Source organism: Diplotaxodon limnothrissa, linkage group LG4 (assembly GCF_057381915.1).
Source record: "Diplotaxodon limnothrissa isolate DT_005_m linkage group LG4, D_limnothrissa_male_GT1.1, whole genome shotgun sequence".
NCBI lineage: Eukaryota > Metazoa > Chordata > Actinopteri > Cichliformes > Cichlidae > Diplotaxodon > Diplotaxodon limnothrissa.
This window is the reverse complement of record NC_140599.1, coordinates 5,316,291-5,388,379: the sequence shown is the minus strand read 5'-3', so window position 1 is coordinate 5,388,379 and position 72,089 is coordinate 5,316,291. Positions and strand designations below refer to the sequence as shown.

Here is a 72,089-nt window from a genome sequence, read left to right as displayed (position 1 = left end):
AGAGGTGGACGTGGTGGTTGGGGGCCCGACTGTGGTAGTGGTGGATGGCTCAGAAGAAGAAGCATTAGACAACTTATGTGGAATTCTTGGCTGTTCCTCTGTGAACACCATTAAATGATCAATGTTAATTTTTGGTATTGTCACACCTTTGCTGTCTAAAAGATCCACACTTTTTCCTGCTATTGCAGCAATTGTGTAGGGGCCGAGGTAATTGCGATCTAACTTGCCCCCTTTCCTCTGCTGGCTCCTCGTGTTCATCCTCCACACTTTCATGCCAACTGTAAAACTCGGACTAGGTCTGCCTTTATTTTTGTTTTGATATTTTGACTGTTTTTTTGCTACTGGAAATAGCAGTCTGAAGGACTTCATCCAGCTTAAGAATTTCTTCTGTTGCCTCCTCAACAGACAAAATGTCCTCCACACTGCTGTCCACCTGTAAGATGTAGAAAAGGGGATGTGTTATTATATGAAAATCAAAAAAAAAAAAATTCAAGAAAAGACATTTAAAGTCTTGTTTTTTAAAATAACTTATTCTGTATTCATCTGGGATTTGAGTAGGGTACCTCGCCTCTCTACCAAACATTAAAAAAAGGGTGAGTACTTAGTGGTCATATGGCGCTTGGTTCTCAGGCCAAACATGACAGGATCCAAATGTTTGTCCCATTCCTCTGGCTTTTTATTTACCAACTTGGAAAGTGCTCTACAAAATTAAATAAAAAAGCAGTTATTGGGATATGAAGGAAAACCAAATTAAAAATAAAAACATATGAAATGCGTAAATAATTATGATTTTACAGTTATGAGCTAATGCACGCATTTAAAGATCAAAAGCAGGGCATTTTTCTGTTTACTTGAAATTTAAAAACTTCATTAAGGGGGAGTGACTGTTGTATTGCTGACACGTGTATTATTAGCACAGCAAAATAAAAAACAACACACGAACAGAACACGTGACCTCACGATATAAATTCCTTTTTTTTTTCTAAATTTTCCCTTTTTTTCCAAATTATGTTTTTCATTTTAGAAAAATTACAAGACAACAATAAAATCCCCATTTTGATTTTTCGAACAGAATTAAGTTGTAAACACTACAAACTTCTAACGCTAGCCGGTACTAGTTACAACACCGTCACACCTAGTAATGGCGGTGATGGCGATGATGTTGCTCACTTGGGAATTACAACAAGAGATTCACAATAATTGATTTAAAATTTTAAATACATTAAATAAAGTTAGTTATGCTACAAACATTTTTTGTTGGAAACAGTAAGCATAAAAACAAAAAGAAAGAAATGTCACTTTACCTCACTTTGCATGGTCAACAACAACTCTAAATTGTTGGAAAATAATTCAGCTGACTATTTTTAGACATGATAAGAAGATAATATTAGATCAGTTTTAGTGTTCCTTAGGTTATTACATGTCAGTTTGCACATTAAGTTAAATATTTTATGAATATTTCAGAATGCTTTGTGATTTAGACTAATGCGAAAGTGACAGTGACAGTATTACCTAACTGCACATTAGTGTTCCAGGTTTAAGGAACCCATCCTCAGGGCTATTCAGCTGTATGTTACTGTTCATCAACCTTGTTTTACGACTAAAAGATAGACAGAACTTTTGAATACCTGAGCCCACAACTCGTAAACATTCTGCATCAACAGTTAAAGACTACGTAGTCAGTAAATGCTATTCCAAAAACGCCAATTTTAGAAATTCTTAAAATGAATAAACATACTCTTGATGATCGAGGGGTCTACTGTAGATTTTACAGAGGCAGTGGAGGCATGCATCATGCCCAGAGAGGCACTGGACAATGCATTGGTGTGGACATGGTGGTGGATGGTTCAGAGGCGGACGTGGTGGTTGGGGGCCCGACTGTGGATGTGGTAGTGGTGGATGGCTCAGAAGAAGAAGCATTAGACAACTTATGTGGAATTCTTGGCTGTTCCTCTGTGAACACCATTAAATGATCAATGTTAATTTTTGGTATTGTCACACCTTTGCTGTCCAAAAGATCCACACTTTTTCCTGCTATCGCAGCAATTGTGTAGGGGCCGAGTGTCATGATTCGGCTGTGTGGCAGGCAGGAGAGGACCCAAACGCAAACTCACGGAGACAAAACAAACTCAAAAACACAGCTTTAATGCTGGCAAAAAGTGGAACACGAAAACGGTACTAAACTAAACTGGGAAAGCCAAACATAAAGTAAACCAGGAACCACGGGGAGAATCACACACAGCATGAGGGAGAACGCGACGCCGAACAGAGGGAGACGCAGACAGAAATACACAGAGGGTTAACGAGGAAAGTGGGAACACACGGGGAACACAGCTGACACAGATAACCATAACGAGACAGGGCGGGGTGAACATAACACTGACGTGAGACGGGCAGAGTCAAACAGGAAGTACAGAGGTTCAGACAGGAGGAGAGAGAGCACGGGGAAAACACAGACATAACGGGCTGGGGAAACATGGAACAACCACAAAGGGAGATGAGGGCTCATAAATACACAGAGGGCACACAGGGGGGAGAGAGAGCACGGGGAGAACTTAGACATAACGGGCAGGGGAAACATGGAATAAAACATAAGGAGAGACGAGGGCTCACAGATACACAGAGGGGCACACAGGGGGTAAAAGCCACGAAGGGAAAACACTTAGGGAACAACACAACAGGGCAACTCAGGAAATATGGCCTAAATAGGGAACAAAATACAAACATACAAGAAAACTAAGAATACTGGGCCAACATGGCCCAGGACCATGACAGTACCCCCCCCCCCCCCCTTAAGGGCTGGCACCAGACAGCCCAAACACAGAAAAACCAAAACCAAACAGAAAACGACCCAGGGCGGGCGGCGGGGGCCCAGGACGGAGGGCCCGGAACAGAAAACAAAAGAGCACAGCAAACAACCCAACAGCCCAAGAAAAACAACCCAAAAACACAGTGCAGTTCAGGGGACCGACCATGCGGACGGCAACGGTGGAGACGTGGAAACAGTTCAGGAGGCCGGCCGCGCGGAAGGCAGCGGCGGCGGCGAAGGAGACGACGACGGAGCAGTTCAGGAGGCCGGCCGCGCGGAAGGCAGCGGCGGCGAAGGAGACGGAGCATTTCAGGAGGCCGGCCGCGCGGAAGGCAGCGGCGGCGGCTCTCCAGTGTTAGGCGTGCTGGCCATGGCCCGGTGGGCACAGGACCAGACGAGGCAGGACCAGGCGTCGCTGCTGAGGCTGGACCAGGCGACGGCGAAGCAGGAGCTGAGGCTGAGGCCGGACCGGGCGACGTTGAAGGCGATGACGGGGCCGGACCAGGCGACGCACAGGCTGGAGCTCGACCAGGCGTGGCGGAGGCTGGACCAGACGAGGATGAAGACTCGGATGAAGCTGGACCAGGCGAGGCAGAGGCGGAGGCTGGACCAGACGAGGGCGAAGACTCTGAGGCAGGGCCAGACGAGGCACAGGCTGGAGCTGCAGCAGGCGGAGCAGAAGCAGAAGGTGGCTGGATGGGCTCCTCAGGCCCTCCAGCTGACGAGGAAGGTTGCTGGACGGGCTCCTCGGGCCCTCCAGCTGACGAGGCGTGAGGCTGGACGGGCTCCTCGGGCCCTCCAGCTGACGAGGCGTGAGGCTGGACGGGCTCCTCGGGCCCTCCAGCTGACGAGGCGTGAGGCTGGACGGGCCCCTCGGACCCTCCAGCGGAGACGGGTGGCTGAACGGGCTCCTCGGGCCCCCCGGCTGACGAGGTAGATGGCGGCGTGGGAGCCGCGGAGTCCTGGATGGGCTCATCCGGGCTCCCAGCAGGAGCTGATGCAGAGCCAGTGAGATTTGGGACCCCTGGCTGAATGTTAAGCTGACCAGCGGACCGTACTGCTATCGGGGACTGGGCTACTGGAGACGCGGGGAGCTGAGCTACTGGGGCCTGCGCTACAGGCGGCACTGGAGCTACTGGGGCCTGCGCTACAGGCGGCACTGGGGGCTTTGGAAACTGAGCTGGGAGTAGCTGCGGGGGAGCCAACTGAGCTGGGAGTAGCTGCGGGGGAGCCAACTGAGCTGGGAGTAGCTGCGGGGGAGCCAACTGAGCTGGTGATTGAGTGGATGACTGTGCTAAGGGAGGCTGCGCTGGGGAAAACCGAGCTAAGGTTAACTGAGGAGGTAGCTGAGTGGCAGACTGAACTGAAGGAGACTGAAGTGGTGGTAGGGGTGAAAACGGAGCTTGTGGTGGAGTTAACGACTGTGCTAGCGAGGATACAGGAGACGGAGCTAGCGCTTCTGGCTGGGCAGCTAAGTGAAAAAACACAGCTCCGGAATAAACAGTCCCAGAGTCAGGAAACTCCTGTTTGTCCCTTCCACTCACCACAGCTGGCAACTCAGAAGTCTCGGGGTCTGGCTGTGGCGGTGGGTGTCGGCGGCGTGAACGCCGTTTTCTCTGGGAAGGGGGAGGAGCTGAGCCGGGCCGCGAATCCTCCAGCGGACCGGGCTGAACGTCCTCAGACTCTTCCCACCGGAGAGGCAGTTCCGGGCGGATGCCTACGGTGGACACGAGGAAGTTCCGGATGTGGGGGTGGAGCGCGCCGAATAACCAGGGGAGTCCGGACACCATCCTCTGTAGGCGGATGGCTACGGTCTCCCGGTATCCTCCTCTTGGCAGCGCTCCCCACTCCTGACAGTGGTATTCCACCGTGTAAATCAGGTCCTCACGGAGCTCGGCAGAGGGGTTGTGAGCTGCTGGGTCCATGTCGTGGTCGCGTTATTCTGTCATGATTCGGCTGTGTGGCAGGCAGGAGAGGACCCAAACGCAAACTCACGGAGACAAAACATGAACTCAAAAACACAGCTTTAATGCTGGCAAAAAGTGGAACACGAAAACAGTACTAAACTAAACTGGGAAAGCCAAACATAAAGTAAACCAGGAACCACGGGGAGAATCACACACAGCATGAGGGAGAACGTGACGCCGAACAGAGGGAGACGCAGACAGAAATACACAGAGGGTTAACGAGGAAAGTGGGAACACACGGGGAACACAGCTGACACAGATAACCATAACGAGACAGGGCGGGGTGAACATAACACTGACGGGAGACGGGCAGAGTCAAACAGGAAGTACAGAGGTTCAGACAGGAGGAGAGAGAGCACGGGGAAAACACAGACATAACGGGCTGGGGAAACATGGAATAAAACATAAGGAGAGACGAGGGCTCACAGATACACAGAGGGGCACACAGGGGGTAAAAGCCACGAAGGGAAAACACTTAGGGAACAACACAACAGGGCAACTCAGGAAATATGGCCTAAATAGGGAACAAAATACAAACATACAAGAAAACTAAGAATACTGGGCCAACATGGCCCAGGACCATGACACCGAGGTAATTGCAATCTAACTTGCCCCCTTTCCTCTGCTGGCTCCTCGTGTTCATCCTCCACACTTTCATGCCAACTGTAAAACTCGGACTAGGTCTGCCTTTATTTTTGTTTTGATATTTTGACTGTTTTTTTGCTACTGGAAATAGCAGTCTGAAGGACTTCATCCAGCTTAAGAATTTCTTCTGTTGCCTCTTCAACAGACAAAATGTCTTCCACACTGCTGTCCACCTGTAAGATGTAGAAAAGGGGATGTGTTATTATATGAAAATCAAAAAAAAAAAATTCAAGAAAAGACATTTAAAGTCTTATGTATTTAATCCAACAATGTTTTTTAAAATAACTTATTCTGTATTCATCTGGGATTTGAGTAGGGTACCTCGCCTCTCTACCAAACATTAAAAAAAGGGTGAGTACTTAGTGGTCATATGGCGCTTGGTTCTCAGGCCAAACATGACAGGATCCAAATGTTTGTCCCATTCCTCTGGCTTTTTATTTACCAACTTGGAAAGTGCTCTACAAAATTAAATAACAAAGCAGTTATTGGGATATGAAGGAAAACCACATTAAAAATAAAAACATATGAAATGCGTAAATAACATTATACCTCTGTATGGTCCCATTCATCCTTTCTACCAACCCATTTGTCTGTTGGTGGTATTGGGCACAGAGACTCCTTTGAATGTTTAGGATCTTGCAAACATTTCGGTTGATCCGAATTCAGAAAGAAATAACCACATTACTCTAGTAAAACAGTTAATTTCTAACTGAGGAATGGATTTTAGGTGTTTCTTTCTTACTTCATTCACAAACTCCTTCCCCTGGTCCATTAGAATGCGCTTCGGTGCTTCAAACTGGTAAAAGAACTCCAGAATGTATTTTGCTACCTCTACAGCGCTTTTGGACTTCAACTGATATGCCTGGGGCCATTTTATCAAGTAGTCAATAAGTACACATATGTACTGGTTGTTATTTGAAGTCATTTTTAGTGGACCAATTAAATCCATTCCAATAAGCTCAAATGGCTGATTGACCTATTAAACACAGAAATCATTAGCAATTCCTTATTTTCAATAATAATTTGAATTTTAATCAACGTTTTTTTATCTTATGTATTATGTCACAAACCATTTACAGGAAAAAATAGACCTAAAATGTTTACCTGTATCGGTGTGTACTCCACCTCCTTTTTAATGATGACACTGCTGGCCTGGCATGCCACACACTGCGGCTACGTCCACACCTACCCGGGTATTTTTGAAAACGCAGATTTTTCTATGCGTTTGCACCTTTCGTCCACACCTAAACGGTGTTTTTGGTCACTGAAAACGGAGATTTTTAAAAACTCCGGCCAGGGTGGTTATTTTTGAAAACTCCGTTTTTGCATTTACGTGTGGACGAGAAAAACTGAGAAAACGCAGCGTCAAAGGTGTGCGCCTTTTTTGACGTCACACTGTGCACCACGTTATTGTTTCGGTGAAATGAATTTCTACAATACTGTTACTGTTAATTGTACTCTCTGCAGTGTTTAAATGCTTACATATACACACACAGTTACTGTCCCTCCACACAGACGACTCGGTTCTGCTTCTATGCCCCATCCTTGTTTACTATTTCCCACCGAGGCTTCTAGACTTCTGATTGGCCGACATTTCTACACTGTTAGGAATGTATTGTCACCTGTTGCTTTGGCATGTTCCTAGCAGCGTTTTCCTTCATTTCTGCGTTTACTTGTGGACGGGATTATTTTTTAAAATGGAAAATCTCCGTTTTCAAAAATACCCGTGTACGTGTGAACGTAGCCTGAGTCACCTGAAAGGAGGGCAAAATAAATAAAATAATATTATTATAATATAATCAGTATAATAATTTAAATCATATAAATTTCAGTAAAAAGACTTAATTTTTTTCTGATACAAAACGTATAAGACATCGACAGCTAACTAGTACACTTGTTAACTTGAAATTTAATACAATAAAGGACATTTTGCGAGACAAACAATATGCATGTATAATCAAGTTGTATACAGACCCATAAATTTATGTCCTCTGACATTCCAGGCCAATAAAATCTTTTTGAGATTGCTTCTCTTGTTTTTTTTCTGGCCACAGTGCGAACCACCACTGCTGGCATGAAAGTCAAGGAAAACTTCATTGGCTATGTTGGGCCCACACAGCACTTTTGCCTTAATGCAGTGATTTGTGCCTTTGTACTTTATGTAGTACAACTCGCCATCTGTGAGAAATCAAAGAAATACATGAGTAGTTTTAATCTGCTATAATATAGTCATAAATGTGGAATTATTACAGTACTGTAACATGGTCAAAAACGCATGATGTGTATGTGAATATAATTATTTCCACAATATCAATGTACCACACCATAGAGTTAATGGTTAATTATAAATATTTCCTGAATAACACACCATAGTTCATTATGAATTACAGTTATGAGCCAATGCTGTCAGGGCTCAGAGGCCCGTGGCGTGGAATGGACTCAGGCGCAGAACCAAAGACCGGAAGCTCGAAGTGATTTGCGAAAACAAAAACTTTTATTTACAAGTGTTCCTAACATAAATATTCAAGACAAAAAACAAGATTAAGCTTTGTGCAAAAGCTCATTGTGTGCATTGCTCCTAAATACTGCCAGAATAATTGCCTGCAGCTGAGGAACGGGGGGGCGGAGGGGGCAGGAAGGGCTCCACACAGAGGAGGAGAGCTGATGCTGTGGAAAGTTACTCAGGCTCACCCAGACCATGACAGTACCCCCCCCCCCTCCTCAAGGGTTGCCTCCAGGCAACCGACCCATCCCTGACCTGCGATGAGCCCTGTAAAAGTCAGACAACAAAGAAGGATCCAAGATTAGGGACCGTGACACCCAGGAATGCTTCTCAGGGCTGTACCCCTCCCAATCCACCAGGTACTGCTGGTCCCGCCCCCGCCGGCGCACGTCCAGGATACGCCGGACCGTGAAAGCGGGATGACCGTCGATGAGTCAGGCGGGAGGTGGGGGAACGGACGGAGGGCACAAGTTACTGACGCCCACCGGCTTGACCTGGGAAAAAATGAAAGGTCGGGTGGATCTGTAGTGACGGGGGCAACTTCAACTTGATTGCCGACGGACTGATGACCTGCTCCACCTCGAAGGGCCCGATGAAGCGTGGCGATAGCTTGCGTGTTCTGTCCTGAGCGGAATGTCTTTAGCGGATAGCCACACCTTCTGCCCACGGGTGTATGTGGGGGCGGCTCTCCGACGACGGGCCGCATACCGACGCTGGCATGCCACTGAGCGACACAAGGCCCAGCGGGTCATTCTCCATGCCCGCTGGCAGCGCTGGAGATGGTGCTGAACAGAGGGCACATCGAGGTCCGTCTCCAACTCCGGGAATAGAGGAGGCTGATAGCCAATGGAAGCTTCAAAAGGTGACAAACCTGTAGCAGAAGAGGTGAGAGCATTATGGGCATATTCAGCCCAGATGACCAGGAAGCTGGATTAGAGGCAGTAATGCAGCGGAGGGTGGCTTCCAGTTCCTGGTTGAGCCTCTCAGTTTGTCCATTCGTTTGCGGGTGATAACCTGAGCTCAGGCAAGGTTTTGCTCCGAGAGCTGTACAAAACGTCTTCCACACCCGCGACGTGAACTGGGGGCCCCTGGCAGACACAATCTCAGTAGGTATTCCATGTAGTCTAAAAACATGGTCCGTTAAGACCCTGGCTGTCTCAGTGGCGGTGGGCAGTTTGTCCAATGCGATGAAGTGAGCCGCTTTGGAGAATCTGTCTATCACTGTGAGTATAGTGGTTTTACCTGATGACACGGGGAGACCAGTGACGAAATCCAGGGAGATGTGAGACCAGGGGCGACGAGGAATGGAGAGCGGCTGTAAGTATCCAGCCGGGCGGCGTGGGTTTGATTTATTACGGGCGCAGATGGAGCATGCAGCCACATACTCTTTGACGTCTTTATCTATTGAGTCCCACCAGAAATACCTTCTAATGAGAGAGCTGGTCCTCCCGCCACCTGGATGACACGCAAATTTGCCTTTGTGAACCCAATCAATCACCTTAGGTCGCGCCACTGCTGGAACGAAACGCCGGTTCGGAGGACCCGTGCCAGGGTCCGGTTCCGTCTCCAGTGCGCGGCGGATGTCCTCCTCCACCTCCCAGGAGACGGCGCCGATTCTGACACCTGCCGGTAAGACGGTGGGAGCGTCGGGTGGGTCATTTGCCAGGTCAAACTGGCGGGACAGGGCATCCGGTTTGATGTTGCGGGATCCTGGGCGATAGGAAATAGAGAAGTCAAACTGATTGAAAAACAATGACCAGCGGGCTTGGCGTGAGTCAAGTCTTTTAGCAGTGCGGAGGTAAGTTAGGTTCTTGTGATCAGTCCAAACAATAAAGGGATGCTCAGCGCCCTCGAGAAAATGCCGCCACACCTCTAGCGCCAATTTGACCACGAGCAACTCCCTATCCCCAACATCATAATTTCTCTCCGCTGGTTAGAGGCGGCGCGAAAAAAAGGCACAGGGTTGAAGCTTTTCGGCCGGGCCAGAGCACTGGGACAACATCGTCCCCACCCCAAGATCAGATGCATCCACCTCAACTATAAACTGTTTACTGAGATCAGGATGGATCAACACCGGTGCAGACGTGAATAGTTCTTTCAACTTAGAAAAGGCAGCATCAGCCTCCTGACTCCAGATGAAGGGAAGTTTAGAAGATGTAAGGCGGATAAGGGGAGCGGCTTTTTGACTGTAATTTCTTATGAAGCGGCGATAGAAATTAGCAAAGCCCAGAAAACGTTGTAAGAGTTTTCGCGATGTTGGAACGGGCCACTCAACGACTGCTTTAACCTTAGCTGGGTCAGTCTTCACCTGCCCCCCTGCGAGGATGTAACCCAGGAACGACACCAAAGGAGAGTGGAACTCACATTTCTCAGCTTTGACGAATAATTTGTTCTCCAGCAGCCGCTGGAGCACAGCCCGGACATGTACCCTGTGTTCCTCGAGATTCTTAGAGAATATCAGGATGTCATCGAGGTATACAAAGACAAAACGGTCCAAAAAATCCCGAAGCACATCATTAACCAGGTTTTGGAAAACTGCAGGTGCATTTGTGAGACCGAATAACCAAATACTCAAAATGACCTAAGTGAGTGTTAAATGCAGTTTTCCACTCATCCCCCTCTCTGATTCGGACGAGGTGATAGGCATTCCGGAGTTCCAATTTGGTGAAAATGGTGGCACTGTGAAGAGGCTCGAATGCAGAACTTATGAGTGGTAATGGATATTTATTTTTAATGGTAATGTCATTGAGGGGTCGATAGTCAATGCAAGGGCGGAGTGAGCCGCAAGAGGAAAAGTATTGTCCCATAGCAACGGAGAAAGTCCTCTCTGAGAGATATGATTTAAACCAAGATAGTACTATACCTTTAAGACCAACAACATGTTGTAGCCTCGATAATAAAATGTGGTGATCAACCATATCGAAAGCAGAGGTCAAATCAAGTAGAACTAAAACCACAGAGCAGCCTGAGTCAACGGTTAAAAGTAAATCATTAAAAACTCTAAGGGTGTTTCTGTACTGTGGCGAGGTTTGAAACCAGACTGTAACTTTTCACCAATATTGTTAGCATCTAAGAAGGACTGAAGTTGCTTAAGAACTACTTTTTCCAAAATTTTAGGCATAAAAGGAAGTTTGGAAATTGGCCAGTAAGTGAGAGAGGACTGGGGTCAAGATTTTTCTTCTTAATAACAACAGCATGTTTGAAGGCAATCGGCACACAACCTGATGACAGTGATGCATTAAGTAGTAGTAGAATATAAGGCCCAATGGTGTTCAAAGCTTCCTTGAAGACGCAGGAGGGAAGAATATCATGCGGGGGGTTAGAAATTCTAAAGTGATCAATGATCTTCTTTAAGGTGGAGAAAGACAGCGGCTCAAACTGCTGAAAAAACTTTAGAAGCAGGAACTTGGCCAGCCAATGTTGGCAAATATGGAGCCCTTAGGGCTGAGATTATATCAGTGAAATACTTTAGGAAGTGTTCACACAGTGCTGGAGAAGCCACTCTATGAGTAGTGACATCAGGGTTAATCATAGAGTTAAAGATTTTAAAAAGGACTCGAGGCTTGTGACTGTTATTCATAACTATACCTGACAGGAAGGCAGACTCTGCAGCTTTAACAGTCTTTTGAAAATTTGAGAGACAATTGTGAAGGATGTCAAAGTATACCTGAAGTTTGCCCTTTTTTCATTTTCTCTCAGTGCAATGGCATTCACGTCTGAGAGTGCGGGTAGTTTTGTTCACCCAGGGTTGACGTAAAAGTTTAGCGCGCTTAGTCTTTAGAGGAGCCACAGTATCGAGAATAGAGAAGCATGTTGAGTTAAACAGATTAGTGAGCTCATCAACTAAAAGATCCTTGTTACTGTTAACATCATAAAGAACAGAGCTGGTAAAAGCAGCGGAGAAACAAGCGGTCCTCTGGGAATTAATCATGTGCAGTTGGCGCAGTGGACCCTCACTGTTCAGCTCCACATTACACACTGAAACATTAAACATGGCTGGAAAATGATCTGAAATTCCAGAGTCCTTGATATCCATAATGGAAATATCCAACCCAAAAGACAGTACCAGATCAAGCATATGTCCTTTTACATGGGTTGGTTCATTAACCCATTGAGTGAGATTAAAAGTGTCAATAAGGGTAAGGAAGTCCTTGACTAGTGGTCCAGTCTCACAGCAAATATGGATGTTGAAATCGCCAACAATTAAAATACGGCCACCTCGTAAGAAAAGGCTCCCTAGTAAGTCAGCGAATTCGACACAGCAAAAATAATCGAGGGGACAGAGTTAAACTCCAATAGCGGAGCATTTTCTTTTGGTACCACTTTGAACCTGCCAATTAGTTGTGATCAAAACACATATCATTCTAAGAGGGTATGCTTAGGCAACTTCTAAAAAGAGGCCTTCATAATTTTTTATTTTTAACAGTGCACTGAGATTTTTTGTTTGGCAATTTTCTTTTTTTCGAGCAGGCCTGCAAGATCGGAATCGAAAGCGCTACACAACATGTTGAAGAATCGCAAGTGAGCTTCTCCAAAATTAAAATGGGCTCAGGAGAAAGCCACTTATTTGGGACAATCAGAAAACAAGTCCCTGTCAAAAAGGATTCAGCAAGGTAATCAAGTCTAAATACTTTTTTTCTCTTTTTTTAAATGACGTCATTGCTGGCAGTAGAAACTTATTGCGTCATGAGAGGTTCTTTTTTTTTTTTTTTAAATGACATCAGAAACAGCAGTATGCGACATTACGTGATGGCAGAGCTTCAGTTCATCCTTTGTCTTTTTTTTTTTTTTTTTTTTTTTTTAATAAATAGGACAGGGGGAATGAATGAGAGAAAGAGGGGGAGAGAAAGAAAGAAAACCAAAGGGGAGAAGAGACGGTGAGAAGGGGGGGGAAGAGAGAGAAAAAAAAAAAAGAACTCCTGGGTCACCTGTATGGAGAAAAAAAAAAAAACAAACAAAAAAAACAAACAGAGGAGACAGCAAACAACAAAGAGCAACATAATAATAGAGAAAACAAAGCACCATCACAATAAACTAGCTAGTCATAGATATCAATATTTACTAAATAATAAACGATATTGTGCAGCACGCAAGATAGACAGCGCACAGTGTGCTTTGAGGCAGCAGCCAAGAAAGCTTTAGTCCGCGTCTGTGAATACCCATGTGTGCATACCTGTGTGGATCAGCATGCTTGCATTCCAAAGGTTTCTCCATGTAATGATCTGCTAGGGAGTGTGGGGGGGCCACAGCCCCGTCCTCCAGGGTGTGAAGTGGGTATGGAGGAGATCAAAACTCCAGACATCCAGAGGCCCCCAGAATACAAGACATGAGAGGTTCTACTGTCAGCAAATAAAAAAAATGGGGACTGACTTGACACCCGTATGCAAGATTGCACCTCCACCCTGAGTGACAAAAGGGTGGATGTATGTATGTATGTTTCTTTTTACAGGAGCAGAAAGATCACAGCAACAGGTTGCATGAGCTTTTGGGCCGTGCTGACTTAACCTTTTAATTGCCACTTTCTGTGTCTTTGTGAATTTACCAGCAGTGTGTTATTCATGACCTTGTATTGTTTACAGTGCAGAGGTCACTGTGAGAAAGTGTGCATACAGATGTGCTGCGCTAACATCTACATCACTTTTTCCACAGCAGAGGGTTAATCGTGGGATCTAATCACATGATTTACAGCAGGACACACCACTGGCTAATGTTTTTTTTCTTACGACAGGGCCTGGAGTGAAGCTACTCCAGGGGAGAATCCCTGGAATTTTTAAGAGACAATGCACAACTGACAAACGACAGTGGGCTGCACCACTGGGCTTCCAAAAGATTGTCATGAGGAGATTTTGAACAGCAAAATCTTAAAATGAAGTGAAAAGTTTTTACGTTGATGCTGCGTTGGAACAGAAATGGAGGGATGGACAGAGCTCCAAAGGTGACAGCGGATAGGGAGACCAGCGTTGGAATTATGACTCTGTAAATGGCACAGACACCAGGAGCCATGACCGTGACTGAGAATGTCCACCTAATGCTGTTTCACTCTGCCATGCAAAGTACTTTGACACTCTGGAGAAGGCCTTCTCTCTGTATCATTGTTGTTTCCATTTGCATGTGAGAGCTTAGATTGTGGGGAAGATTAAAGATGAACACAAAGGGTGGTGGGAGGACAGTGAAGTGAGGATACAGTGTGAAACTCCTTTAAGTGTACAATAATGTTGATGTGATATACAGAATGTCAGGAAAGAAATTCTGGTATTAATGTGATTCTTGATTTAAGAATCAAAGGGTGGGATTTTATAGGAATTTCTTTTACTTATGTATTAATCACACTATTTTATTGTATGATGCCTTGGTGCCACTGGATTTTTAAGCATGTTTCACACTCATACTATAAGACAAATGGTGGGGGTCTAGTAAGGAAGTTGGGGGAAGCAGACAACTCCACTGGATGAGTCTTTTGTCTCTTCGAGGACTCTGGGAGGTAGCAAGGGAGTGTGAACCTTAAGGTGTGAAACAGCTGTGTACTGCCTTTTGTTCCTGGAGAAGGTATTTAACTGAGAGCCATGCTAAGCTCAGTGAGACTCTGCTGACCGTCTGACTTGGCTTTTTTGATTCCCCTTTTCAGGTCAGCTCGAGCAGCCCTGTACAGAGCTCTGTCACCTGACCTGAAGGCAGCATCACAGGCTTTGAGGAGTGAGTGGACCTCGCTGGTCATCCAGGGTTTTTGGTTTGGAAAAACCCGAATGCTTTTGTCCACAGTCACATTTACAATACAGAACTTGATATAGTCTAGTACTGATCTTGTGAAAGTTTCTAGGTCCTGGTGTTCAAATATGTCCCAGTCTGTCTGTGTGAAACAGTCCTGTAGTTTGGAGAGAGCATTTTCAGGCCAGGTTGTAACAGTCTTTGTGGTGGGCCTGGCACTGCATGTGAGTTATATACCAGCTAGCCCAACTTCAGTAACCCTACAAACGTCACTGCTGTTTAGTTTTCTGTCTTCATTTATGTTGGAAGTGATAACAGAGCTGTACGTTTTAATTTGTTTCCAAAACCCCGCAGTCAGGACATGCTATATTGTATTTAGATAGCAGGGAGTTAGCTCGCTAGCTTCTAACTTCTAACTCCGTTAAATGTCATAAATTCCGTTTTCATGGATGCCTGGATGTTAAACTCAATTGTTACACCTGGTAGAGCAGAACGCTGATCATTTTATTAAAGATGAAAAACTTTAGACAGTTTTTCAACTCTCAGTAATGCCATAGTGATCGTTTGATATATGGACCTGCAGCGGAGTTTAGACCCAGACACGGCTAGTGACGTCAGACTTAACGACTGGATAGGGCTTTGGAGCGTGATGTCACGGGGGTGGGCGTGGAAAGGATTTTGGTCCGATCTGCCATTTTGGGGGTCTAGCGCAAGTGAAAAGGGAGCGAAGGCACACACAACAGCCATGGTTCGTTCTTGCTGTGTGGTCGGCTTCAATGTTCGATCGCACGACCAGCAAGAGAATAAGCTTGAAAATGGTTTATCTTTTCATTCTTTCCCAACCTGGAAGCAACATGAGGCAGCTCGTGTATCGATGTTACCAAACGAAGGCGTCTAGCCTGGATAGCAGCTGTGAGACGAGCTGACGTGCAGTTCTCTTCCATCTCCAAATATCTGTTGGTGCTCCAGACATTTTCATTCCGGTAAGTTCTAAATATGTTGCTATCACTCTTTATAGCCTATTAGTTTTATTTTCTATGTGCTCTGAGGTCATAGCAAATTAGAACAAACATCCTACTGAGTGATTTTGCAGAACTACCTTCTATTTATAGAGTTGCTAATTATTTGGCATTATTGCAGCAAACCAGCCAATGAAATGGATGAAACATCATGACTGGGTCCCAGCGCTACACAAGGGACCTGCTTCAAACATACCACCATGCCAATCAGATTACTTCTTCCATGTGAGGGTGAAGAGGTGACCCTTCTGGATAAGATGGTGAAGGTTTGCTGCGTTTGGTGAACAGTGTGTTAATAAAACCAGGGAAAAATGAAACCTGCTCCTGTTAAATGTTCTTAAGTCTTGTGCTGTTATTTTTTCAAAAGATACAGTAAATAAAGTAATGTTAGTAGTGGGTGATATCATGTAAACACTCATGATTTTGTGTAAACATTTTGTCATTTGTAAACTATAAATGACATGGATTTTACATTGTAACTGATGTGATGTTCTATGAAGTGGTTTTAATAAAATAAAATAAGAGGCAAAAATTAGTTTGTTTCTTTATTCAACATTTGAACAGCGGGACTCAGTCAGTACATATTCAGTAAATGCATTATTTGCACGGCAGTGCACTACAGGCATAAATCTAGACCCCTAGAAAAAACATTATGGCATTAGAGCAGTGACAACTCCTCCACAGTAGCAGGTGGGAGTTTTCTTTTTTGAGGACGGCTCCTTTTACCTGTCACTACAGATGGTCCGTTTATGTTTTGATCAAGAGCCTTTTTTTGGGCAGCTAAAGAGGAGAAGTCCATCTTATGGCCACCTCTGGCTGTATCTTGGTCACATTACCCAGCAAAACCCAGTATGCAGGTTCATCTGTAACAGTCCTTGTGCCACGGATCAACACTGTTGCTTCTACATTAAACAGAAGAGCAGCGACATGGCTGCAGGTGTCTGCGACTCCGGCCTTACAGGTGCAGTGGGCGACTTCAACCTTCCCTGTGATGCTCTCAGTGACCCATGGCTGCAATGCTGGTTCATTCACTCTTTGAGAGTGCAGGACCTGAAACACACACAGACAAAGTTCATTTAAAGACAAGAACTATGAGCCAAGGCCGACACAAATGTGTTTAATCTACTTTATCATAAAAGTGTTTAGAAAGTTAGCGCATACATGTAATTTTTCATTTCTTTATGTGTCCATCTATAAAACGCTGCATGTTATAGTGTAAATCTGCCTGTTCTCTGTCAGAAACCTGCCTGCAGAAAATGAACCTAAAGTATGTAATGCAAGGATGTCATCACTTTAGAGATGGAGAAAGCATAAAGTGACAATTATGAATCACTTAATATGATAAGGAGATTCTGCAGGTCATTAATCAATGTATAAAACTAAAATTATATGTATTTTTAGTGACGCAAGATACAAACATGGAAGCAAGATGTGTAATTAGGATTATTTATAATAAATATGTATAAATTACTGCAATTTCTTTAACCATAAAGAATAACTAAATTCTTCAGGACAATGTCACATCAATGCACTGAACTCACTATGTTATCCCTCTAACAGCCGCCACATGTTCTCACTGTAATTTCCCCTCATGAATGAATTTATGCTGCACTAATCTGAATGTTTGCAGGGAAATCAAACGCATTTCACACGCAGTACTCGAGCTGACTTACCTTTGTTTGAATGATGACTTGTACACGCTGACTCCACAGACAAGGTACGAAAATATATCAGGCTACGTCAATAGCGCTAGGTTCGGGGTTTCTACTCCAAGGCCGTATGTCATACAGGTCCACATTTCCAATGCAGGCTATTTTCTGCAGGTACCGCTGCTTCGCCTCTGGACGCAATCGGTCTCTATACAGTTCATTCTCTTTTGAGCTGCTTTTAAGCATCTTTCTTGTAGTCGTCGTTCCAACACAGTGTGTTTCTTTTGATTCGTAGACCCCGAAAATGGCGCTGCGCTCCCACAATGCAAATGCGGCGTGACGTCAACTCCAAAGCCCTATATATGCATGCTTGATGTTGGAGTAAACATGGTCTAGAGTGTTCTCTCCTCTGGTGGGACATTTGACATGCTGATAGAACTTTGGGAGTACAGTCTTTATGTTGGTCTTATTAAAGTGCAATTATGTGAACACCATCAGGGTGGGTCTGCTGCTGTTCGTTAATGGTGTTCAGCAGGATAGACAGCGCCGTGTTTACGTTAGCATCGGGTGGAATGTACACAGCCGTGATGATCACTACTGTTAGTTCTCTCGGTAGCAAAAAAGGCCGGCATCTTACTGACATGTACTCAAGGTTCAGGGAGCAGTGTCTGTTTATAATTGTCCCGTTGTTGCACCAGCTTTCATGCACTTAAATACAATAGTGTGTCCCAGGCCCATTGCAGCTCCTTAACCAGGCCCGTCACTTCCGGGAGCTGGTGAAAATTAGAATTTCCCTCTAAAATTGCCTCGTTGGCATGTATTCCTACCACCCTTGCCTTGATATCCGAGGTGGTCGAAATTGGCATCATCAGGCCTTGGATGTGAGACAATTCGTGCTCCCGGAATAAGCCCGCTCGGTCCATGTGGTGGTCGCATCATTCTGTCATGATAGGCTGTGTGCAGCAGGCAGGAAAAGACCCAAACACAGGACTCTCAAAGATGGGACTTAACTCAAAACACAGCTTTTATTGCCGGAAGAACGCCTCAGAAATAAAACAAAACAAAACTCTGAACATAGGAACTGAGGGATAGATAGGGGCAGGGATAGCTCAGTAGGTAGAGTGGTGGCCCCATGACCAGAAGGTTAGACGTTTGAATCCACTGAATGGCTACCCTTAGGTGCCCCTGAGCAAGGTACCGTCCCAACATACTGTTCCCCGGGTACCCAATGGCTGCCCACTGCTTCACTGACTGAATGGGTTAACCCTTTAAAACCGGTCAGAGTGGGCACGCTCCGTTTTGCGCAACTACTTTTAAATCCTTGTAGAACTGCAACCACGTAAGCTAGCGCAATAATTTTTTTTGCATATGAAACCGGAGAAGTTGTACTTACATCTTATGCCATCAGCTTGTCCTAGGTCATGATTTCCTTCCACATATGTGTTGTGGGATTTCTCTTTAGCGTATTGTCCTTTAATGTATTGTCTTGATGAAATGCTTTCATGTTACTTAGTTTAGTATGTCTGGTTCACACCTCATTCACACTGGGAAACAGACGGTGAGAAACTGCTGAATGTCTCCCAGGAGACCGAAGCTCACACAGGAAGACTTGACCCCAGAGTGGGGGAAATTCACACAGGTGATAGAGAGTTTTCTGTTTAGAGCCAAGGTGTGAACGGCAACTGTAAAAGCCTTTTGTTCTGTGACTGTGTATAAAAGGGACCTGAACTGTTCATTGTCAGAGACTACTGTCAGTGCCCCCTGACTGACGTCTCTCCTCATGCATGGGAAATAAAGTGTTGGGTTTTAACCGCTCATCGTGTCTGCAGGCTTTGTTAAGAAATTTCCACAACATATGGCTTTGCAAAAACTGCATAAAAAGGGCTTGCAGCAACAAAAACATAATATTCCAGAAACACGCTTTGCCGATCTGATCAGCTGTTCATAACACTTCCCACATTAGAATAGATGTCAGCGTGAACTATCGCATTTTCTGTGTCGTTTCTGGGATGCTTAGAACTAAAATTGCACTGCTGGAAATAGTTTATTTTGATGCACATGCTGCCTTTTTGCAAATTTGCACTATAATATTTATTTTCGTTTTTCCTGTAGTGTATAAAAATTGGTGTATCTCAAAAATAAAACTATGAAGACACTCAAAATAAATTTCCTGTGGTGGGAAACTATTTTGTGCAACTTTTTTGTATTTACAGTTTTGAGGGATAAGCCTCTTAAATTTCTCTAACTATAAATATATGTTAAAAAAAACAAACGTTTTTAATTTTTTTTGTAGTTTTTTGCACTTTTTTGCAATTTATGCAATTACTATGCACTTAATGCAGACATATTATTAAAATTTGGGCTGGTTGTATTGATGTATATCAACTTGAAATGCTCCCAAAAATGGCACTACAGCATGTAAAAATATAATATAAGATCTGGCGGACTTTGTTCTATGGTAGGTCTTAAAGGGTTAATATGTGAATATGTGAAAATTTAAAAAAAAAAAAAAATTCTGTTTAGATGTGAAATTCTAATTAGTCATGCTGGATATATGAAAATACAACAACCACCATATTGCATTTTTTCAGTGTATGGGATATTACATTCAATGGATAAGACTAAACAGTACAATCATGATTGTTACGTCCCCACTTAAAAGTCTAGGCGATGAGGGTGGGGGACAGTAACAGTTAGATCCAGGTGGAATGAAAAGAACGCCAGGCAGAGGTATTTAACATAAAATAGATCTTTATTGTAGGCAAACACCTCAATAATCATACAAATGGCAACAACAAAAGGAGACAGCACCGCTGCTTTAATGAGAAATCAGGGAGGTCAACCCAAAGTGGTAATGACCACTTCAACAAAGAAAGCAACAATAAGGCTTCAACAGAAAGAGACAGCAACGCTGCTAGCAAACAATATCCAGGCAGGCCACACAAACTAATGAAGGCCGCCGTCACTCATGGGCAATCACTGCTCAGTTAAGCACTACTCACACACCAGAGCCACACACCAGAAGGCTGGTCACACGCAGCAGGCTGTTCCACACCTAAGTCAGTAGCACACTCTGACCAGCACAGAGGAAAACCACCAGAAACCTCTCCCTCCATTTCCACACTGCTCTTCTCCAGCTTATATCACCCCTGAGGGTAATTGGTTGTAACGAGAGCAGATGAGCAGCAGGTGTGACCTAAAGGAGAGGGCAGGGGCAGAGAGAGACAAGGGGAGGGGCCAGAACAAAGGAGGAGGAGAGGGAGAAGACAACACCACGCCCACACACTCCCACAGCCTCCCAGGATGTAACAATGATCATACAGCAATACCAGCAATAAAACACACTTCTAAGGTGTAGCCATTACATTTTACAACAATACATATAACTCTAGACCAAAAAAACAAAAAAACAAAACTAAAATTGACTTTGACATCAGCACTAAACAGAAACCCTAAATACAGAAAGTGAGGCAGAACTTGCTGCTTTTGTTCCTGGAACACAAGTAAGTTGAGTTCAAGCAAAGTAAACTGGAAAAACTAACAATTTTCTTATTCTTGAAGTGGTCATCACCACCACAGGCTGCTGTATGAAGTATTTAATACATTTCAGTAAGTTCAGCACTTTTTCCTGTGCTATTTGTCATTATTACACATAACCAGGGGCGATTCTAGGATCAGAGCTTTGGGGGTGCTGAGCACCCAGAGAGCTGCCCAGTCAGCCAAAATACACTTTACTCATCACAATGAGACTTCTTCCCTGTCTCTGTCAGTCCCTGCATCCTCCCTGTCCTCGTTGTCTGTTGTCTTCGTCTCCGTTATCAGTCATCATAATTTTACCATCTCTGTGCTAGTCAAATTTCTTTATTAAATCATAAGATTCTTAAATTCATCAAATCTCTCTGTGCCTGGGTCCTCGTCACAAAATATGACATCACTGTCTTGTGCATTTTAACACAATTTAATCCCACATTTGTGAAAGAAAAGCAAAACACTTTTTTTTAAAAGTCTGTAACAAAACCATCAAATCTGATAAAGGTTATTTAAGAAGAATGGATTGGAATAAAAAAAAAATGCATATAGTTCCTTAATTACTGGGGGAAAATAATGAATGATGCTCATAGTGAGTGAAAAGTAAACTGAGTGCATTTTTGGACAGAGATTCACTTTTAATGTGTATGTATAATATAATACAGATGCACAAAAAAACACTCCCAAAACAGAATTATTACAAATAAATTATTACAAAATATTAAAAAAATATATAACTTTTTTTTTCAACTTTGCCTGTGGTAGAATGTATACCATACATGAAAAAATCTTTACTGCAGATACTAATTTTACTAATTTAATAATACTAATTTTGTGTTGTAAGATTTATGAGTTTCATGCTTTCATGGTGGTCCTTAGGAGAACTTAACATTTTTTATCAGCTGATGATGATCGGCTGAGGTTTTAGTAGAGTTGTGGCTGAACCACATAAAAATATATCATTAATTTTAATCTCCCCAATCAATGATAATGTTATGTTGGAATGTTGTTAAAGAGGGTCAAAAATGTTTCAACCCAGTTTGTTTTGCAGATTCTGTATAGCAGCTTTAATATAGGGAGGACACAACTTCCAGATTGTATGAGTAAAATCAGTTTTTTTTTTCTTTGTCAGTTTAATAGTTTCTGTTTTGCCTGTCACTGTTCCCTGTCTGTTTTCTTACCTGGTTCTTCCTGACCTTGTACTTTCTCCTCACGTTCCCCTCTTTCCTCTCTCCCTCTTTGGACTGATAATCATATACAAATAGATTGTATTCAATTAGATGAAAAATTACATTAATATGAAAAAATACTATTAAGTGTTAGGTGTGGCTGTGTGCAGGCAGGAATAGGACCCAAGGTGCAGACTCCGGAGACAGATGTGAACTCAAAACAACTTTAATGTTAAACTCAAATATAACATAACTGGAAAAATCAAAATAAACTTACACCGGAGGAATGACAGAACACACAGCTAGGAAAACGGTAGATCGCGACACAGACACAGAGAAACACAGGGCTTAAATACACAGAGGGAGCAATCAGGGAATGGGTAACAGGAGGGAAACACAGCTGGGACAAATCAGAACTGACGAGACCAAAGAAGCGTAAACTGAACACACTGAGATAAGACACAGACCTTCAAAGTAAAACAGGAAACGCATAACACAGACTGAACAAAGACACAGGCTCATAAGCAGGCACTACAAAGGGAACAGAGACGTGGAAACAGGGCAGACACAAAACACTGACTGAACACGGGGATATAGGAACTTAAGATACACATAGATGCGAACTAGACAAGGGGATGCAGGTGATAGGGGAGACAGAGCAACTGAAGAAGACAGAGACCTAAGCCATAAGACAGAACTCAAAGAAACCAAAAACTAGACAGTATAAATAATATCATAAACTCAAAAACCCTGGGTCGACGACCCAGGCATCCTAACATTAAGATCACTAACAAAAAGTCCTCTCTCAGTGTACTTTCAACCAAAAGGCAAATAACCAAACCACATGAACATCTAATAGAAGATAAATATTGAAACACTGATCCAACATTATTCTTGATTGACGGATCATTTGATTTTACACTTTTACCTGAATGTGGCTCCTTTTTAAAAAAAAAAAAACTTCCTTATATCCATTATGATATCCATTATGAACCTGGCTGTCTCTCTGTACACAAGCACACACACACAAACAACAGGAGTTATAAGGTTAATGGGCATCCAGTCAGTTAGCTAGTAAGTATCCATTTAAAACAGGACAGTGGTAACAACAATAGGCTATGGACAATTTTAAGTTTTAGATTTTAAATAGGCTGTATAAATGTCAATGGGAGCAACAGGGCGGTCAAATGTCGCTGATTTTACTACAGAACAGGACGGGTAGCAAACATCGTCGGAAAACACATTTTCAACACTGCAGGTTACCTGGGTGTAATGTTTTCATTGTCTGACTCCTACCTAACCATATAAAGAGTAACTGAAGGTTAAATGCGGGCGGTTTTATCCTTCAAGCTCGGGTCCTCTACCAGAGGCCTGGGAGCTTGAGGGTCCTGCGCAGTATCTTAGCTGTTCCCAGGACTGCGCTCTTCTGGACAGAGATCTCCGATGTTATTCCCGGGATCTGCTGGAGCCACTCGCCTAGCTTGGGAGTAACCGCACCTAGTGCTCCGATTACCACGGGGACCACCGTTACCTTCACCCTCCACATCCTCTCGAGCTCTTCTCTGAGCCCTTGGTATTTCTCCAGCTTCTCGTGTTCCTTCTTCCTGATATTGCTGTCATTCGGAACCGCTACATCGATCACTACGGCCGTCTTCTTCTGTTTGTCTACCACCACTATGTCCGGTTGGTTAGCCACCACCATTTTGTCCGTCTGTATCTGGAAGTCCCACAGGATCTTAGCTCGGTCATTCTCCACCACCCTTGGGGGCATCTCCCATTTTGACCTCGGGACTTCCAGGTTATACTCGGCACAGATGTTCCTGTACACTATGCCGGCCACTTGGTTATGGCGTTCCATGTATGCCTTGCCTGCTAGCATCTTGCACCCTGCTGTTATGTGCTGGATTGTCTCTGGGGCATCTTTACACAGCCTGCACCTGGGGTCTTGCCTGGTGTGATAGACCCCAGCCTCTATGGATCTTGTGCTCAGAGCTTGTTCTTGTGCTGCCATGATTAGTGCCTCTGTGCTGTCTTTCAGTCCAGCTTTGTCCAGCCACTGGTAGGATTTCTGGATATCAGCCACCTCCTCTATCTGCCGGTGGTACATACCGTGCAGGGGCCTGTCCTTCCATGATGGTTCCTCGTCTCCCTCCTCTTTCTTGGGTTTCTGCTGCCTGAGGTATTCACTGAGCACTCGGTCAGTTGGGGCCATCTTCCCAATGTATTCTTGGATGTTCGTTGTCTCATCCTGGACTGTGGTGCTGATACTCACCAGTCCCCGGCCCCCTTCCTTCCGCTTAGCGTACAGCCTCAGGGTGCTGGACTTGGGGTGAAACCCTCCATGCATGGTAAGGAGCTTTCTTGTCTTTATGTCAGTGGCTTCTATCTCCTCCTTTGGCCAGCCTATTACCCCAGCAGGGTACCTGATCACGGGCAGGGCGTACGTGTTGATGGCCCGGATCTTGTTCTTACCATTCAGCTGACTCCTCAGGACTTGCCTGACCCTCTGCAGGTACTTGGTGGTTGCAGCTTTTCTAGCGGCCTCTTCATGGTTCCCATTCGCCTGCGGGATCCCCAGGTACTTGTAACTGTCCTCTATGTCTGCAATGTTGCCTTCTGGTAGTTCAATCCCCTCAGTTCTGACTACCTTCCCTCTCTTTGTTACCATCCGACTACACTTCTCCAGTCCGAACGACATTCCAATGTCATTGCTGTATAGCCTGGTAGTGTGGATCAGTGAATCGATGTCTCGTTCACTCTTGGCATACAGCTTGATGTCATCCATGTACAGGAGGTGGCTGACAACTGCTTCGTTCCGTAGTCGGTATCCGTAGCCAGTCTTGTTAATGATCTCACTGAGGGGGTTCAGGCCTATGCAGAACAGCAGTGGGGACAGAGCATCTCCTTGGTAGATCCCGCACTTGATGGTGACTTGTGCTATGGGCTTGGAGTTGGCCTCTAGTGTTGTACGCCACATCCCCATTGAGTTCCTGATGAAGGCTCTTAGGGTCCCATTGATCTTGTACAATTCTAGGCATTCCAGTATCCAGCTGTGGGGCATTGAGTCATAGGCCTTCTTGTAATCAATCCAGGCAGTGCACAGGTTGGTCAGTCTGGTCTTGCAGTCTCGGCTGATTGTTCTGTCTACCAGTAGCTGGTGTTTTGCGCCTCTGGTATTCTTGCCAATTCCTTTCTGTGTCCCGCTCATGTATTGACCCATGTGCCTGTTCATCTTAGCCGATATGATGCCTGACAGGAGCTTCCATGTAGTACTGAGGCAGGTTATTGGTCGGTAGTTGGAGGGGACCGGTCCCTTCTTGGGGTCCTTGGGGATCAGGACCGTCCGGCCTTCGGTTAGCCATTCCGGGTGTCTCTCGTTAACTAGCAGCTGGTTCATTTGTGCTGCCAGACGCTCGTGGAGTGCAGTCAGCTTCTTCAGCCAGTAGGCGTGAACCATGTCGGGCCCTGGTGATGTCCAACTCTTCATACTGGAGACCCTTTGTTGGATATCTGCCACTGTGATGGTTACTGGACCCTGTTCAGGGAGGTCGCTGTGGTCTGCCCTCAGATCCTCCAGCCACTGAGCATTGCCGTGGGTTGCATCCTTCTCCCATATGCTCTTCCAGTATTGCTCCGTCTCCAGCCTTGGTGGTGCTGTTCTCTTATTGTTCCCTTGCCACTGGGAGTACACCTTTGCTGGTTCTGTGGAGAACAGCTGGTTTATTCTCCTGCCTTCTATCTCTCTGGTGTACCTCCTCAAGCGGCTGGCCAAGGCTGTGAGTCTTTGCTTGGCAGTTTCCAAGGCCTCAGGTATGGACAGCTTGCTGTATTTCTTAGGCACCTTATTTGTCGCACCTTTCTGCAACTCCGTTAGTTGGCTAACCTCCCTCCGTGCTACTTTGATCTTGCCCTCTAGCCTCCTTCTCCATGGAGGGTACTGCCCCTTGTCGCTGTTCAACGTGTAGCCAAGCATCTCACTGATCACTGCTGCCGTATTGTAGATCAGCTTGTTAGTGTCGGTAATCGTGGTTGTAGGTATTGCCCGTAGTGCTGCATTAACATCATCTAGCATATATATATATATATATAATCTTGCTGTCTCTTGTCAGAAAACATAAAAGTGGTGAGAAACTAAGTGTGAAATGCTTAGTTCCTCTTTAGTTCATCTGCAGTACGCCCAACAATGGAAAACTAAGCATATATATGTGTATATATATATGTGTATATATATATATATATATATATATATATATATATGTGTATATATATATATGTGTATATATATATATATATATATATATATATATATATATATATATATATATATATATATATATATATATATATATATATATATATGTATGTATGTATGTATGTATGTATGTATGTATGTATGTATGTATGTATATATATATATATATATATATATATATATATATATATACACACATATATATATAGTTTTAAAACATTTTTAAAACTGTGATAATGTAGCTGGCTTGATGCAAAAAGATGCTGTTTGATATCTGGGTCACAGCTCTCATCAGTTATGACCTTCAACACAAGTTATCAGTTTCACAGAGAAGTAGAAGCTCACACCAAGCTCAGAAGAATTTCCATTGTTGGGCGTACTGCAGATGAACTAAAGAGGAACTAAGCATTTCACACTTAGTTTCTCACCACTTTTATGTTTTCTGACAAGAGACAGCAAGATGAAAACAAAAATATATGAAACTACTTTGATCAAAGGTCGCAGTGTTAGTGTTGCATATATTTTGAAACTACAGCTGTCACAGGACAAAAATATCACGAAGCAAAGTGTGACTAACATTACAGTCTAACTAATGAACAACTTACTAAAAACCAAAAATTCCAGAAAGAACTACATGTGACTGATATATGCATCAACTTTGTCAGGAAAAATAGCCTCACACTGATGATGCCTCAAATATCATTTATCAAATATGACACACTTGGTGTTACAGGGTTATTGATGGTAATACAATGTAGATGAAAGAATGCAGGTCTACATCCTGGTCAAAACTCAACCCAAGGTTTTGTCACATTATTCATGGTATTGCTACTCTGAATCAGCATCTTGTCATGGTCTGGGTGGGCACCTGCAGGTCTCCGACAGCGGCCCCTCCTCCTTTGGGCGGAGTTCGGTTGCTCCTCCCTGGCTGACCACCTGTGAGCAATCATGCCAGCAGTATATCAGACCTGCGCTCTAAACCATTCATCGCCTGAGTATCTGCTATCCCCATGTCAGTCAAGTGGAGCACCATAACTCTGTCAGACGCTGTGTGATGTCTTACTTGTTTTTCTTGTCCTCAGAAGTAGCACCTGGAGTGGAGATCTTGTCTCCCTCACTCCCGCCTTCCTGGACCTGGCCCGCCTGCTGCTAACACGACGTGGCCTGCCGGCCCACCACTCACTTGCCTGCCTCCCCACGCTTCGACCGCTTCCGGGCTTCCGCCCCACCTGTCCCCTCCACCTGAAACCAAGTAAGGCAACTCAATTCAACTGTGGAGGATCGTTGATTGTCTGCTGGATCCCACTGACCGTGATCTCCTCTTATTCCAGTGCCCTGGCCCCTGCCTAGTCCTGTTTCTACCTCCCCGCTGCCTCTGCTGTTCAGCCGTCTCCTAGAGGTGTCTAGGTCGCCCTCATTATCGTAGATAATCCTACGTGCCACGAGTGTGGTGGCGCCGCTTTGCTTTTGCTTTTGTTTGCCTGTGGGCGGAAATAAATCATTTGTTCCCTACCGTCTCGCTTCCGGGTTGGTTTCTGCACCTGTGTCCATCTTTGTTCCCTCGTGCCGCTGGGCCGTGGCACATCTGGTCTGTGAAATGTGTTTGGACACCATATTTCATGTCATTAAAGTAGAAAATCACAGGTGCTCAAGGTCTTTGTCTTTAAGACATGGCCGTAGTTTAATCAAGATGGTGTGTGTGTCTGGTGTAATACATAAATATAACTAGTATGTATATAAATAGAACTAGGTAGCATCTTCATATGCAGTATGGTGCCCACTGCGAGGCCAAGCAAGACAAGCACAGAGACTTTTGAAGAAAAGCTATAATTGGGTAAAACACTTGGATCAAATATAAGCCATATAGGCAATACTGAATAATCTTATAGAGTTGGGGGCCAATAGATATGCTGATGGAATGGACTAACTAATTATTAATGTTACCTCAGAGAGATGAAAGCAGTATAAATTCCTCTTTTTCCATCTTGAATGGTTGAAATTTTATTTGTAAGGAAGTTTGTCAAGTTAAGATTAATAATAGATAAAGGTTCAACAGAGCTGTGACTCTTTGTCAGCCTGGCTACAATACAGTCAGCCTTCTCAGATGCTCTTATATATCTATGTATGTGTTTTATTTACTTAGTTCATCTTTGAAATGTATGAAACAGTTCTTCTTAGTTAGGGGCTAGTTTAAGGAGCTAGGTTAGGTTGGTCATGGGGCTGGCTAGCCATGGCAGCTAGGGTCCATTATCTATGGGGCAAAACCCATTAGAAGCCAGGCCATCACTGCTACATTAAGAATACATTCACTAGCTGGGCCCACGTCCGTATTTTAGGTTTGACAGCGTTTTCGTAGGTAAATGTGAATGCTTTGACATGAATTGAGCTGTGGTTTGGGGAAGGCCTCGAACGGTACTGTTGATGGCTCCCGGGCCTGGCAGATACCCATGCACTAAAAAGAAATGAAGAAGTTAAAGAATTGAGAACAAGGAGGAAGGGAAGGTGGGGCACGTAAACGAGAATGAACAGCTTGCAGAACTGGGGGAACCTATATAGATGACAACCGGAAGGAACGTGTTTGGAGGCGTGGTCCTGCTCCTGAAATTCCGATACATAATCTCTAATTAATTACTGATGCTTTCCAATATCAAATGATATTGTAATATAGTCCATTACAGTTACCGTTTAAAAAGGTGATATTCAGAATACAGTTACTTTGTTGAAATAAATGGATTACACAGCGGTCTTTTCCAGTCTCATATGCTAGGCTATGCTCTCTCTATTTTTGGTAATTCCACGCCGGTGGAAACTCAAACAAAACACACATTAAGAGGCTCTAATGCCTGTGTCTCAATCTCGCGGCCCATGTCCAACCCTACTTGCATAATTATGTGAAGAAATATATTTAAAAAGTATTATTCAAAAAATTATTTAATATGAAGGCAATAGGCAGTGTGTTACATGCATAGCATGTATGAAGCAAGTAAATATAATAATAACCACTGCAGCCAAAAACAGTGCCTGACGAGCCCAGTTGTAAGTAAGCTATTAAGACTCGACTGTACACAGTGTTCATGTTTTCCTCTGAAACAATAAGTTCAGTTGAAGCAGCCTTTCAACGCCTCTCTTTGCTAGCGAGAGACAGTAAAACTAGTTACGGGCCCGACACGGAACCCGACGTATTAGCCAGAGGTCCCTTTACTACCATTCGGAGCCGCGGACCTGTTTTATATACACGCGGAATAGTTTTCTATACGAGATGGCTGCAAAAAGTGCAATCTTACCTAATGTCCACCCTACGTTAGTCATTTTATAATAAGGTATTGGTATGGTAACCTTCAGTAATAGTAATAAATCACATGGCAATAGTGCATCCATGTAGTTGTAAAAAGCATGATAATATATTAAGTATTCCAAAGTATTCAGAATACGTTACTCTCATTGAGTAACGTAACAGAATATGTTACAAAATACATTTTGGGGCATGTATTCTGTAATCTGTAGTGGAATACATTTTAAAATAACCTTCCCAACACTGAATATAACAAATAGTGTCAGAGACATGGGGCAATCCTGGCAACTTCTTTTTGCAAATGGCATGTTGTGTAGGCATCGATAAAAATGACAACATTCAACCTACATTTGATTTTTTGGCCGGCAGTGAAGATGAGTCATCAGCTCCAAATCCAAGGCCTTGATTCTGTGCTAGAAACAGAATGCCTGGTGGGATCCGGTTCACAGTGGTGGGAAAGTGAAGCATGAGCTGTCCTGGTAGACTTGTGGGATGTCAGCAGGACTAAGCTCAGCATAGTGTCCAAATAAATGAGGTTGTGGATGTAAGCCAGGGCTGCCCAATCCCAGTCCTCGAGAGCTACTATCCTGCAGCTTTTAGATGCATCCCTACTCCAACACAGCTGAATCAAATGGTTTGATTACCTCTTCAGCATGCCATCATGTTTGGCAAAGGCCTGATAACAAGCCATTCATTTGATTCAGGTGTGTGGGAACAAGGATGCATCTAAAAGCTGCAGGACGGTAGCTCTCGAGGACCGGGATTGGGCACCCCTGATGTAAGCTGTTGAAATGAGTTTCCTCTGGGTAGTGGTTTGGTTCAGTGTTGCAGGTAGTGTAAATACAGTAGACATCCAGAGGAAGCTCAAAGTAGAGCTTCTGCTCATTCACATTGAAAGGAGCCAAATGAAGAGGCTGAGTAATCTAATCAGGATACCTCCTCGGTGCCTTGCCTTCGTGGTTTTGTTAGCACAGATCCTGAACTTATATATCCATATATATCATATGTGGTACCTTCAGCTCAATCTATTGACCTTGAAGGAGTGGTTGCAGTTAAAGTAGGACTTTAGGTATTTTCTATATGTTGACAGCTCACACCGCATGTGTAAAAATCCTAGTTTCTTTGTTGTAGTATATGGGTTTATATCAGTTTTAACTAACTGAGTTGACTTTGGTGACTTTGGTGGATGTAAGGGTCATGTTAACGGATTGTTAACATGACCCTGTCCTACACCCCTACAAGGTTTAATCAAAAATTGTTAAAAACCTTTCAAGCTATTGTACAGTTTTTTGTACATATAGACAGAATGACTCACATACATAAACATAACTGCCTTGGCTGAGTTAACAAACACTGCATTAGATTTTATTAGATATTAGATTCATGTCACACTATGAAATAGAAGTTCACACCGAGAAGATCAAAGGACTTCAAAGTGTTGATGTGTGTATTCTTCTTGTGTAGTTCTCATATGTTGGCTCCCCAGGTTGATACTAATCATTGGAAACCTAAAAGATTTGATAAAATTTCTGCTCCTCTCCATAAATGTCTACAGTTTGTTCAGCATATTCCTCCGTTACATTTTCATAGTCGTTTTCATTATCATCATCATCATCACTGGGTTTGTCTGTGTCTTCCTCTGCTCTGTCCTCTATACTCACAGACAGTGGTGTGCATCCTTTGTAATTATCTTCATCCTTCATGTTCTCATAATTATCATCATCACTGGTTTCATCTGTGTCTTCCTCTGTTCTGTCCTCTATACTCACAGACAGTGGTGTGCATCCTTTGTAATTATCTTCATCCTTCATGTTCTCATAATTATCATCATCACTGGTTTCATCTGTGTCTTCCTCTGTTCTGTCCTCTATACTCACAGACAGTGGTGTGCATCCTTTGTAATTATCTTCATCCTTCATGTTCTCATAATTATCATCATCACTGGTTTCATCTGTATCTTCCTCTGCTCTGTCCTCTATACTCACAGACAGCAGTGTGCATCCTATGTAATTATCTTCATTCTCCATGTTCTCATAATCATGATCATCAGTTTTGTTTTCATCCACTTCTTGTGTGTCGTTTCTGTCCACTGGTTGAACATTCACATAGTCCCTCTCCTCTTCCTCCTCCTCCTCCTCCTCCTCCTCCTCCTCCTCCTCCTCATCTTCATAACGATTTGTGGCAGTAACTGAAACATAAGTAGTAGAAAAGATTGACTGACTGATGCACATCTATATCACCGACATATTTGTTCATTTGATACATTGCACAGGTAAGGACAGACTTTGCATCTGGACATGGCCTTCACGTTGTTTTGCTCGTCGTCTCCTGATTACCAGACACACCACCGTCAAGACCAGCAGTAGCAGCAGGATCGCAGGAGGAACTACTAAATAGACCAGCAGCAGCCAAGGAACTAAGAAATAAAGGATTACAATATGGAAGCAATTAGTTCATGGTGGCCTCAATGACTGCTGAGTGCCCAGGTACAGTACAACAAAACCAAACTCATTTACATCTGTGCTTAAAAGTTAGTGCAAAGTGTTTGTGCTGATATGGTGTGTTTAGTTTTTGCCATACATGATACTGTTCAATATAGCTGAAGAGTCTGAGATGTTGCTCTTGGTGTGGCAGAGGTTCGGTCTCTGACTCTGCTGCAGTGGAGGGGCAGTACCGGGAGGTCGAAGAGTACAGGTGTGAGGGATTTTAACTGATAAGCTCTCCCCCCTTTTAGTGTCTGGAGTTGGGAAGGAGAGGTGTGTGTGGTGTGGGAGGGAGCTGGAAAGCTGGCTTCCCAGTTGAACACAAGGTGCTGTAGCAGTGGAAAACATTGTGGATCCGAATAAAAGTGCTATGACTGACAATCAAATGGTGTGTGGGTCCTGATTTCACACTTGGGTTTCTTTGCAGTTGAGGCAGTTGATGGAAAGTCCACACTCCCAGACACATTGTGGAATTGTATTAAAACAGACCTGACTAGCTGATGATCAGTTAATAAAGTGCATTTGATGAACAGCTTATCCTGTAACTTATCTTCATAATTCTTATGGAAGCAGTAAGGCTGTGGTCAGGTTTTCTTTCTTTTTCTTTTTTAATTTGGCTTGATCCATCCATCCCTTACTTTACTGTTATCTTGTATATGGAGTTATCTGTTGTCTGTGACAGTATGTATGGGGTAGATATTCTCATGGGCATCTCCATGTCCTGTTAAAAATGGCTGGAAGTTGTCAAGCTAAGAGGCCAGCAACTTGCATTTTTTTCTCTTGATGGGAGACTGATGGAAGATTAGCATACCAGACAAGTTGCCACTAGCTCTGCTTTCACCGTTTCAAGATCAGTTGCGAGCAGCACTTAGTGTGGAAACAGAGCGGCATTAGCATGCTGTCTGTTGAAGCGCTCTAACATCATAACAGATGACTTTTGTCTTGCAACATGAGTGATGTAAGAAACTGCAGGAAGGGGTACTGCTCCTTGTGTTTGTTTATCTTGTAGCCAAGCATCTAAAGGATTACTGTTGCCATGGTGTAGATCAGCTGGTTGGTTTCAGTTACGGTCTCAGCAGGGATTGTCTGTAATGCTGCATTCACATCTTCTAGTAAACTTTCTGTAGTTTTGGTAGTCGGGCACAGATGGACCAGGTTCCCAGTACAACCACGATCTTCTCTTTCAGGTCAGCTGTTCTCGCATTCAACGCCTTCATCGCACCAGTTGATCCTAGAGCTTAATACCTAATCTAGGAGAGTGAAAAGGATGATATCTCCCCCTTTACCTGATATTACTGATGATTATTACTTCTCGCCCTCTTGCCGTAGAGTTTGTGTTGTACATCGTCAATCTCCAGTTCTTCCAGATGTTGGAACACTGGGACCCAAGGTAACACTGAGTTGCTGAGTTTAGATGTGGAGTGCTGTTTACACCAATTTCTGATACTACTATCTGAATGTTGCACAAATCAGTACTCATTAGAACAGGGAACAACAACCAGTCTTCTGTAGTCTAATATTGGTGAGCCTGTGTGAAATGTAGCCTCAGTTTTCTGTTCTTAACTGACAGTAGAGGAACTTAGTGTAGTCTTTACCTGGTGTAGCTCATCTACTGGAAGGTCTGATGTTTTGTGCTTTCAGAGCTGATCTTCAGACTTTGGCTGAACAATTTATTTGAGTTAGTGTTGCCTTCCAATCAGCTTGTAGATATTTTCTCCTTTTTGGATATTGATATTGATATTGATATACCTTTATTAGTCCCACAAGGGGAAATTTCATAAGGCTGTCGACCTATTGCACGCAATGGCGGCGCCATCTTACCCTCTGACCATACATACATTACACAAACCATCACATGGGGAAGACAGGTCAGAGAGGTATAACAATGGAAAATGCACCACACGAGGAAAGATAAGGAGAAAAAAACAACTCCCCCCAGACTGAGCTCCAACAGGGAGATCAGTTTGAGAACAGAAAAAAAACACCTCTGCACATGAAAAAACTCTTAATGCACCAAAGAAACACATGACAAGCAACAGGGGTGGGTAAAGGGTGAGAGACAGCCGAATTAGACAGTACATCCGAGCCTGCGTGCGCTGGTCTCCTTGATCCCCGTCAGCATCGGAAGGGAACAAGCGTCGAAGGCATTTGGAACGGGAGGGGGGATGAGTGTGTGCATATCAGTGTATATGTATGTGTGTGCATGTCCAGAGTTCAGCTGAGACAGTGTCCTTCGCCCTGCTAGGCTAAGTAAACAGTCTTCCAGCCAACCCAGGTGACCTTGCATGGAATGGGAAGGAACAGACTAAACACAGTCGTTATCAGGGTGTTGTTGTTCAGCTCCAGCCTTGAGACCGCAACTGGCGCCAAAGGGGTATCCGCATAAGTGATGGTGGTTTTTACTTTAGTGCAAATGGCTCATGAGAATTTCAAAGCAGTTCTACAGTCCAACACTGGTCTCTCAATCTCACGTTGGAGAGCCGCGAGCTTCACCATACTTGCGTTCTGTGATGTTGTCATTTCTTGTGCTCAAGGAGCCGATTTCTGAGAACTCACGGCAGTGTGCCTCCCCGAGATGTCATCCAATTTGCGCCCAGAGATGTTATTCCAAGCTAGCCCTTCCGAGATGTATCCAGTCTGCAGTCACAGCAGCCGTAGCCTCTCCAAGATCTTATCCGTGCTGCACTCAATGAGCCCATTTTGAGAAACTCACGCCTCTCCCATCGTTTCAATCCCAGCGGGCAGCCTTGTGGGAGTTTGAACAGCCGGTTCCGCTTTCTTAATTCTTCGATAAGTCAGGGCCAAGCCAGCTCCGATCCGCCAGAACCCTGTTACCATGGTTCCGAATAGGTAGATATCCTCAGCACTCAGGCTCACCCGAGCCCAAACTTCTCATTGAGAATGGGGTGTCAATTGCATTTAGGGACCAGTTGATCCAATCCATAATTCCTCTTTTAGGTTTTAGAGAACAGACTGTGAGAGTGTTCCAGGGAAAAGTAATACAAAAAACACGAGACTAGACAAGGACATAAGAGGCTAAGCAGGGAAGCTAAGGGAGAGGAGGAGAGGAGAAAAGTGCGACCGCCTTCGGCAAGAGCAGAAAAAATGTTCTGATCATCCCCTGTAAACCCTAAAGATGGTTGAGGGAAAATCACAGTACATCCACAGATTCAGAAATACTCGGACCACCAGCATTTAAAATCCCTTAACCCTTTAAAACCGGTCGGAGCGGGAACGCTCCGTTTTGCGTAACTTTTTTTTTAAATCACTGTAGAACTGCAACCACGTAAGCTAGCGCAATAAAAAAAATTTGCATATGAAACCAGATGAGTTGTACTTACATCTTATGCCATCAGCTTGTCCTAGGTCACAGTTTCCTTCCACATAAAGCTTTGCAAAAATTGCATAAAAAGCACTTGCAGCAACAAGAAAATGTAGTTTGTTTGTTTTTTTTGTTTTTGTACCTTCGGGGCCTTATAAGCCTACACTGGTGGGGGTTTTTTAAAAGTCATGTTTGACTCTATGCTTTTCTGTATAGTTTCTGGGATGCTTAGAACTCAAATTGCACTGCTGGAAATAGTTTATTTTGATGCACATGCTGTTTTGTTTTTTTTTGCAAATTTGCATTATAATATGTCATGAATCGCTGTGCGGCAGGCGGGAGTTGGACCCAAAATGCAGGACTCACAGACTCGAGGGAATGAACTCAAAACACAGCTTTATTTGCCGTAGAACAAACATACAAACTAAACTAAACTGGGAAGCCACAAACTAAGAACTTACAGCGAGACACAGGGAGATCCACACACAGCATGAGGGACGACGTCACGCCGAACAGAGGGAGACGCAGACAGAAATACACAGAGGGTTAACGAGGAAAGTGGGAACACACGGGGAACACAGGTGACACTGATAATCATAACGAGACAGGGCGGGGTGAACTGAACATGACATGTACAGGCGTGAGAGTCACAAAGTAAACAGGAAGTGCACAGAGGTTCAGACAGGAGGAGAGAGAGCACGGGGAAAACACAGACATAACGGGCTGGGGAAACATGAAACAACCACAAAGGGAGACGAGGGCTCATAAATACACAGGGCACACAGGGGGGGGGGAGAGAGAGCACGGGGAGAACTTAGACATAATGGGCAGGGGAAACATGGAATAAAACATATGGAGAGACGAGGGCTCACAGATACACAGAGGGGCACACAGGGGGTAAAAGCCATGAAGGGAAAACACTTAGGGAACAACACAACAGGGCAACTCAGAAAACATGGCCTAAATAAGGAACAAAATACAAACATACAAGAAAACTAAGAACACTGGGCCAACATGGCCCAGGACCATGACAGTACCCCCCCCTCAAGGGCTGGCTCCCGACAGCCCAAACCCGAGAAACAAAACAAAAACAAAAAACAACCCACCCAGGGCGGGAGGCGGGGGACCAGGACGGAGGGACCAGAACGGGAAACAAAAAACAAACAACAGAAGACACAGGAGCACATGACCACAGTCCAAATGAAGTTCAGGGGGCCGACCCAGAGCCCACAGGCACAAGAATTCACGGGTCACACGGTCGGGGGGCCGACCAGGTGGGTGGCACAGGTGACAGAGCTGGTCCGGAGGCCGGCCGTGCGCAAGGCAACGGCGGCGACGAAGGAGACGACGGAGCAGTTCAGGGGGCCGACCGCGCGGAAAGCAGCGGCGGCGGCGAAGGAGACGACGGAGCAGTTCAGGGGGCCGACCGCGCGGAAGGCAGCGGCGGCGGTGAAGGAGACGACGGAGCAGTTCAGGGGGCCGACCGCGCGGAAGGCAGCGGCGGCCCTCCAGTCTCAGGCGTGCTGGCCATGGCCTGGTGGGCACAGGACCAGTCGAGGCAGGACCAGACGAGGCAGGACCAGACGAGGCAGGACCAGACGAGGCAGGACCAGACGGTGGCGATGCGGGGGCCGGACCAGGCGAAGCACGGGCTGAGGCTGGACCAGACGAGGACGAAGACTCGGAGGCCGGACCAGGCGGAGCTGCAGAGGCTGAGGCCGGACCAGGCGGAGCTGCAGAGGCTGAGGCCGGACCAGGCGGAGCTGCAGAGGCTGAGGCTGGACCAGGGGGAGCACAGGCTGAAGCCGAAGCTGGGCCAGGCGGAGCAGAAGCAGAAGCCAAAGCTGGACCAGAAGCAGAGGCTGAGACCGGACCAGGCGTAGCAGAAGCAGAGGCTGAGACCGGACCAGGCGTAGCAGAAGCAGAGGCTGAGACCGGACCAGGCGTAGCAGAAGCACAGGCAGAGGCTGGCCCAGGCGTAGCAGAAGCACAGGCTGGCCCAGGCGTAACAGAAGCACAGGCAGAGGCAGCCGGACCAGGCGATGACGAAGACTCGGATGCAGCCGGACCAGGCGACGACGAGGCGGTCGCAGGTGGCGGCTGGACAGGCTCCTCGGGCCCTCCAGCTGATGCGGCGTGAGGCTGAACGGGCCCCTCGGACCCTCCAGCGGAGACAGGAGGCTGAACGGGCCCCTCGGACCCTCCAGCGGAGACAGGAGGCTGAACGGGCCCCTCGGACCCTCCAGCGGAGACAGGAGGCTGAACGGGCCCCTCGGACCCTCCAGCTGACGAGGTGTGAGGCTGGACGGGCCCCTCGGACCCTCCAGCGGAGACAGGAGGCTGAACGGGCCCCTCGGACCCTCCAGCGGAGACGGGCGGCTGAACGGGCCCCTCGGACCCTCCAGCGGAGACGGGCGGCTGAACGGGCCCCTCGGACCCTCCAGCGGAGACGAGGAGGTGCTGGCTGGGCCCACTGGAACCCCCAGCGGACGAGGTAGATGGCGGCACGGGAGCCGCGGAGTGCTGGATGAGCTCATCCGAGCTTCCAGCAGGAGCCGATGTAGAGCCAGAGAGAATTGGGACCCCGGGCTCAACGTTAAGCTGGCTAGAAAACTGCACTGCTACGGGGAACTGGGCCAAAGGTTCAGGTGCGAGCTGAGCTGCCGGACACACGGGGACCTGAGCTGCCGGACACACGGGGACCTGAGCTGCCGGACACACGGGGACCTGAGCTGCCGGACACACGGGGACCTGAGCTGCTAACGGTGGAGAAGTAAATGACTGCACAGGGGACTGAACTGATGTCTGTAGTAACGGTGGTGGTGAGAGTGGAGTAGGTGGTGGAGTTAATGACTTCACAGGGGAATGAACTAGAGGTAGTGACGGTTGTGGTGCTGGTGGTTGAGTGGGTGACTGTGCTAAAGGAGGCTGCACTGGGGACACTGGAGACTGCACTGGGGACACTGGAGACTGCACTGGGGAAAGCAGAGCTGCAGGAGACTGCGCTAGAGACTGCAGTGATGGTTGTAGTGGAGGTGTAACGGGTGGAAGAGCGGCTGAATTGGCTGCGGGTCGGGTGGCTAATGGCTCGGCTACAGAGTGCCTTAATGGCAGGGCTATGGGTTGAATGACTGACTGAGTAGCAGCCTGAATGGCTGGGTGTAGTGACGGTTGTGGTGGAAGAGAAACAGGTGGTAGTGTGGATGATGGAGCTAAGGGCGACTGAGTGGCAGACCGAACTGATGACTGAAGCGATGGTAGAGGTGAAAATGGAGCTTGTGGTGGAGTTAATGACTGTGCTAGCGGGGACACAGGAGACGCAGCTTGTAGCTGGGCAGCTAAGAGAGCTTCAGGAGGCTGGGCAGCTAAGAGAGCTTCAGGAGGCTGGGCAGCTAAGAGAGCTTCAGGAGGCTGGGCAGCTAAGAGAGCTTCAGGAGGCTGGGCAGCTAAGAGAGCTTCAGGAGGCTGGGCAGCTAAGAGAGCTTCAGGAGGCTGGGCAGCTAATAAACTGTTCACATTACCATCCGTAGCACAAAACACAACCCCTGAACGAATAGTCCCACGGTTCGACACAGAAAAAGAGTCCTTATTCACCACAGCCGGCGATGTAAAAGTCCGAACGTCCAGCTGTGGGGTGGCGCGCCCGCGGCGTGATCGACGCTTCTTCCCCGCAGATGGCTCCAAAGGGCCGGGCAAAACCACATCCGGCCGGTGAAACTGACGCGGCTGCTCCAGGGTGGCTGTTGTCTGTTGCTGCTGGGCCAAGTCTGATATTTCCCGAGTTCGCGCCGCCTCCCGGGCTTCATTCAAATTGGCCAATAAGTCCAAACATCCTCTGACCTGGCGGAGATGAGAATTTCCTTTGAGGATTGCTTCGATAGCATTTATCCCCACAATCTTTGCCCTTGTATTGGAAGTGTGGGTTATCCACTCGACTAGGCGTTGGACACGTATCAGATCGCTCTCCCCGGGTAAGTCTGCTGGGTCCATGTTGTGGTGACGTCGTACTGTCATGAATCGCTGTGCGGCAGGCGGGAGTTGGACCCAAAATGCAGGACTCACAGACTCGAGGGAATGAACTCAAAACACAGCTTTATTTGCCGGTAGAACAAACATACAAACTAAACTAAACTGGGAAGCCACAAACTAAGAACTTACAGCGAGACACAGGGAGATCCACACACAGCATGAGGGACGACGTCACGCCGAACAGAGGGAGACGCAGACAGAAATACACAGAGGGTTAACGAGGAAAGTGGGAACACACGGGGAACACAGGTGACACTGATAATCATAACGAGACAGGGCGGGGTGAACTGAACATGACATGTACAGGCGTGAGAGTCACAAAGTAAACAGGAAGTGCACAGAGGTTCAGACAGGAGGAGAGAGAGCACGGGGAAAACACAGACATAACGGGCTGGGGAAACATGAAACAACCACAAAGGGAGACGAGGGCTCATAAATACACAGGGCACACGGGGGGGGGGGGAGAGAGAGCACGGGGAGAACTTAGACATAATGGGCAGGGGAAACATGGAATAAAACATATGGAGAGACGAGGGCTCACAGATACACAGAGGGGCACACAGGGGGTAAAAGCCATGAAGGGAAAACACTTAGGGAACAACACAACAGGGCAACTCAGAAAACATGGCCTAAATAAGGAACAAAATACAAACATACAAGAAAACTAAGAACACTGGGCCAACATGGCCCAGGACCATGACATAATATTTATTTTCATTTTTTCCTGCAGTATATAAAAATTGGTGTATCTCAAAAACAAAAACATGAAGACACTCAAAATAAATTTCCTGTTGTTGGAAACTATTTTGTGCAATGTTTTTGTATATACAGTTTTGAGGGATAAACCTCTTAAATTTCTCTAACTAGATGTAAAAAAACCAAAAACGATTTTCAATTTTTTTTGTAGTTTACGGCACTTTTTTGCCATTTGTGTAGTTATTTTGCACTTAATGCATACATATTATTAAAGTTTGGGCTATAATGGTTGTATTGATGAATAGCAACTTGAAATGCTCCCAAAAATGGCACTACGGCATGTAAAAATATAAAGATAAGCTCTGGCGGACTTGGTTCTATGGTAGGTCTTAAATGGTAAATGGCCTGTATTTGTATAGCGCTTTACTTGGTCCCTAAGGACTACAAAGCGCTTTACACGTTCAGTCATCCACCCATTCACACACTGGTGATGGCAAGTTACATTGTAGCCACAGCTGCCCTGGGGCGCACTGACAGAGGCGAGGCTGCCGGACACTGGCACCACCAGGCACTCTGACCACCACCAGTAGGCAACGGGTGAAATGTCTTGCCCAAGGACACAACGACCGACACTGTTGGAGCCGGGGTTCGAACCGGCAACCTTCTGATTACAAGACAAACTGCCAACTCTTGAGCCACGATCGCCCCTTTATTTAAAGGGTTAAATAAAATTCTTCTGCATCGAGTTGCTGCCACATGAAGTTGAACGAGTACACCTAATGAAGTGGCTGGTGAGTACAGTGTTGATGTAAAAGCTGATCCATCTTAAAAAGTGTTTGCTTAATGTTTACATAATACAGGAATGACGACTTTTGGAAGTATTACTTTGAATTGCTGGTTGTGTTATCATTTTCCATTACACATTTGAACTTGTTGCACTGGATCAAGTGACCCTGTAAATTACTGAAGATGACATACAGTAATGGTGATATTTATGTCCAGTACTTACATTTGATGACGACATGAATCGGTGCTGACTCGGTAGAAGTTAAGTTCTCTGATTCCAGAGTTATGTAATACACACAGCTATAGTTGCCCTGGTGTTTATACTCAGCTACAGGGAAACTAAAGGAAGCTGAGTTGTTGACAGTGAAGAAAATATAATCTGATCAAACATTATTCAGCTTTAAATATTGTTCAGCTTTAAAGTTACTGTGCAACTGTGTAATAAAAATGTGCTCACGACTTTGGCCTTGAGAGCGATAAGAAGCGATCGCCTCATCCTGCAGGTGCAAGATATCTGCAAGCGAAGAGACTAGAACACCCAAGGCCGATTTCCTTTTATGGAGTTGTTTTTCTGCTAATGCAGCACTTTCCTCACAACCCCCTCCTGTAAGTTTTAGAGAATATATACCCATCCTCACAGCAAATATGAGGAATCTCCTGATGTGAGCTGTGTTGAGAGATTGTCTCTGTCTCAATAAAAGTTCACTGATTCCCCATCTGCTGCAGGTGTCCGGTTGTCTTCATTCTCCGCCAGCCTGGTTAAGTCAATTCCTCCTTAACATCTAAAAGAACCTATTTAATGAAGGAAGACGGGTTCACTTTGTGTTTAATATTATTCTATTGCTGTTGTTGTTTTTTTTATATCCTTCAATTGGCGTCACGGAACAGGATCCGCTCCAGGTCAACTGGAACGGATGGGAGGACATCGGCAGTGGTCTGAGTGAACGGAGTTTGGACAAAAGCTGTGTGCACACAAAAACAAGGTAAGCAGACCTTTTATTTCTGCTATATTGAACATTATAAAAATACTTAGTGTCCAAACTCCTAGTAATTCATAACCAAAAATTGTCTGGCTTACTTAAGGCTTGTTGAGAATCAGACAAGTGAATAAGAGATAAGTGAATAAGAAATAAGTGAATAAGTGAATAAAGATAAGAGTGAACTGAGGTCTGACCACGGTTGCAGCCGACGGGTTGCTCTCCGGTGTCGGATAAATACCTCAGTGCAGGTCTGGGACCTTGAAAGGGTTTATTAGTAACGCCTTTCTAAACAAATTAAAAGGTTAAAGGCCTTGAGAATATTTTTTAGTAATATTCTCTAAACTACAGAAGGGTTAGGAAGGCCCAGAGGACTTTATTAGAAAAGATCCTCTAAAACTTAAAAAGGAGAAGTACTGGTTGGAGTCCAAAGGAGGGGTCCCTTTGATCAATAGGAGAAAACGGATCTCTTCTTAAAACCCCGATGATTTTAGTGTTTTAAATGTTTTGATGTTCTGTTTGATATTGGACACACATAAATACACGCTGAATGCTTGCTGTGGAACACTGGGCAGGACAGTTTGGTTCTCCGTTGTTCACAGATTACACAATTAAAGGAACTAGGTTCCTCTTTTGGTTAAAATAATACACCACACATAGAATTTTTTTTTTTTTTTACACATTTATTACATACATAAGGAGGGTAATGAGTGACTGCAGGTAATGTATGAAGTGTGAATGAGACGTGTGAACAAGGTGACAACCAACTAGCACCCCTATCAGGAAGCTCTAGGCAAGGTTACCCGCCAGACTCCGGTTTGGTAGAAGCTTGGTAACACCTGAAGGGATATTTCAGTGCTGACTCACCTTTAAAGCAGCGCCCCAGCTGTTAGTGCCTAACAGAGGCAGAAACCCAGCTGGCCCAAATTCTCCTTTAAAATCAATAAAAGAACACTCCTCCATTGACAGTAAAATGGATGGAGAATTAGATCGAGAAACTAATGATGATGGTTGGGGTCCCGGTGTTATTCTTAGCACATTGGGAGAACAATTAACATGTGTTGAGACAGTCATCAACTCCACACACCAGCCTAAAGAAGCAAAAAAGCAGAAAGAGTCATTGAGGAAAACAGCTGAAAGGTTAATGAAAGAAAAGGGAAAGGACGAGGGGAGTAGTGGTAATTGGGGAATAATTTGGCAGAATAAGGCTATGCAGGCAAAAGAGAAAGAGGAAGAAGCCAACTCAGCAGCAGCAGGTGCAGGTGTGATGAGCGGGGTGAGACACAGAAAGGAAGCAGATAAGCACGCAGGCCGCAAAGTTAAATTTAATCACTGGGTGTGTTTATGGGAAACTGCAAAACCACACATGAAGAAAAATAGGTCTCAGCCACCTCCCTATTCTGCCTCAACTCCTCCCTCAGCAGGCATATATCCGGTACTTAATATCTCTGGTGGAATAATGACTATTGGAGAAGAACCGCCCGTAGCTCCAACTCCCATAGATACCAAGCATTTTTGCCCAGGAAGCTCCTCTCTGTCGGCGACATCCTCAGCTAGTAGTAGAGCCCCCTCCTCTATGTCCCATTGTTCTGGAACCGGATCTGAGGGCCTAACTGACCCATTTGCGAGCGCACCATTTGCGGTTCGAATGAACAGACAGGAACCCACTGAACAACAATTAACTGATCTAGAAGCAGCATTACGCAGCTGCTTAAATGAACATAGGTCAGTGGTCCAGGTGAATAATCGTGTTGCGTCAGCCCCTCTTTCCCGGTCCAACCCCTTTGCCAGCACTCCTGTCGCTGTTAAAGGAGATCTGACCGCTACTGCAAAAACTGAGCCTGGCACTTCACCAAATGTCACAGTTAACATGTCTTTGGTGGGCCGTCAGGATCCGGAAACACAGATGAGTTTAGCCCACGTTTTTGCTGACACTGCTAACCCACCAGGCGGGGAAGAAACTGAGGATACTGATGATGAACTCAGTGACCTTAACAATACACCCCTCTCTACCTCTCCCAGTTTAGGATATCAGACTAGATCTAAGGGCCCTGTGCCTCAGCCTCCAGGCATGTTTCCCCTGGTCCAGACTAAAGCGCAACGTACACCAGTGTATCAACCTTATTCATTCGGAGATGTCCAGGCCCTAGTGGACAAACTCCCTGACATAACGGAGGGAGGGAATGCCTGGTTGGCTGGTTTGGATAAATACACAGCTGGACAGGACCTCGCACTGGGAGATTTTAGAGCTATTATAACTAGGTGCACATCCCGATCTCAGGCAGCGGACCTGGAACAAAATGCGGGTACTACCATGCATGAGAACGAGGTGCCACTGATGCAGGCCTTGAGGTTTATTGGACCGGCCCTGCGCAAACAATTCCCACCCAAAAATCAAGGCACCTTACAGAAATTTAAATGGGAGGGAAAGCAAAATCCCACCCATTATCTAAATCAGGCTGTTGAAGACTGGGTGAACCATACAGGTCATCACCCCAGTAGGACTTGTTCACAGAGCATGTGGTTTAGAAGGGCGGTGCTGAGGGGCATTCCGGAGTCAGTAAGCCAGAAAATGGAGGATAATCCTGATTTGCAGGACTGTGACTTTGCAATCTGGAAGAAGCATTTGATTTTTAATCTTAACAAAGTGCAGATTAAGTCTGATGATAAAGCAGAGAGCGTCGAAGATTTACAGTTGCAACTGTTGAAGGTTCAGCTGCAGAAAGCTAAAAACGACCTGGGTGGAAAAGGTGACAAGCCTAAAAAGCAGCTTGTGGCCGCTGCGGCTCCCCCTCCTGGTCCAGTTGCCCCTGATTTGTATCCGAACCCATGGCCAACTGATCCACAGCCCCCCCAGTATGGTGCTTATCACTCCCCGGCCCCTTATGGGCAGAGAGGTTCCCCATTTGGAGGAAACAGAGGTGGTTTCAGGGGAAGGGGTCAGATGGGAGGTGGTAGGGGAGGCCAGATGTATGTTTGTTTCCGGTGTGGACAACCTGGACACTGGGCTAAAGCGTGCCCTTTGAACCCGGCTGCTGGAAGAGGCAGGGGAGCCCGTGGTGGGCCCTATCAGCATCCTGGCCACAGAGGTGGACCTCGTGGTGCTTTAGTTGAAGTGCCCCCGGCCCCACAGATGCCTGTGATGGGGTGGGAGTACTACGAGGGTGGTCCCCAGCTATAGGACACCCCACAGACTGCCCAGGACGGTGAAGGGACAACGGCGGACCCTATGCTGTCCATAACTGTAGATAAAAGGAGAAGCAGCTTTTTAGTGGACACTGGAGCTACGTACTCCACCATTAAGGATGTTGCTCGTGAAAGACTTACTGACAGAGTGACTACAGTGGTGGGCATATCTGGGGAACCTAAAACTCTGCCTTACACCGTGCCCCTCCCCACAACGGTTGGAGATCAGACTTTGTTACACAGCTATGTGTGTTCAAAACAGGCTCCTGTGAATTTACTGGGAAGAGACTTGTTGATTAAATTAGGAGCCACAATACTCTGCTCTTCACAAGGCCTAACTGTGACTCTCCCTACTGGGGTTGTGCTTCCCTGTTCTAATGGGCCAGAGGGAGGTGGTCAGTTTCTACTGCAACCCTCCTCCTGTTTGGCGGACTCTGCTGACATCTACTGGGCATTATTGGAAGTTGAAACACCTGCTGAACCAGGAGTTTGTACTGCTTTTCAGCAATGGCGGCCGTGGCTCTCACTCCTACATCCTTATGTCCCTCCCCCTGACCCACCTCATGTTACACTGTTTTATGACAGGCATGACACCACCTGGTACCAGCACATGTTCCAAGAGCAGTGTGAGGGGCGGGCTTGGTCTCTGAACATGTCGTGCATTTTTGCGGCACCGGAGGGAGTGGCAGCAGCGGTTACTTTTACAACAGATCAATTACAGTGGTACATGATGTCTGATGAGGCAGCTCCCCATGTGTCACTGGCCTTACATCCTGGACACCAGGCTAAGGAGCTGGGTGGAATGGTTAAACGTTCCCTTGCGGCCACTGACTGGACACCTACAAAACTCCCACAGGTTTTGTTTTCTCCATCTACCAAGACATACCAAATTTTAAATGATTGCTTTAATTCCTCAACACTGCAACATAGAGTGGTCAGCGGGTCACATGGCAGAGAACACACAGACCACTGTGATGCTGCGCCTTTACTCGACTCTCTTCCAGATTGTTTGTGGTCCCATGGACCCACAGATGTAGGTTTAGTTGATGTGGAGCCAGTCTCTTTTCAACTGTCATCTGCTACCCCTTTGTGGCAGCCTCAGTACCCACACAGACCGGAGGCTGAGGCTGGGATTGCAGAAACAATTTCTGGTTTGGTCACTGCCGGTGTCCTGGAGCCCTCCTGCTCTAAGTGGAACACGCCCATCCTACCCGTTGAGAAAAAAGGCACGGGGAAGTTCAGAATGGCACATGATTTGAGAAGGATTAATGCCTTACTTGGCACTCCTACTTTGCCTGTGCCTAATCCTTATGTTGCCTTGACCAACCTCCCACCATCTCATGCCTGGTTCACCTGCATTGACTTGGCTAATGCCTTTTTCTGCCTCCCACTTCGTGAGTCACTGCGTGACATTTTCTCATTTACATTTAGAGGCCGACAATGGCGTTACACTCGCTTACCACAGGGATTTGCCCTCTCCCCAGGACTGTTTAATCAGTGTTTGAAAGAACTTTTACAAACCAGCCCACTACCATCTGACTGTATGTTAATACAATATGTGGATGACCTTTTGCTGTCTGCTCCCACGGCTGACATCTGTTTGGAGGCCACCAGAGTGGTACTTCACCACCTGGCCAACACAGGTTTTAAAGTGAGCAAAAACAAACTACAGATTGCAAGAAAACAGGTTTCTTTTCTAGGCCGCATGGTCTCACAGTCCGGTATTTCCTTGTCCCCAGAACACAGGAACTCCATTTTGCACCATCCAAAACCTTTAACTGTAAAAGACATGTTGTCATTTTTGGGCCTGACTGGTTACAGCAGGACCTATGTCCCAGACTATGTTGGCCTTACTTCCCCTTTGCGCGCTTTGGTAAATGAACAAGGCATGAGAAACCTCTCTGCTCCCCTCTCATGGACTACAGAAACAGAACAGGCGTTTATAAAGTTAAAACAACAGCTTTCTGTCGCCTCTGACCTTGCTGTGCCAGATTATGCTTTGCCTTTTCATCTTGATGTTTCTGGAACTGGAACCCATATCAATGGTATCCTGTTCCAGAAAAAAGGGGGAGAGAGAAAAGTGTTGACATATGTAAGCGTAATGCTTGACAACACTGAAAAACGCCACCCACCGTGCACACAACACGTTTCTGGACTTGCAAAAATCATTCAGAAAACAGCACACATAGTGATGAACCACCCACTAAAAATTTTGACATCACACAGTGTGGTGGCCTACGTCTCCTCACAGGCCTTCACACTCACTTCACTCAGGCAGAGACGCCTCAGTACCATTTTGGAAGCACCACACATCACCTACTCACATGAAGGCATAAACATGGCTGATCACATGGGATCGGGGGAACCACATATGTGTGAAGAGGTTGTGCAGGTACAGGAGAAAATCAGGCCAGATTTGCAGGCAGAACCTCTAATGGATGCAGAAAAAGATTGGTTCACAGATGGATGTTGTTTCAGAACTGAAAGTGGAATGTTGAAGGCTGCATGGGCAATAGTGGAACAGACAGACATGAGATGGAAAACAGTGAAAGCAGAGCAGTTGACAGGACAACAGTCTGCACAGAGAGCTGAACTGAGAGCGGTGATTGAAGCCTTAAGGATGGGAAAGGGACAGAAAGTGAATATATACAGTGATTCAGCTTATGCTGTGGGAGCAGTGCATGTGGAGCTCAAGCAGTGGCTAAGAGCTGGTTTTTTGACAGCCAGCGGAAAGCCTATTAAACATGAGATAGAAATGAGGGAATTAGCGGAAGCACTGTTGTTACCTGTTAAGGTGGCAGTGGTAAAATGCAAAGGACACAGTGCCGGACTAGACTTAGTGGCATTAGGTAACAAACAGGCCGACTTAGTAGCTAAGCAGACAGCTGGTTACTTACCCTCCCTGATTATGGTAATGGACCCAGAAGCCACACCCCCTCCAGAAAGACCACCCATACAACTAGGCCTAGCCACAATCAGAGAGTTACAGGACAAAGCCAGCCCCCAGGAAAAATCATTATGGGTAACAAGAGGGGCCACAAACACAGATGTTTGGCGTGGCCCAGATGGAAGGCCCATTCTACCGCCAGGGGTCAGACAGACAGCAATGGAAGAGGCACATGGAGTGGGGCATGTGGGACCTGCACAAATGATGAGGAACTTAGCCGCCTGGTGGCACCCTTATCTAAAAGACATGACAAAATACATGGTTAAAACCTGTAAGGAGTGCAACCAATTTGGAATCAAGCCCGCCTTCAAGCCAATAGCAGGGTACTTCCCCATCCCACTTTGCCCAGGGAAAGAAATAATCATTGATTACACAGACATGGTGGACAGAGTAGGTAGTTACAGGTACCTGCTGGTGGCTGTGGATGCATTTTCAGGTTGGCCAGAAGCCTGGCCGACAGCAAGTGAAAACAGTAGAACTGTGGTGAAGTGTCTGATTAATCATTATATACCACAGCATGGGTTTCCCGAGGTCATAAGGTCGGACAATGGTTCACATTTCAGGAACCACGATCTGCAGAGGGTTGAAGCCGCATTAGGTTTGAAACATAAGTTTGGCTCAGTTTACCACCCCCAGTCCCAGGGGAAAGTGGAAAGGATGAATCAAACTCTAAAAACTAAATTGGCTAAAATCTGTGCACAGACCAAATTAGATTGGGTTAAGGCATTGCCTCTTGCATTAATGTCCATAAGATGCTCAGTAAATCAAACCTCTGGTTACACTCCATTTGAGTTGGAGCATGGCAGGCCTTTTCCTGGCCCCTCCTCTCGCCTGTTAATGTCGGATGAAGCTGATTCAGACCTCGATCCGAGGACATATTATAACATGCTCCGCAGTTTTGTTGCCCAGTATTCCTCACAGGTCGCTGAAAGAAACCAGCAAGAGCTGAAAGAGGCGGCTACACCTGGAATGGACTACGTCCTCCTGAAAGTCACAAAGAGAAAGTGGGCTGAGCCTCGCTGGACAGGCCCTTACCGCATAACAGAGCGGACCTCCCACGCTGTCAGGCTCGAAGGGAAAGGTGACACCTGGTTTCATTACACACAGTGCGCTGCTGCCACCGAACCAGGAAGAACCTTGAGAGAGGTGCAGAAGGACCTGTCAGAAGGAGCTGCAACAGCATCACCAACCACTTGAGGGAGCCAAAACTCAACCTACAAGCCGGCTGGTTACAAAAGGGGGTGTTCTTCATACTGAACTAAACATTTTTATTTTTCTATTTTTAACATCTTTTATGACTTTGCTTTTATATTGGCTTGAGTTTTTAAGATTTACATTTTACATTGCAATAGTTTTAACCGCTGAAAGCTCATTTAAAGTTGTGTCACTGATACTTTTTGTTGCTCTTTAACTCCTAGAACACGCCCTTGGCGAGGTGGGGGGAACTGGACCACCTTTCTCTGCCCCATCATCCTCTATTAGAAGACACCCAAGCTAAGTAAACATGTCTTGGCCCTTTCCCCCTGAAATGACAGGCAGGCAAAGATGTTGCGTCTTTGTTTGCTTCCTGGCCCTGGGTCTCATTCCCATTGGCATAATCCTGATCTGTGAAGGGCCCCCGACACTTCTGACACCTTCAAGTTCAAAAGCTTCGCCCCTTTCTGACAGTCCCAATCTGACAAATGTAGCCCCTAGGGTCTTGCCCACCACTTCCTCTCCAGTTTTGCCCACGCCCGATCGATTTAGAAAGAAACGAGACACGGTTACCTCCTGTACCCCAAGTACGACTAGAATGATTACTCTCTGTGTCCCCAACAATAAAAGTTGGGTAGTTGAAATAGATTTCGCTAGCTTCCCAGTCACTCCCGTCACCAAAGACCAAGGGGGGGATCTTTTTAACCTTGCAGTACATCTCTCCTCCTCAGTGTGGTATATAACCCTGGGAGGTTGGCATCAGTGGAAGTGGTCCAGTTTAGTGTCAGAAACGGACCTCGATTGGTCCAAGCACTCTAGGGGTCAGGCTTTGCACTGGAGAAACCAAAATATGCTCAGAATAGCAAAAAAACCGGATCTTTCAGGCTTAATTTTTACCCTAAAGGATCTGGCCTTGACCTCCTGTCAACAATTTATACTTGCCCCTTGGACTGATCGCACCGCCCTGTATTGGCAAATGGAGATATGCCCTAGCGTTGGTGCAGCTCCAAGCTCTGTAGTTAAAGATGATAACCCCACCTTTAATGGCCCTCCGGTGACATATACAAACGGGGGGAGAAACGGTCGAATACGCATTGTAGACACAAATAAAATGTCTAAAGATGACCTCTTCCAAATTCTAACCGGTATTTCTGGAGCAACAAACAACTGGTTACTACTAGCTGAACAAGCTGCTGACAAGACGGCTTCCGACTGCATAGTTTGTATGGGAGCCCGCCCCACTTTAAGAGTTGTACCGGCGCCAGTCAATAGTGCATGCCTCCTGCATCTTATGAACAATACAAAACGAGGTCATTGCTCATATCTGGAAAACCACTTTCCTAAAACTCAACGCTCGGTCTCTAATAAACCACCTTTCTTTTCTTCAGATGTAGCTGTGAACAATTTCACTTGTATTAACCTGACTGGCAATGCAGTAAAACTAGGTAGCTTGAACTCTTCTTGGTGCACTGAGATGACGGTTATGAAACCAAACTTCCGACCTACGGCTAGGGCTGATTTGTGGTGGTGGTGTGGCAAAAACAAGTTATATGATGGTTTCCCTCGGGATGCGTCAGGTCTTTGCGCTCTCATAACTCTTATTTTACCTGTTTCAGTCACTCCAGTAGATCTCTCTATAGAAGTACACGAAGTTGGCCTCCCATCCTCCTCTGAACGCCGCTCTAAACGTTCTCTAATCCCAGGTTCAGCTCATAATCCAACCTATATTGATGCTGTAGGTATACCCCGTGGGGTCCCCGATGAATATAAACTGCGAGACCAGGTTAAAGCAGGATGGGCCTCGATACTTTGGATGGTTGAAATAAATGCGAATGTAGACAGAATTAACTACATTCACTTTAATGTGCAACTGTTAGCTAATTACACTCGAGATGGTTTTGAAGCTGTGCATGCACAGTTATCTGCCACTTCCCTAATGGCTTTCCAAAACAGGGTCGCAACGGATTTTCTCCTCGCAGAAAGAGGCGGAGTCTGCAGCCTTTTTGGTCAGGAGTGCTGTACCTATATCCCCAATAACACAGCTCCTGATGGTTCCCTCACTAAAGCTATTACTGGTCTCACAGCTCTTACTGTTAAAATGAAGGAACACTCGGGCGTTGATACTGCCATGTGGGACTCTTGGCTTAACATGTTTGGCAAATATAAGGCCCTTGTAGCTTCCATCCTAGTTTCCATCTCAGTTTTTGTTGCTGACCTAGTCACCTGCGGTTGCTGTTGTATTCCATGCATTCGATCCCTCTTCCAGAGACTGATTGTTACAGCTTTCACTCCTGAGGATAAGGATCTCGCCCGGCAGATGCCTTTATTGGCTAGTCAACTTCCCACCTCCTCGCCAACGGATGATGAAAACTCTGATCGTGAGGGTGACGAACATTATCGTCTTTCTCTTGTTTAAATTCTTCTAGAATGGTTGTTTCTCTGTGGTGTTTTGTATTAGGTTTGTTATTAATTGTTTCCCTCACCCACTTCCTCTTGAAGGATATATCTGGTTGAACTGTGTCTGGTCGGGTTGTGAGGGTTAAGCGATGTTCTCAGGGTCTCCGGACTTAAGCCTGAGCGAATGTGTACTCCCACCACTGGATATAAATTGTTTTTTTTCCACACCCCTTCCTCACGTTTTACCATATTCACTTTTGAATGTCCTTAGCAGTTACCGTTCTGGGTTTATTTTATGGTTGATTTATTCTTTCACATTTTCACGTTTATATCTCTCATTATTATAGTATACTCTGTACTCTCCACATTTTTATCATTACTTATGCTTTTTGGTTGCTGAGTTACAGGAACTGTTAATTTTGTGTCACTACCCTGGTTGCACTGACTCGTTGTATCCTTTTGTGCAGGACAGCTGTTACTGCTTTCATCGGGAACCGAGACTGCTTGCAGCCGACCCCTGGGCAGGGTGGTGCCTGGACTCTTTTCTCCTCATCTGCAATGACAGATAAAGACAAATGATAAGACCCGAGGAGTTTTTCGAGCCAGGCTTCGACACGTCTCTGTGTTCCTTTGAATGTTACTTATTTTTGTGTGTTGACCCATTTAAGATGGGTCAAAAGGGGGATTTGAAGAAAATATAATCTGATCAAACATTATTCAGCTTTAAATATTGTTCAGCTTTAAAGTTACTGTGCAACTGTGTAATAAAAATGTGCTCACGACTTTGGCCTTGAGAGCGATAAGAAGCGATCGCCTCATCCTGCAGGTGCAAGATATCTGCAAGCGAAGAGACTAGAACACCCAAGGCCGATTTCCTTTTATGGAGTTGTTTTTCTGCTAATGCAGCACTTTCCTCACAACCCCCTCCTGTAAGTTTTAGAGAATATATACCCATCCTCACAGCAAATATGAGGAATCTCCTGATGTGAGCTGTGTTGAGAGATTGTCTCTGTCTCAATAAAAGTTCACTGATTCCCCATCTGCTGCAGGTGTCCGGTTGTCTTCATTCTCCGCCAGCCTGGTTAAGTCAATTCCTCCTTAACATCTAAAAGAACCTATTTAATGAAGGAAGACGGGTTCACTTTGTGTTTAATATTATTCTATTGCTGTTGTTGTTTTTTTTATATCCTTCAACAGATGGCTTGATGTGTGGGATGTTGGAGAAGATCAGACTGAAATGGCTTGGATTGATGCTTGAGTTAATGAAGCAGGTTAAGACAAAGCTATGGCCCTTGGTGATCTCTGCATCTGCATTAGGACCCCAGACCTGTACTTCATCAAGAGATGCCAGGGAGATGTTGGGCTGCTGCAGGGTCTCTACATTAAAAATAGGAAAACAAAGTAGCATTCAGTCCATACCACTTTTACAGTGTTAAAGTAAGACATTTTGCATTCATTCACTTCAGTCGTCTAGGAATCTATTACTGTACACTGTACTAAATATCATCAAAATAGACCTGTTGGCAACTGTGAAGTGTCATTCATAATCACAACTTGTTACTTTAAATTTAGCAACTCAACTGCTGATCCTAACTGTCATGAAGACTTCCTCTATAAGATGCTCTTTGCATGTCAAGAAATACAGATATATACAATAGATATTTATATACAAGGTTCACAGGCATTAATGCAAAAGTGATATTTTTGCAGCCACATCATGTCACTTGTTGATGGTTCATATTCCTGTTCAGAAGCTTTACTGTTCTTACTTTTCTTCTTGTGTTTGTTTACAGTGACGATCAAAACAGGCAATATGCTTAACCTCATATTATCATTTTGCATTCTCACATTCCTTTGTCTACTTATTATAATGCCAACTGTACTGCAGGAATTATATGAATACCATTTATCATTAATCTAATTTATCTTGGAACTGCTCTGAGGTAGGAAGTGTTACACCCCTGTGCTGCACCTATTAACCTCAAAGTGGCATGCCTGCATCAAAGTGTATTGACTTATAAAGCTCTATGGGCCTAGCTCTAAAATGTAGATGTAAATCACCTGAACAGACAACAACCACACCCTTATTGCGTTCACAGCCATTTTCTCCAAATCTTCCATGAGGACACTGCATTAGAGACGTTTCTCGCCCCGAACAGTTTACATCAGCAAGCCACATTTCTTCTTTTGATGAATTAAAGCTGACCAACTGAGAGATTGCCAGTGCCTTCCCACACTTCAACTCTCTGCAGACCACTATAGCATCATTTAAGACCCAGGAATCATCACAGAGTTTTCCCCTGCTGGTGCTGTTATAGACTTCTACTCTTCCATAGCACCGAGCTGGCCCAACTAAACTGATGTTAAAATCTAGCAAAAGAAAGAGACAAGACAACAGAGTGCTCAGCATTTTCTGCATGTGGTGATATTTATGCAAAACCTTATAATCTGAAACAAATTTCGCAAAAGAAGACTGACCTGCAGAAGCTGAAGATGAGATGAAGAGATAAGAGACTGCAGAAAAAACAAAGGTTCATTAAACACCTGAAACAAGACATGAACATGTTTTGTTTCTGATATAGACACACTAAAGAAAAGATCTGGTGTAAGGAAATTTAACTCTAAATTTAAGGCATTTTGAATGTAACAGTGCTTGTCACGCTGACCCTTTGTGTAAGTGTAGAAAAATAAGACAGATCAACCTAAAAATGTCAAATGCAGCTCACCTATTGCCAGATAAAAGTTTCTCTGCTGTGTCCACATGATTGAGACAGAAAACATACTGAGAGCAAAATGAGTCATCAGCAACACCAAACCCAAGTTGATGAAGAAATGCTTAACACTTGCGAAATGTGTTCCTCCACACACTTCCTTGTTCCTTGTACTTTTTAATGAACGCAGTCTACAGAGTGCAACAGACAAAGGCTGCAGCAGCTGACAGTTATATTCATTTACCTTTTTCTTGCACAGAATGTACAGAGAGAGGAGTTTTTAAAATTGTGTTCACTTCAAGAATCCTATATATGAAATGAAGAAATGCATTCTAATATCTCTAAAATCTTTGTTTTGTTTTGGGATTTTTCATGAAAAAATAAAATCACTGATAACATCTGTTGGACATAAAATGCAGGTGTTTGTATTTAAAAATGTAGAGCTGATATAACAAAAATAAAACAGATTTGTAGTGTTGGCAATAAAATAAAATGTGGAGAGGAGCAGGAAGGTAGGACACTGATTTCACACAGTCTGTGCACTGGATGCAGTGGTCAGCATGCCTTTGTACCTTTGTAATCTACATTATGTCACAGACCTGTGACGTTTCGATAACACAAATGAGGCAAAAAACAAAGAGGAACTCACCCTCGCATGATCTTTTATACATGCCCCATTTCTTTTAGCTGAAAGCTGATGACTTGTTACTGAAAGTGACTTTTATTTAAAATTTACATTTTATGCACATTTATATTTCTTTAAGAGATATATACTACAGGGGGAAAACCATGAAAAGCTGCAGCCTGTCTCTACAAAACTGTAAATGCTGCCCTTAAATGTAAAGGCAGCATACATTATTTTATTATTTTCCTTAAACAATTTTGGTTAAAAGTAAATGTATGCATATATGATTCCAAATATTAAATAAAATGCATGATAATCTTTAAAATATAAAAACTTAGGAAGAAAACCCAGGAAGCAGTTTCTGAACCATAACGACAACCGTACAAAATTCAGCCCCGTTCTGGTGCTCGGTTTCAACTCCGGCAGTTGCCTTGACCATGAACTGAAATTACATAAAGCCTAACTTAGTGTAACATTTTTTTTGAAGTTATTATTATTTGAACTTCATTTCTTAATATCCATGCATCACAGAAAGGCTGTAGGCCGTGGTGAGAAGAAAAAACAACTTCTGTCGATTCTAAGGTCTTATGTATAAATACATAATAAGAAAACCATCTGGCTTTAAAATATTTAAATACAACCTCAGTTGAGCAACAACATAGCATTTCACATGGTATCATTATTTATTTATCAAAAACTAAGGCAAAATGTAGCCAAAAGCCATCTGTTAAAAAACTGAGTATAACCCATGACTCAGTAACTTGTAAAACCACATTTACCAAAAATAAGTTGAACTGATCATTTCTGTATGACTTTATCAGTCTCTCTCATTGTTTTAGAAGAATTTTGTTGTTCTTCACAGCGTTTGAGTTTCAGTTCTCTTGTTCATTATTTGTTTCATGGCATTTGTTTCATTGTGCATGACGGTGTCACACAGTGTTCTCAGCGCTCTCCAAATAAGATCATGGTACATGTTAAAAATAAAAATGGAGGTTTTGTTTCTGGCCTGCTTAGTGGCGAGCAGCTTGAACAGCAGTAATCCATATCCGTCTGTTCATGTTTGCTCACTTCTGCCATCTGGTGGTTTGAAGAGACATTAATGCACAAAAACATGCACTTTAAACTTGGCGTAAGAGCCAAACCTCCGGGAAACATATGAGCACAGTACTTTGCAGAATACATAAAGGTCAGTGCCCTCACCAGAATATCACATCTCTGCTTGGCTTTACTTTGATAGTAGAGAAAAATACCCAGAATGTTATCTTATAAAATACACCAACCATGCAACACGTGTGGGAATTATAGATACGCAGAGCAAACTTCCACACTGGTCGGAAAGTACCTGAGAGCTTAGTGATATAATATCATTAGAAGGAAGCTACTTAGGAAGTAGAAGAGAAGGAAGGTGGCGATCCAAGGGCTTACATCACAATAGAAATAATAGTGAGCAGTACAGATATAATGAGCCCATCATTACTCACAGTAACTTGTGTCCATCATAGGTGTATCTAAACCTCTGACTACAAGTGTGCATGTAGCTTTCTGACAAAGATATTGGCAGTTTTACAGTATGATGAATGACAGACATATGTCTAAGTAGATTACAGGTGCATTTTCTGTTGAAGCAACTTTCATATCTGACAGTAGTTCAAGCTCACTCGGTCATTTTGTCAGTTTATGCTAATTCACACAAGACTACAGCCAAGGAAGGATAAATCTGTTCAAAAATAGTCTTTAAAGACTTGTTCCCCAGAAGTTTTTTTAAGTCTTTCTGAACACTGAGATGACTTGTGACCTCTAATCTGATCTCACAGTATAACACAAGAAAGAAGATGTCTGAGACACACAAGATACAAGATGAGTCAAGAGCGAGAGAAAAACAAAGTGAAACTGTTCTGTGCAGAAATGCTACATACTTCCTTCTTTTTTGCAGTGGACAAAAAAGAAGTACTTATGTAGTTATTTATGGAATAAGCAGCAACCTTGAATGATGTGTCATGTAGACTTAAATAAAATAATTACCTCCACATCCAAACAAACGAGCCTGTTAGATTTTGAGTGATTTACACAACTATTGTACATGTAAAACATTTTGACCTATATTTAAAATTAATAATATTTTTCTGACTATTAAGATATGTACTATATATTTTTTGTTTTTAAATTACATCACAAAATAAAAGCATTGTTTCTCAAACACTATAACCAAGGCAGGAACAAAATCACTATCAAGACTTACATTTATCTCACGACATTTACCTCAGGCCTCTAAAACTATCTTTGCCAAAAATGTAAATAAAATCAGGCTTGTCCTAAATTGTTCTCTTATCATCTTCAGTCATTTTTTTCTTTCCTGTTGAATTGTTTTTTTGGCCATTTCCTGTTTTACTTTGATAGTTTGTGTTTGCTTGTGTTTTTAGGTTTACATCCTGGTTTTCTGATCGTGTTCACCTGTGTTAGGTTCTTTTAGCTGTGCCTTATTCCTCACTTGTCTCCTGCTGTCTAATGCACATCAACAGATTCCTAAGTTATTCTCCATACTCTCCAGTTTTTGCCATCTACTGTGTTTCTTGTTTGTTTGTTACCTTTTGGAATTTGTTTTTGGATTTATGTCAGCTAATAAAGCTCACCACTTGTTGATTCTATCCCACATCATAAGAACCAGTATTATATTAAAAGCTAATAGCAAATTAATATAGGATTGAGGTCAAAATGTGAACGTGACCATTAATCACCTGTTTTGAGAATATGCTATGTTTGTATGCTAAAACCTTTTTACCTCCATATTACAATTAAAAAAGAAAAATTAATGCGCATGAAAGGCTTTGTTGTTAATACATACAGTGTGTATTACCCACTAGCCACCACAAGGGGGTGATCACAATTCAGGTGTTTCATAACATTTTTTGTATACTTTATGCAGTTTGGATGTTATACAGTATGTTTTCTATTTTTTGTACAGGTATCTTGTTTTAGGTTTTTTTTTTGAGGACGAGTAAAATTAATTTCTTCTTTGCACTAAGCTATGAATAGACCCAGAGGAGAAGAAAACCAACAGTATAAGAAAGAAAATGCAAATGCCTTCCTAAAACAGAAAATTTGGCTCACTGATCAGTCTGCTGTGAAACCACAGTTACACAACGCTGTTGAGTTAAAGCTTTCGTGAAGACACAGACATATGCACATATAGCCATGCTGACAGCTCAGCGAGCCTCATAGCGTGAGAAGGTTGAGGAAGTGGCTGGTGTGAGAATGCTGCCACCGCAGCCCTGTGGCAGCTTGCACTGTGGTAGTCTCAGCTCGACCTAACGTCCTCTGAACCCCGCTTCAACCTGCTTTCAACTTCCACTGCGCACAGTGCCACATGTGCTATTGCACGTGTTCAGCTTTTAACTTCTCTAATTCCATAGAAGTGACGCAAATATATGTAAATTTCATAGAAGTATCTGTTATTTACCCTGGTTCTTGTTTTTAGAATCATCAGAGAGTTTCCTGTGTCATCATTTGTTAGTTTCTGCACCAAATATACATTTCAGCATTTAAGCTCATACTCTAACCGTGGTTAGAATAATTGCAGTCTATATTAAATGACTTTTAGTTTCTCCTCACAGACTTTCATTTTTGTTCCTACAGGTACCAATTTACCAACAGAGTAATCTCCAAGACGTCGTTCAAGAAAAAACAGATGAGCTGATTTTCAGTTTGCTCATTCTGTGAAGGTTACCAGGGTTCATGTGTAAGCAGCAAAAGTGAAAAACAGGAAGGAATATGAGATTTGAGACGTAAGGATGGGAGTGCAGTAGGAAGTGGCACATGTATTGAACACATATCTTGCTCAGCACCGAGAACATATGACACAGAGATGCGTGTGGAGCATGTGTGTAGGCGTGTAGCCTATATATCTTTGAGTCTGCAGCTATCTTATTGAGGACATGCCTTCACAAACTGGTTTTTTGTTGTTGTTTATTTTGTTTATAAAAGGACTACGACCACATCTTGAAGTGTTTTACTGTGTGTGTGTGTGTGTGTGTGTGTGTGTGTGTGTGTGTGTGTGTGTGTGTGTGTGTGTGTGTGTGTGTGTGTGTGTGTGTGTGTGTGTGAGAGAGAGAGAGAGAGACATGTTTTATTTGACAGGTACTCAAGATTTGTTACTGTAGATGTTAAACAACAACATATCGGGCAGTCTGTCCAGTAGCTCTTGGCTATGTGGTTTAAATGTGCTTAAAGAAAAGTGCTTTGACTCCTTTATTCAATACTGACCAATCAGCAACCACTAGGAATGGAAAATTAATTTCCTAATACTTCCTCTAATAGCCATTTGAGGAGTGTTTCCAAAAGTGCTTCACACCCATTAGACTCCCAGGGTAAAATGTGAGTCTAATGGATTTCACTCCTCACTTTTTCTGAAAGGTTTAACAGTGTGGTTAAAAAACAGTTTGTTTTACAGAGAGCCATAGAGAGTCGCTGTCTGCTAAGCCTTACCTTCAAACGAAACTTGCTCTCTCCTCCATGCTGTTGATATTTGGAACATTTTTAATTTTTACAAGCATTTTAATGAACTCACACATAACATGTCCAGGACATTTGTGTGTCAGTCAAATTCCAACATTTCATTTTTCCATTATTTAGAACGAAATAACACATATGTGTTAATTTGTAAATGGACTGGTTCTTATGTAACATTTTGCTACTCAAGCACTCAAAGTGCTTTATTCACCCATGTACACCCATTCAAGCACGTAAGTTCTTTCGATCTAACATTTACACAAATTCAATGCATCAACCTTCTCTGCTCTACCTCCTGATCTGAAGCTACCACTGTATATCTTGATGCATGCTCAAGGCAAGGTAAGGACGTAGCGTTTTCACTCAAGAGGCTACTTTAGACTGATGAACTGAAGACGCCACTTGAATGAGTGATGAAATGTTTCTCTAACTGAAAATACAACTGTATAGTTTATGGCTACAGCTTGCTAACTAAGATTGTTAACATCAGCTGATGTAGTAGTGTGCCATTCTCTTGTCCAAATATGATAAATATTTCTTCCACAAAATCAGCACATAGGCCACAACACTAACCCCAAGGCTTCAAAATAAAGTTTTGGTTTGCATTTGGTGAACACTCAGATGAAGCGATCGGGTGATTAGAAAAGGAGTGTGCTGGTTCTCTACAACCACCTCCCCTCACTATCCCTGCCTGCACTTTTTAAGGGCACTACATGTTTGTGTGCAGTGGGATGTGAAAATGTCAGTACATCCCAAGGTAATAGTTGCTCAGTTTAAAAAAATGTTTTGTTAAGGAAGCATCTGATCTGCTTGGAAACAATGCATACAGGTGAGAGTGATTCACTCAAAGCAAAATAAATGTTAAATTTCAATCTTTGCAGCTGATTTAAATAAATTAAACAAAACAGCTGCTCACTGACAAAGACAAAGTAATGACATACAAACACCTTTAGATTCATAAAATTAAAAACAAATTAAGCTGATCTGGACTTTCTTAGGATTTGACAGGTGGAACCAAACTTCTAGTGTTTCTAAATCTGGAAAGACAGTATGTGCAAATTCAGCTTAAGGGTGGATGATTTTGATCTGTTGGTGTCTAAGTGCAATGTCTACAATCAGAAAGAAAGCGCATGTTTTGATCTGCATCAGGAACAGTATTTGCACAGGATGAAAACAGCTTACCAAAGATGATCAAATATTTCGAAAAAGGCAACTATGTGCAGAAAACCCCTGGGCATCTTACACTTGAAGGAACTTAGGATAGAAAGGCTATCAAACATTTCAGCAAACTTTATTGAAAATCAAGTCCACAAAAATATATCTAAGGCCTAGAGTGTGTTATTACTATTTTAACATGTATTGCACAGCAAGAAAATCCTAGGGTTAAATGCTGTGGTTGGCTGGGGCCTTTGTATGTAGAATATGCACGCTCTTCTGTGTCTTCCTGGCTTCTCTCTCCAGCTTTATCCCAGTGTCCAAAGACATGTATGTTAAACTAATTGGTTGAATCTAAATTTGTTGTAGGTGTGAATGTGTGCACAGTGCTGGTTGAGTATCTCCGTGTTTTAGGTCTGCAAAAGATGGATCTGTTGGTAAATAAGTAATTTCCTCAGCACCGACTTAGGGGGCAAAAAAGAGCCAACGTAGAATCCAGCTCCTATCCAACAAACGTGTGAAGAGTAAAATTTGGTCTATTTAGAGTTTAGTAACTGGTTTATGCTGACTGACTGACTGACAGTAGTCTCGCTTAAGCTTACCTTTCTAATTCTAGTCATTTTTTATGTAGCATCAATGACGGCTACATCTATGCAATGCACATACAGCCTATGGATTCAGTTTGATAACTAGCTTTGACTGAAATTAAATGCAAACATTAACATGGGCTAAAGGATAAACAATTGTTTACCTGTTTTTTGTCAAAGATATCATATCTTAAATATGTGAAAACGATGTCTCAGGAGCAGACATACACCTCACCACATTAACTCAGGAATGAACTAAAAACTTCATATCTGCTTCTAGAAAATCAGCGTTGGCAGCTATAGCCAAACTTTAGGCATGGCATTTTTTGGCTACTCTTCACTTTGGGATAGACCCTCAGCTAGCTGTGGGTTTAGGCATGATTCTAGTTAGACATTCATTTATTGTGATGATTGGGATAAGAATTTACAAAACGCATAATAAACTCAGTACTGGTCCTGATCGATGTTTTGGAGGTGATTAAGAGGCAGTGGTGACATAGCAGGAAAAGACAGAGATTCCTTCATTTTGTTTTACAGCACTGGAGCTGTGTTCTTACACACACACACACACACACACAGTGCTCTGCCCAACCACTGAATGTAATTCGGTGCGACAGCTAGCCTTCACGCTCTGACGCACTTTGCCTCCCAAAATGGACGCAGAAGGACCATTTTACACACACGTGCACGCGTGCACACACACACACACACACACACACACACACACACACACACACACTTACTGCACAAATGGGCTTTCTGTCTAGATGAAAAACCAAAACATGAAGAACGCAGAGCTGTGACTATATGGTTGGGGAAGTTGGGTGAATGGATGATCCGTTTGGGAGATGTACAATCAAACCGACAGATTGTCTCAAAAGTGGCAAACGAGACATTTTGAAGCATCAGGAAAACTGGTGTTTTACACAAATTCATAGGTCAATAAGGCTTATTAGGAATGACATTTTTGGACTTGAGGTAGCTGCATGACTCATTCAAATAAATCGGTGACAGCAGTTTTTTTTTTATTAGAGATAGTTAATAGGTCATTTCAGCAATGACTCAATTTTTGCTTGCGTGGTTTGGAGTCTTCTCTTCTCCAGCCACAGTCAGACATTTTCCTGCTCGTGCTTTCCAACTATTATTTATCAACTGTTGCAGCACATTTTTGACCTTACCTTTTTTTTATCTGCTTGATTGTCTGTGTCTTCATGATTGATTTTTTTAAGAAAGATTTCTGCATTTTGCTTTATGTTTTCATTTTGTCACAAACACAATATATCGTGAACACCAGGAGCAAATTTCTTTAGTTTTGATACAAATATTTCCTTGTACTCAGTGACAAACTACTCTGTAAAATCTGACTGGTTTTCAAACATGAAAAAATTGTGCAAACTCGTTGCCTTAAAAGACCTAAGCAAAGCATACTTACTCATTAGATTTTGGCATTCATAAATTAAGGTAACTCAACAAAGGGAATTTTGATGAAGTTCAAGCTTACTCTGATCCCGTACACATGTGATGCCTCAGGATTGCTATAGTTCAGGATTACCTCAGAAATACCAAGAATTCACATACTTCCAATGACAAAATGTCATACAGACAAATAAAACATGATCACATAATGATATCCAAAAGGATCAAAGGTCAAATTCATCGTTACATCATTAGTCAAAAAAAAATTTTCTGGTCATTATTCACTTTCATAACTAAGGAGAGATGTGGTCAATCTTCACAATTAGTTGGATTGGTTAAAATGTTATTTTTTAATTTTTTTATATTTTACAAATGTACTTTTTTTTTTAAAGTCTTCAGATTATACAATTCTGTGCACAAATAAATAATGTAAATCATTGTGTTAAAAACAGTGCAAGTCAACATCTAGGGATGAATTATTATTATTTTTTTTTTTTAATTGACTCGCTATTTAAACAGAATTTTTACAGATACAAATTTTTAAAAAGAAAAGAACAGAAAAACACACAAACCAAATATTTACTTATCTTCACATAAAGTCCATATCTGCCAATTTTGATCCAAGATACCGACCTCAATCTTCAGTCGACAGGTCAACATTTTCTGTTCCGTAGTTCCTCATTAGTTCAATGTCTATCCATTGGTTTAATATTTGGGATTCACTTTTCAACCATTTCCTTGTAATGACCTTCTTACCCAGTAGAGATAAGTCTTAAAAAAAGGTAGATGTCTTCCACCTTAGTTATTTCCACAGATATCCATCCCAGTTACATCATCCGATGATCTTTTCTGAATTTTTTCCATCTGAAAAAACGGAGCCATTTTTGCATAACTGAATTGTAAGGCAGCAATTTGAATTGCTGTTGTTTTATGTACTATCAATAGTGTAAGGCAGTTTAAGGTATAATAACCCATTTAATTATGGTACAGTGCATGTGTATTTATTTATGCTAGCTTCTTTAAAAAAAACTTCTAAAACTCTTCATATGCTTGCGCTACTCCTGAAGCCAAACCTAAATATAGGTAAATATCGCCCTTTCTAACAGTGTTGTCAATGTCAGACACAGAGTCCATTTTAAGCAGCAGTGTAAAAGTTAGATGTTCTGATACACAAGAGAAAAGTGGGGTTTGATTAAATGGAGGAGAAAAGGAATGTGCAGGCCAAAGTGATTTAAAGCAGCTGAGGTATGTAATAGAGACAGTGAGGTGTGATTTAGAGCCGAGTGGAAAATGGAAGAGAGGGGGTATGATCTTGGCAAAGACTGAGTGTCATTTAATGCGGGAGTGAGTGGAGAAATTATTGCATGGCTGCTACACTAGTTGACTATAGATGTGACACATCGCTCATAAGGTTGCTATCCCAGCTGAATGGGAATTACCCAATTAACGCAAGTTGAATGCTAACTGCTACTGAACATATTGGGCTGGCAGCAAAGAGCTGAGCTGGCTAATGACTGTATGTCACTGTAATGGTGTGGCTCTATCAAGTGGCCCTGCCTCTGTGGGACGCTTAGATCTTCATGGCTCCACCCTACCCCCAACTCTTCTTTTCCGTGATGCCAGACGACCTTCCAAATGGAGATTAAGATGAAAAAGTCATCCCTGCGCGAGGTTTCTCACATCAGACATTCGGCATGCTATCACATATCCATTTCATAAATCATCCTCTGCATTTAGGCTTGCTGGCTCGTGGGCAGATGGGACAGATTTCTTTAAACAGTGTCTCCATAAGTGAACGAAGATTCTGGAACAATTTGCAGAAGATGCACATTTAGAAGGCAGATCTCCCTGGATATTCTTTACAGGACTGTCCTGTCAGCTGTCATTTCTGTAAGGAATAACAATCTTCTAATGCCATGGCTCCATTTTGGGACACAGTACAGAACAGAGTAGCCATCCATAACAACAAATATGATACTGATTAAGTCAAATATATGATAAAAGGTTTATAAACTGGCTTCAAGTGTGAACACGCTAAACCAGCTTAAATATTGCTCCTGATATCTGTTGGATCTGTCAGCTGAGCCATTAATTTGTGACCTACTTGAATAAATATTTTAATGCCATGCAGTTCACAATTGTGTTTAAGACAAGTTTTAATAAAGTCAACACACATGAAAGGATGGAGTTTGCCCATGGTAAGCCAGGTCGCTAATTAATTGTAGGGTCAGTGGTTCAGTTGTACGCTTTACATGCTGGTCTGCAATAATTTCAATTCAATTCTATTCAATTTTATTTATACAGGGCCAAATCACAACAACACTTCGAAGCACTTTATAATGTAAGGTAGATCCTACAACAATACATACAGAGAAAAACCCAACAGTCATATGACCCTCTATGAGCAAGCACTTTGGCGACAGTGGGAAGGAAAAACTCCCTTTTAACAGGAAGAAACCTCCAGCAGAACCAGGCTCAGGGAGGGGCGGCCAGAGAGAGCCAGAGATTAATAACAACTGTGATTTAATGCAGAGAGGTCTGTTAACACATAGTGAGTGATAAAGGTTACTGGAAAGGAAAAACTCAATGCATCATGGGAATCCCCCGGCAGCCTACGTCTATTGCAGCATAACTAAGGGAGGATTCAGGGTCACCTGGTCCAGCCCTAACTATATGCTTTAGCAAAAAGGAAAGTTTTAAGCCTAATCTTAAAAGTAGAGATAGTGTCTGTCTCCTGAATCCAAACTGGAAGCTGGTTCCACAGAAGAGGGGCCTGAAAACTGAAGGCTCTCCCTCCCATTCTACTTTTAAATACCCTAAGAACAACAAGTAAGCCTGCAGTGTGAGAGCGAAGTGCTCTAATAGGGTGATATGGTACTACAAGGTCCTTAAGATAAGATGGGGCCTGATTATTTAAGACCTTGTATGTGAGGAGCAGGATTTTGAATTCAATTCTGGATTTAACAGGAAGCCAATGAAGGGAAGCCAAAACAGGAGAAATCTGCTCTCTCTTTCTAGTCCCTGTCAGGACTCTTGCTGCAGCATTTTGGATTAGCTGAAGGCTTTTCAGGGAGTTTTTTGGACATCCTGATAATAATGAATTACAGTCGTCCAGCCTGGAAGTAATAAATGCATGAACTAGTTTTTCAGCGTCACTCTCAGACAGGATATTTCTAATTTTAGAGATGTTGCACAAATGGAAGAACGCAGTCTTACATATTTGTTTAATATGTGCGTTGAAGGACATGTCCTGGTCAAAAATGACTCCAAGGTTCCTCACAGTGTTACTGGAGGCCAAGGTAATGCCATCCAGAGTAAGAATCTGGTTAGAGACCATATTTCTAAGATTTTAAGGCCAAGTAAAATAACCTCAGTTTTATCTGACTTTCAAAGTAAAATTGGGATCTGTAGCTACTTTATGGCTGCGTTGCTGTGGTTCCTAAATACTTCGACTTTGCAATAATACCACTTAGAATTAATTGTTGAAATTATCGGAGGGAAGAAATAAAACCAACATTTTGCATTGGTGGTATGGTAGGACCACCAATTCAAAGATCAAACGGTGTAATATAGTTAATATATAGGAGTTTTCATTTTTCTAACAAGCTTGACAGTCAATATTTGGGAGGATCGTTTTATTAACAGCTTCAACTCTCTCAGACAAGCTTCCTTGTAATTTGTCTAAATAGGCTTCAGTGGTTCTCCAGGCTGCTTAAAATACATTTAAAGCTCTTCTTTATATGGTGGCTGCCTTTTTTTCAGTTCCCCATTTAGATGACCCCTCACTGCTTCAATAATATTGAGGAGGCCAATACATGAGCGATAGAGGTCTACTTAATTTTTTTTCTATCCAGGTATGATTTTACTGCACTACCAGTGTGTTTGGGGATTATTGTTATGCTGAAAAATAAATGAACTGCCAATCAGATGCTTTTGAGTTAATATTGGATGGTGGATGAACATCTGACATTTCTTTGGTTAAAGCTCAGCCCTAAACCATGAAAGATGTAGAAGTATCTAAACATTTCTAATTTCTCCAATTAAGAAAATGCAATCCAGTGCAACAGACTTCCTCAGAGGATAATAATGTTTCACAAAGTAGGAAGTAAAAAATATAATTTCCATGTTTTCCTGTGTGTGTCCTGTGCATTATCATGTTCAGATATAAACCACAAATGCATGCACTGTGCATGCTTTTGTGATACCCCACTGCATCTTGCACATGGCTCTACATTTTACCCAGTTATATCACCTTCTTCTTTCTATCTAATCACAAAAAAGATAGCTCCTTTGGGTATTATTGCTATATTCAGGGGTACTAACTTCCTAGTTGTTCCTCTGAGACTATCTATCTTTTTATACCGAGCATGAGTCTGAAAGCAGTAGGCTATCTGTCATTCATGCTATTAGTTCATGGTTATCATCAGCGGTGGCCAAGGCCATTAGCCCAAAGACATTAGCAGCAGCCATCAGCAAAGCCATTAACTCCTCTCACTGCTAAAAGGCTACTGTCCCTCACAAAGAATCATTAAGAAGAGGTAGAGAGAGATGAGCATGGTAGGAGAAGGAGCGGTGGAAGGACAGAAGGACAGGAAGGAAGAAAGATAAGCGGCACATAGGAGAGAAACTAAATGCAGAAAGACTGAAGAAGTGCAAAAACAAGGAAACGGTTTTTTAACTGCTATTTGAGACATAGCTGCAGTGTTTTGGGATCAGCATGGCTGAAAAGTGTAATATTACTAAATTTTCATTCATAAACTCCATGATTCACTCATAATCCATTTTAAAAAGTGCATAATATTACTAATTTTTCTTCAGATTGAGACTTTCTAAAAAAAACCACCTTAAGTTATAAAAATTTTGATGATTCAAGTGTTGGTTGTATGTCTGTAACATATTTAGAGCTGGGCGATAGAACAATAACGATATGTATCGCGATATAACTTTTACTCGATAGAGAAATTAAGCTATCGCGATAGACCTCGCCGCTCTTGTCCTCTTAAAAAAAAAAAAGGTCAGCCAATCCGAATTAAGTAGCGCAGAGCCGAACCAATCACAGCCGCAGCATCACGTCGCGTGACTTGTTACGTACAGCACAAGTGCCAAGCCGCACGTGTGTTGTTTTGGGAAGCAGCCAGCGGGTAATGGAGCCAGCGCGTAATGGAGGAAATGAGTGTGCCGACTAGAAAAATCAACCGAGCGTGACCGAAGAGAAAACAGATGATGGTTCCAACGCCAGAGAGATTGTCGAACGGAAGAGCCATAGAAGTTCCGTAGTGTGAAGGTATTTCGGCTATTTCAAGTCTGACAAAAAACAGAGTAGCGTGCACTGTAAATTGTGCCGAAAGCAAGTCTGGAAATACAATAAACTGGTGCATGCGTCACACTGTGCGCCACGTTATTGTTTCGGTGAAATGAATTTCTACAATACTGTTACTGTTAATTCTACTCTCTGCAGTGTTTAAATGCTTACATATACACACCGTTACTGTCCCTCCACACATACGACTCGGTTCTGCTTCTATGCCCCAGCTTTGTTTACTTTTTCCCACCGAGGCTTCTAGACTTCTGATTGGCCAACATTTCTGCACGGTTAGGAATCTAGCTCCACCTGCTGCTTTGGCATGTTCATAGCAGCGTTTTCCTTCATTTCTCCCTTTATGTGCGGACGGGATTATTTTTTAAAACGAAAACGGAAAATCTCAGTTTTCAAAAATACCCGTGTACGTGTGGACGTAGCCTCAGTCTCTGACTGGAAGCGCTAATTCGTCATTCGGCTTTTGTCAGACTAAAGTAACTGTTAAAACTGTTTGAAAAGCTCAGCTATACAACAAGGAGAGATTGAGAATTTCCTTTTAGTTCTCAGTTTATTGGATATTGACAAAAGTTAGTCAGTTTTGTCTGATCTTCTGTAAAACAAACTAAGATTTATTTTTAGAATTAATATTTTGTTTCTAAGTGGAATTGACAATTTAGTCTGTTTCGTTTGTTCTATTTTGAAACTTAAACGCTTTAGCGGCTGCCTTTTGTGTAGTTTGCAATATTTGCCTTTATTTATCTGAAAAAGTCTCATGTTCCTTAAGTACGTCTACCCTGTTGAACTTATTATGGGAAATAATATTTAAATAAAAACAAGCTGCTGATTATTTCACATTTTACTTGTGAGCAACGGCACATTTAAATCTTACAAATATAGTTATTTTGCTTATATCGTGATAGATATCGTTATCGCCTGAAATGAAAAAAACATATCGTGATATGGAAAAATCTCATATCGCCCAGCTCTAAACATATTATTCCCATTTTGTTTTTGAAGCACTTACTTCAGAAACTTTAAATAATGACAAAGCCAAACAAAACGAAGCCAAAATCTGCTCCTTATGTTCAACACGTGGCTATGCATTATTCTTTACAGTTATACACATTATGAAGAGCCTCTGACATTATCCCACACACACAGGTAGCAGAAAAGGCCGGTGTGACTTAGGTGTTAGCTAGCTAACCAAATGAAATGTGGTGGAAGGATTTGTTCAGTTAAAGAAGAAAATAAAAAGCTGCAATCTAATAAATCTAATGCATTTAAATACAGTAATTTTAAATTAGATCTTATTATTTAGAAAAGCACAGTAGTGCTGTGGTCAGCATTAGTGCTTCACAGCAAGAAGGTCCCAAATTCATCTTCACCATCTGGGCATGTCTGTGTAGAGTTGCGCGTTCTCGTGTTTGCGTGGGTCCAATACTTAGTATTGGGGTAAAGTACATTATAGTGTCATTACATGATGTTATGGCCTATGTTTGTGTCTTCGGAAACGGCAATTAAGTATGGTAAAAGAGGAGGCTGTTAAGGTATTCAGCTGTATCTGCAGTTAAGCTTTCAGCTCATTAGGCACTGCAGACCTAAATCAGAGCCTTTCAGTTACACAGCACAGCGGGTCAGTCAGGAATATTTAATTACTTTTTGAACGATAAAACTGCCACATGAGAGACACTGCAGAAAGCTGGGCTTTTACCACCTGAAGAACAGCTTAAACTGGAGGGTTTGCAAACCAGTATGATAAAGTTATGTTCTTACGTTCCTCGACAGTGGAGTTCTGCAAACCCACATCCTTCTCTTTCAGGAGTATCACATCCTCTTCCTCAATCCTTCTTACATCACCTTATCAAAGACCTTTTTGGAGAGAATTCAACCAGACCTTTAAATTTAAATGATACATGTTTACTTGCTATCAAATGATCCCTACTGATGGCACACTTAGCAGGCAGCATGCCATCTATACACCATGGCATCGTAGTCATTTAGCAGAGAAGAACATTTTGTTTTCAGCTCTATCACTAAAACATTACCTGCTATTTGCTGGTCTGTTAATGAAAAATATACATATCACCAACAAACACAGTCACACAAATAAGAAGAGCAAAAAATAATAAAACAGCAGCAACACAAATCAGAATGATCACCGATGTCTTTATGTAGTCACCTACTGCAGAAGTACAAATGTTTTCTTGCGAAACACACAAATGAAGGTTCTGTCTTCTGGAAATCTATCACATTTCTTCCTGCCAAAACTGAGTTTTTCCCTCCCTCTCTCACCAGGTAACTGCTCATAGGGCTTGTCTGACACACACACCAACACTGCACACACGGACACAAAATCAAATCTCATGAGAATTTTTTTTATGACCAAATAGCTGTAAAAGAAAAAGAATTACTGACAGTTGAAGGATGCAACTGCGGCCGCTGGTAATATAAGATTGCACTGAAAACAAGAGGACGTCATTTTAAAATATCTGAGCCAATGATCTTTGTGGACATTGCTGTCACTGTCTCTCTTGTGAAGTTGCCAAAAAGGCCAAGATGCAGGAGCTGGTGTATCTTCAATAAAGCAGCAGTGGAGCTTCTAGTATATTTGTTTTGGCATAGCTTACTATTACAACTTACACCAAAACACACAGACAAGAAGGGAGCTGGGAGAACAGGTGCAAAGTCAAACAGTTCTAAAACCATTCAGTGCAATCTCATACCATGACTACACTGACAATGTAAACTAAAAAATCTGTACATGGATGTAAGTGGTATTTTTCAGTGTAATGGCCTTTTTTGTGTTGGAAATGACATCAAATTCCAAAGTTTTCATATGCAAACTTGTTGTGTAATGTATGTACACACAGGCAAATGTGTCCTCAAAAAATGCACTGCGACAAAAATGAATTTGCCATTAAGAGATGATGAACTGTTCCTGATATTTCTAAATAAGAAAAGGAAGAAACTGACATTCTGGGTTCATCCGATTCTCAAGAGGCAGCAGCAGGGAGGATTTCCTGGTTTGATCCCAGAGTTGAAGCTGTATCGTGATGGCTCTCCTACATATTTCAGGATGACAGTGGGACAGCTTGAGTTATTGTTGGCAGACTTGGGCAATGTCTACCTGCGTGTGTAACTCTACTATTTCTATATCATTGCATATTCAGCATTTACGAGCACACTAGTTGCCAAATACAGTCAAGTGGTCTGATTGGTCAGATGTGATTATTCACATGCGAAAAATAAAACCAACAAATGTGTCCTGCAGCATCACGTGGTCAGCGTGAACAGCAGCATTAAGAAACGGTGTCTCTAAAAAGTATATTTTACTGGAAAACAAAACAAAGAAAAAAATAATAATAGTTTTGGCACTTTGAATTTATTCACAGTGTCTCTTTAACATGTGCGCATCTGACATACATGCTGTTACTATTATATTTATTATAATTAAAAATAATGATGTTGTTCTGGGGATTTTACTCACATGTGGATGAGCTACAGTACAAACATATTTAGAACGTATTAGAATGTACTTATTAGTTATCTTACTTTATTCATCCTCTTTTTAGTCCTACAAGTCGTATGATATTATTCAGACATGCACACCTGTAGACATCAGGAAGTACATAGAAGTAGAATGCACTGACTCTTTTTATGATGTTCTGTGAACATTATAATTTTAAAGTATTGAGTCTTTGGTGCTGTTCAAATAATCACCTCACACCAAGTCCACACTGTCCAAAGTGCAGCTGCGCTGACTGTTAGCTGACTGAGATACAACAGACACAAATGTTTTCCTCTGCTGGAATTCCAGAGAAAAAAAGAGCTATGATAACAGACAAGGTAATGTCGAGCCCAACAGAAAGAGAGCTTCTTCTTTCAGGTGTTCTCTTTATTCGTCGCCACAGTTGATCTTTGTTCAGTAGCTCCTCTATCCCTCCATCTCAAACACAGACCATCTCAACTGGACCTTTCCAACATCTCCAAACTGTTCAACCTGGCCTGTTCCTCGGATATGTCTCACTACCACCATGTTCACATTCACTTTTACTCCTCCTGCTATCCCTCTGTTGCAAGTCATGCCTGACACTCATCTCCACCCACTCCATCCTGCCTGCACTCTCTTCTTCCTCTCTCTTGTGCACTGTCCATTGCATTGGATGGGTATTTAAACTTATCTAACTTCACAAATTCTAATGTCAGTCTAAGGCTGCTCTAGTATTAGACAGACT

At 43.5% G+C, this 72,089-nt stretch overlaps 4 protein-coding genes across 4 annotated transcripts; 2 read left to right on the top strand and 2 right to left on the bottom strand.

Annotated features, from left to right (window-relative positions):
• Positions 1 to 31,046: 31,046 nt before the first annotated feature.
• On the bottom strand, positions 31,047 to 54,336 carry LOC146633095 (uncharacterized). Its single transcript, XM_085351316.1, has 7 exons — positions 54,282 to 54,336; positions 54,034 to 54,069; positions 53,617 to 53,925; positions 52,753 to 52,932; positions 41,078 to 41,218; positions 31,823 to 31,954; positions 31,047 to 31,726 (listed from the first exon to the last, which is right to left on the bottom strand). Exons 1-7 carry the CDS (start codon positions 54,334 to 54,336, stop codon positions 31,047 to 31,049), a joined length of 1,533 nt encoding a protein of 510 aa, XP_085207442.1.
• LOC146633098 (uncharacterized) lies at positions 36,858 to 39,333 on the bottom strand. The gene is made up of 3 exons (XM_085352873.1): positions 38,853 to 39,333; positions 37,405 to 38,717; positions 36,858 to 37,055 (listed from the first exon to the last, which is right to left on the bottom strand). The coding sequence occupies exons 1-3, from the start codon at positions 39,331 to 39,333 to the stop codon at positions 36,858 to 36,860; spliced, it is 1,992 nt and encodes a 663-aa protein (XP_085208999.1).
• LOC146633097 (uncharacterized) lies at positions 42,508 to 45,057 on the top strand. The gene has a single exon (XM_085351311.1). The coding sequence runs from the start codon at positions 42,805 to 42,807 to the stop codon at positions 45,010 to 45,012; it is 2,208 nt and encodes a 735-aa protein (XP_085207437.1). The 5' UTR covers positions 42,508 to 42,804; the 3' UTR covers positions 45,013 to 45,057.
• Positions 50,135 to 51,574, top strand: LOC146633096 (uncharacterized). The gene has a single exon (XM_085352872.1). It carries the CDS (start codon positions 50,135 to 50,137, stop codon positions 51,572 to 51,574), a length of 1,440 nt encoding a protein of 479 aa, XP_085208998.1.
• Positions 54,337 to 72,089: the final 17,753 nt, after the last annotated feature.

Coding starts and splice junctions, on each gene's coding strand:
- LOC146633098 (XM_085352873.1), bottom strand. CDS start 39,333: ATGGACCCAGCAGACTTACCCGGGGAGAGCGATCTGATACGTGTCCAA. Junction 38,718..38,852: donor TACGGATGGTAATGTGAACA/GTTTATTAGCTG, acceptor AGCCTCCTGAAG/CTCTCTTAGCTGCCCAGCCT. Junction 37,056..37,404: donor CGTCGTCGCCTGGTCCGGCT/GCATCCGAGTCT, acceptor GTCCGGCCTCAG/CCTCTGCAGCTCCGCCTGGT.
- LOC146633097 (XM_085351311.1), top strand. CDS start 42,805: ATGGATGGAGAATTAGATCGAGAAACTAATGATGATGGTTGGGGTCCC.
- LOC146633096 (XM_085352872.1), top strand. CDS start 50,135: ATGGAGATATGCCCTAGCGTTGGTGCAGCTCCAAGCTCTGTAGTTAAA.
- LOC146633095 (XM_085351316.1), bottom strand. CDS start 54,336: ATGTTTTCTGTCTCAATCATGTGGACACAGCAGAGAAACTTTTATCTG. Junction 53,926..54,033: donor CTCATCTTCAGCTTCTGCAG/GTCAGTCTTCTT, acceptor TTCTTTTGCTAG/ATTTTAACATCAGTTTAGTT. Junction 41,219..52,752: donor CATCCCACACATCAAGCCAT/CTGTTGAAGGAT, acceptor ATATTTTCTTCA/CTGTCAACAACTCAGCTTCC.